The 68,984-nt window shown below is 38.1% G+C and overlaps 7 protein-coding genes and 1 pseudogene across 21 annotated transcripts in view; 4 read left to right on the plus strand and 4 right to left on the minus strand.

Moving 5' to 3' along the window:
- Positions 1-3,422: 3,422 nt before the first annotated feature.
- LOC116249412 (U2 spliceosomal RNA) lies at positions 3,423-3,585 on the minus strand (annotated as a pseudogene).
- Positions 3,586-4,271: 686 nt separating this feature from the next.
- LOC116248300 (peroxidase 64) lies at positions 4,272-6,361 on the plus strand. Its single transcript, XM_031621024.2, has 4 exons — positions 4,272-4,542; positions 4,695-4,883; positions 5,301-5,463; positions 5,751-6,361. Exons 1-4 carry the CDS (start codon positions 4,336-4,338, stop codon positions 6,143-6,145), a joined length of 954 nt encoding a protein of 317 aa, XP_031476884.1. The 5' UTR covers positions 4,272-4,335; the 3' UTR covers positions 6,146-6,361.
- Positions 6,362-8,906: 2,545 nt separating this feature from the next.
- LOC116247878 (probable ubiquitin-conjugating enzyme E2 23) lies at positions 8,907-17,874 on the plus strand. Of its 3 annotated transcripts, XM_031620287.2 has the most exons (10): positions 8,907-9,116; positions 10,075-12,258; positions 14,003-14,146; positions 14,224-14,431; positions 14,534-14,751; positions 15,439-15,508; positions 16,008-16,147; positions 16,251-16,562; positions 17,078-17,392; positions 17,484-17,874. In XM_031620287.2, the coding sequence occupies exons 2-9, from the start codon at positions 10,075-10,077 to the stop codon at positions 17,342-17,344; spliced, it is 3,543 nt and encodes a 1,180-aa protein (XP_031476147.1). In that variant the 5' UTR covers positions 8,907-9,116; the 3' UTR covers positions 17,345-17,392; positions 17,484-17,874. The 3 variants fall into 3 exon arrangements, with proteins under 3 accessions (XP_031476147.1, XP_031476146.1, XP_031476149.1); XM_031620286.2 differs by having other exon boundaries at positions 17,078-17,874; XM_031620289.2 differs by having other exon boundaries at positions 14,224-14,323; positions 17,078-17,874.
- Positions 17,875-20,556: 2,682 nt separating this feature from the next.
- Positions 20,557-25,573, plus strand: LOC116249288 (uncharacterized). Its single transcript, XM_031622507.2, has 5 exons — positions 20,557-20,925; positions 23,687-23,802; positions 24,910-24,967; positions 25,093-25,170; positions 25,263-25,573. The coding sequence occupies exons 1-5, from the start codon at positions 20,742-20,744 to the stop codon at positions 25,454-25,456; spliced, it is 630 nt and encodes a 209-aa protein (XP_031478367.1). The 5' UTR covers positions 20,557-20,741; the 3' UTR covers positions 25,457-25,573.
- A 1,247-nt stretch (positions 25,574-26,820) lies between these two features.
- LOC116247561 (transcription factor ABORTED MICROSPORES) lies at positions 26,821-40,091 on the minus strand. 10 transcript variants are annotated; one of them, XM_050076282.1, is made up of 10 exons: positions 39,732-40,070; positions 39,588-39,614; positions 39,314-39,465; positions 30,322-30,516; positions 30,143-30,221; positions 29,990-30,058; positions 28,162-28,932; positions 27,636-27,929; positions 27,310-27,486; positions 26,821-27,225 (listed from the first exon to the last, which is right to left on the minus strand). In XM_050076282.1, exons 3-10 carry the CDS (start codon positions 39,427-39,429, stop codon positions 27,133-27,135), a joined length of 1,794 nt encoding a protein of 597 aa, XP_049932239.1. In that variant the 5' UTR covers positions 39,430-39,465; positions 39,588-39,614; positions 39,732-40,070; the 3' UTR covers positions 26,821-27,132. The 10 variants fall into 10 exon arrangements, with proteins under 10 accessions (XP_049932239.1, XP_049932238.1, XP_049932241.1 ...); XM_050076281.1 differs by lacking the exon at positions 39,588-39,614; XM_050076284.1 differs by lacking the exons at positions 39,314-39,465; positions 39,588-39,614; positions 39,732-40,070 and adding exons at positions 31,470-31,621; positions 31,928-32,188.
- An 11,491-nt stretch (positions 40,092-51,582) lies between these two features.
- Positions 51,583-53,249, plus strand: LOC116248959 (probable aquaporin PIP2-8). Its single transcript, XM_031622017.2, has 4 exons — positions 51,583-51,998; positions 52,099-52,394; positions 52,461-52,601; positions 52,835-53,249. Exons 1-4 carry the CDS (start codon positions 51,704-51,706, stop codon positions 52,961-52,963), a joined length of 861 nt encoding a protein of 286 aa, XP_031477877.1. The 5' UTR covers positions 51,583-51,703; the 3' UTR covers positions 52,964-53,249.
- Positions 53,250-57,399: 4,150 nt separating this feature from the next.
- Positions 57,400-63,754, minus strand: LOC116248704 (la-related protein 1B-like). 2 transcript variants are annotated; one of them, XR_004171050.2, is made up of 7 exons: positions 63,045-63,754; positions 62,413-62,935; positions 62,177-62,333; positions 61,939-62,029; positions 58,727-58,798; positions 57,962-58,328; positions 57,400-57,768 (listed from the first exon to the last, which is right to left on the minus strand). XR_004171050.2 is itself a non-coding variant. In XM_031621642.2 (6 exons), exons 1-6 carry the CDS (start codon positions 63,450-63,452, stop codon positions 58,044-58,046), a joined length of 1,536 nt encoding a protein of 511 aa, XP_031477502.1. In that variant the 5' UTR covers positions 63,453-63,753; the 3' UTR covers positions 57,400-58,043. The 2 variants fall into 2 exon arrangements, 1 of the variants encoding a protein (XP_031477502.1); XM_031621642.2 differs by having other exon boundaries at positions 57,400-58,328; positions 63,045-63,753.
- Positions 63,755-66,171: 2,417 nt separating this feature from the next.
- Positions 66,172-68,984, minus strand: part of LOC116249329 (phosphoglycerate mutase-like protein AT74H) — a 3,083-nt gene continuing 270 nt past the window's right edge. The window contains exons 1-6 of one of the 3 annotated variants that reach the window (XR_004171121.2): positions 68,599-68,984; positions 67,919-68,038; positions 67,628-67,841; positions 67,379-67,459; positions 66,998-67,261; positions 66,659-66,903 (exon numbers count right to left, since the gene is read on the minus strand). The exon at positions 68,599-68,984 is cut by the window's right edge and continues 269 nt beyond it. Coding sequence is in view for 2 of the 3 variants with exons in the window: in XM_031622578.2 (XP_031478438.1) it covers positions 66,825-66,903; positions 67,379-67,459; positions 67,628-67,841; positions 67,919-68,038; positions 68,599-68,984 (880 nt within the window). In the remaining variant the exon portion in view is untranslated. Of the gene's footprint in view, positions 66,451-66,499; positions 66,904-66,997; positions 67,262-67,378; positions 67,460-67,627; positions 67,842-67,918; positions 68,039-68,598 lie in introns of those variants that run through there. The other 2 variants (XM_031622579.2, XM_031622578.2) reach the window with 2 other exon arrangements.

Consider the following 68,984-nt stretch of genomic DNA (forward strand, 5'->3'; position numbering starts at 1 on the left):
GATGAAAAAAGTATATCATATCTGAGTATGACTTAAAGTTTACAATCTAAATCGAATCCGAATTCGACTTTTAAATTTACATTTGAACTTAGCTTCTATTTTTTAAGTGCACAATTGAATCTGAACTACATTAAGATATGTTGACAACCGACTTTCAAGCTGAATGGTTGTTGGCCATAAGGTACTCATTTAAAATTGAATTTAAATCTGATAAGTTATTTATTGGAAACTTGAATCTAATCAGGCGTCACTTCTTCAATTTGATCTTGATCCATTTTCTTAATCGGATGTTAAATTTTTTCTCTTTGAAGCAGTTTGGTCTGACATCCGATCTAAATTTTAATCAATTGATATCCTTATATAAGCAGTTGAACCTGAACCAGCATGAGATACTCTGCATGTCCTGTTACAAGTCTTTTGCCGAACCAAATCATATATAGTTGTCCAAATGTCTCAAATTCTTAAATATGAGATTGTTCTTTGGCAACTTGACCTTATCATGGGGACGTTCATAAAATTCATAAACACCGGCACTATACACATCAACACATGACATTCACATAAATTTGCCTCAGGGATGTACCATAGTTGGTCAACCTGGTGGGCCGATACGAGTAGTTTGATTCACATGGTTGCTACTTTTATAAACTGTAAATCGTAATAGTATGACACTTTAGTTAACGGGTGTACTCTTCTTCAGGTGACTTCTGCTCACTCGAAAGAGTTCACAAACTTTACTGAAATCCAATGGCGAATTTTCATGGAATGCCACATGTCATACACTTTATTATTCTTGTTTTTTTTTTTAAATTAAAGCCTTTTGAATTTTATTGTTTATATATACACACATTTTCGTTTTCTCAAAAAATGTATAAAAAATGTATTTGATGAATTGCTGAATTCTATACAACTTTTGTACAACAAACCTTTATGTTTTCTGACTTTAAATTAATAAAAGATCGTGCCATCCACGTGAGTTGGAAAGGCCGTCTCCCAATTCCAATTGTGTCATTGATCTGAGCTTTGGGTTGGTCAACTTGGAGACATGCAATTTGTGATTGGTTGTGCACTAAGGAGCACTTTTCCTTTTTATATCTTTACACCAAATCTTTTGTACTTTGGCCAGCCACAAAAGCAAGCCGAGAAATAACTACAGTTAGAGTTAGGTATGAATGTCATTGGGATCGGATATATTTTTAATCATATCTGTTTTCGGATATTCACATATTCTGTTTCAAATTCAAATAAATATCTGAAATCTAATTTTACAATAGGAATTTGATCATAATCTGATTTTTGTATTTATATTCAAATCCAAATTTTGAACTAGATTTTACCATTTTTCAAAATTTAATAGCATTAGATACAAAATATTTGTCTAAAAATGAATTCGATCCAAATCTATATCCGAATTTGATCAGATATTAATGTATATTCAAATCCAATTAAATGTCATTTATTAAATTTGAATCCGATCCAATTTCTTAATCGAATATTAAATGATTTTCATATGCGATATTTTCGTATTGATTCGGTCAGATGTCCGATTCAAATCGGATATACTAACATCCCTACAGCCAAGTGTGTTGATTTATTCAAGGTGAACATCCCATAGTGGTCATTTTAATCAAGATCCAAATTCAAATAATATATATATATATATATATTATTTATATTTAATCTGATAACATTCTTTAAGAAAACGGTCACAAAATCCAAAAAAAAAAAGTTGACCACAGTTTATCAGTAAACAGTAAAGTTTTGAACTTAAATAGGATTCATTTGTTGACACCAACGTTCAGCATTGTCCTCCTTTTTAACCTTATTAACGTTGAAGGAAAGAGAAGTAAGCCAGAAGAGATATAAGTTGGTTTTCCTTGCAATAAATAGGAGAAGCTTATTAATTCTCACTGACCTTTTGGGATGTTCAGTAGTAAAAGCCAGAAGTGATCAAGCGAAATTAAACCGTAATTCTTTTTCCGTTAGATTGAATTTCTTACAGAATTTTGAGAAACCAGCGTGACTGAGATTTTCCTAAAATAAGATTTTTTTATAATTTCCTCAAAATAAGATCCTTCTCGTATTTTCTGTAGTTTTATCCTGCTTTTACATTTTTTCTCATTATCTTTACATTATTTTTGCTTTAAAGTTTAAAACTCTGGTCAAATGTTATCTTCATTTCCATAGTTACTAAAACATTTTTGTTTTCATTTCATCAAGTTATTGTTTACGTCTTCTTGGTAGTTTTTCATTTATTTTACTTTTTTCGAATTTTAACTTTTTTATAAAAGAAATTGTCGATTTTTCCCCAGAATTTAATACCCTTGAAAAATGTTCTGATTTCAAAATCCATTTATGATATTTGTGGCTGCCAACAAGCATCTCAGCCTAAGTGTAAACTTTTTTTTTCAGTCATAAAGCAAAATAAGTCTGTCGATTTTTGTTATGAAACCACACCTAATACCTTTATCTCTATAAGAACAAACAAAAGGGACTTCTTGCTTATCTTCTACCCGCCACTGGTTTTTACTATGGTTGTGTTTGTTTCATCGCGGATTTGAGATTCCTAGATTTAAAGTCGGAACCTCAAAATTTAAGATCCATACTACATCCTCAATATAAAGTTTTCTCAAAACATACCTTTTAATACAGCTTCGGATCTAAGACCCGAGGTTATAAAAAACAACCTATTAGCAGCAGTTTTACTTGAAAATTCTTTCTTCCTCTTCTTTTATGTATTTCTGAACAATGGGCAGACTTTTTTCTCTTAGAGTTTACTTCACATTATTGAATTGTGAAACAGTTTTGGCACCTAACTCCAAGGAAAACGATCCAACGAACAACTGTTATGCTTTAAAACTAATAAATATTACTGCCCATCTCTACTTTCAATTTCATTAACCAGTATTGACTTCCTTCTCGGTGCAGGAACAGAGATATCCAATTGTACCAGGGAACAGTCAAGTGCATTAATGGCTGATATTCACTCAGTTCACTTCTACTAGTAGTTTTACCACTGAACGGCCATGAACTCCATTTTGGCATCATGTGTATAATTAGGTTATGGCGGGCATTTTACCAGAAGTTTCCATCGTACCAATCTACCGTGTGTGAATATTACTGTTGACGGATATACTCGGGGGTGGGTGCAGGGTGCTGATTTCAACCAAGTTCACCAACTTCATTCTTCAATGATGGAGTGCCATTGATGTAATGTATAAACATTAATTGTCACAACTGTGGCTCTTTCAAAAAAATGTAAAAGAACAGAAAAAAAGAAATTTGTATGTTGAGGTGATGTTTATGCTATGCTTGTAACTTGTATGTTGGCGCCTTCCATTACTTTTGCATTAAAAAATTAATGAAAAAAAAAAATCAGATCGAAGACCCATCCCTGTCCCAACTCCAGTAACCAACTACTTGAAGGTTTCTTTCAATCACAAGATTTGAACATGAAACATCTCTTTGTCCTTGTTTCAAATCTGTCATGAACGTTGACATCAGGTAAATCTGAAAAACTAAGATCGTTAAACTGATAAGAACAGAAACTACACTTAATCTTAGCCAAAAAGCCGAGAAAAGTATTCAAAAAAAAAAAAAACTAGATCATTCGCTGCCGACAAAATCTACGAAGAAAACACATGAAATTTTAGTTCTGAAAATGTGGGTTGCTTAGATATTGCACAACTAAATTGCGGATGGTACTGTCTGATCCTCGACTGTTCTGAGAATTAGCTCGCACTTATCTTTATTGGCCTACCGACATTCACGAATTTTTTTATAGACCCGCTTTCTGGTGGCTACTAACAAATTAATGGGCCGCATTCTGCAAGGGAGTCGTTGATGCACCTTAAAGATAAAACGTACTCTTGATTAATACTTTGCACAGCGGTTTAGGTGAACTGCTCTGAAGCCATCTACAGCACCGGGAGGGCGCAATTCTTCAGAAAATTTAAATGAAACTCCAGTGTGCTGATCGAGCCAATGAGCAGACATGTATTCAAGAACTGCTTTCCTTCAATTCATTTCGTCACCAAAAAAAGCATCCCTTTCGCCTTATTGATCGATTGCAACGACTCCCATCTTGAAATCGACCGACCAGAAGCACTATTCAAACCTTCATCATCACGCGGGCTCTCTACTTGATTTTCCCTGGTGAAAAACGAGTTCACTTTTATTGAAAACCACTGCTTTATGATTGAGATTCTTTTCAACAAACGCTTCCTTTGTTCCTTGCCTTTTTTTATTCTATATAAAGGCTGGGAGCTCTGCTTTAGCTTCTCATCAGCACAGCAAGACTTTCAGGGGTGCTACAGAGATCAGAGGAAGAGAAAGATGGGTGATGTTATAGTTGCTTCACTTGTGATCGTGTCCCTCTTGGTTTCCTTGGTGGATGCTCATGCTCTGAGTGTAGATTACTACGCGAAGACGTGCCCAGATGTGGATGCCATTGTCGCAAAGGTGGTGAAGAAGGCCGCCATGGGAGACTCAACTGTCCCTTCCGCATTGCTTCGGATGCATTTTCACGATTGCTTTATCAGAGTCTCTCTCTCTCTATCTCTCTCTCTCTCTCTCTCTCTCTCTCTCTCTCTCTCTCTATATATATATATATATATATATATATATATATATATATATATATATATATATATCTTTTAAGTTGCTGGATTTACTTGGGTTGGTTGGTGTTGTAGGGTTGTGATGGATCGGTGCTGCTGAATTCGACTAAGACCAACAAAGCCGAGAAAGATGGAACTCCCAACATCTCTCTGCATGCGTTCTACGTGATCGACCACGCGAAGGAGGAGCTTGAGGCTGCCTGCCCCGGTGTGGTCTCATGTGCTGACATCATTGCTCTTGCTGCTAGAGATTCAGTGGCTCTTGTAAGCATAATCAAAGCTATTTGGATTTAATTTTTCATGCATTCATGCGATTCAAAGGCGAGATTTAAAATCTTTATTATGGATAAATGTGATTGATAAGGATCATTCGTGATTAGTAGTCTTAACTAGTTATGAGTAGGATGTAAATGGATCTGATATTCGACTTAATCGGATCTCATTTAATCTGGTTAGCATTTGGACTTGAGCTTGAACTTGATCCTTTTAAACTCAAATCTGGATCCGAGTTGCATGGGGCATGTCATCCACGTGTAATGAGGTCTAACTCAGCTCAAATCTGGCAAAATTTCACAAATATAGACAAGTTTCAAGAGCTTAATTTCATTTAAATACCTGTTTAATGACATTATTCAGCTATGTGTTTTGATTATCCTTTTTTCTCTGCTGAATCTTCCTTAGTCGGGAGGACCAAGTTGGGAGGTGCCCAAAGGAAGGAAAGATGGAAGAATTTCCATAGCCAACGAGACTAAACTCCTGCCACCTCCCACTTTCAATTTCTCTCAGCTGATTCAGAGCTTCTCTCAAAGGGGACTTTCCCTCCAGGATTTGGTAGCACTCTCAGGTGACTACATAAGTTTCTCTAATCTCTCTCTCCCTCTCTCTCTCTCTCTCTCTCTCTCTCTCTCTCTCTCTCTCTCTCTCTCTCTCTATATATATATATATATATATATATATATATATATATATATATAATATATATATATATATATATATATATATATATATATATATATATATATATATATATATATATATATATATATATATATATATACACACCTGCACTTTGCACCCATGTGATATAACATAGATCCAACCAGCTGACCTCCATGGTTGTGGTTCATGCAGGTGGGCACACCCTTGGCTTCGCGCACTGTTCATCGTTCCAGAACAGAATCCACAAATTCAACTCGAGCTTCGACGTGGATCCGGCAATGGAGCCGCAGTTTGCCGCGAGTCTGAGGCAGACATGCCCCATACACAACAAGGCAAGAAATGCAGGCTCAATCATGGACCCAACTGCCACAGTGTTTGACAACATGTACTACAAGCATCTGGTGCAGGGGAGAGGCCTCTTCACCTCTGACCAGGCCTTGCTCAGTAACCTGGAAAGCAAGAACCTGGTGCACAAGTTTGCTGAGTCCCAGGAGGCGTTTGAGAAGGCCTTTGTGAAGTCGATTCTCAAGATGGGCAGCCTTGTTGGGGAGGGTGAGGTGAGACTCGACTGTAGAGTTGTGAGGTAATAGAGGAGAAAGGCAGTCAGATTCTTTGGTCTTGTCTCTTTGAAGTTATTGGTTTTGGGTTCAGATGCGTGTGGTTTCATGGTTTTTAGTGTTTGTGAGAGAAGATGAAGAATGCTAAGTGATTCCTTTTCTTTTCTTTTGTGGTCATAAGGCAGATGCCTATGCCTGTATGCTTCTTCAAGTGTTATTGAACAAGAAATCTGTTTGTTTTTTCTTCTTCTTGTTGTAGGATCAGGAGATACTAAAAATGTGTCATGCCTATATATATATATATATATATATATATATTGCATTGAATCTTCGAAAACATATAAAGAAGGCCAGCCATATAGTTAGATGAACTTGTTTTTAACCTTCTTTAGAGTTGGAATAGAAGTTGTTAAGAGGCATGTTAGGATCATTAGACTAATTACCCGAGTCCAATATGAATTGTTTTTGACATTATTATATATATATATATATATATATATATATATATATATATATATATATATATATATATATATATATATATATATATATATATATATATATATATATATATATATATATATATATATATATAACTAGTCATCATCTATTTGTTAGAGTCCTAAATTCATAAAAAAAAACCCATAAATGTTCCGTAGCATTTATATTCGTTGCAGTATATTCGGACGATACTTGTCCAAATGCCTAAAATTGATGGCACATTTCAGCACGCTAAAAAGCCTTTGCTTGAGGGAATAACTAAGTCTTTCTTATAGAAAAGTCTTTTTTCTTTTAACCACCGTAGTCCATATCCGTGCCTCTGTGCGCATCAGCGCCTCGTATCGGCAAGTGCCCGATACGGTACGAGCTGGGCTTGTTTCAGCCCATTCAACAAGGATCAAACGTGTTCACCACTTTATCACTTTTGAATTATTTTTCACATTTTAATATCATAAGTTTTATCATCATAACAAACGCACAATATTAGACATATGAGCATTGTAATATATAAAATATATGAAGTACACGGGAGATTAATACAATACTTTAAGTAGTACTGGGAATTGGGTGTTGAACTTGAATTTTGCATGGGAAAATGATCACTTTTTTGCAACTGGTTTCCAAAATATCAATACCATAAGTTTATCATAATATCAAAATAGGTACATAGTATTAGAAGTATAGGCACTATATCATATAAAATATATAAAGCATATTGTGCACATAATTGCAAGTATTGTATATGAGATCTGACCATCGACCAGAAATTAGGTTTTGTAAAGAGAAATGAAACTGAACTTCTAATATTATTCGGACTCTGTATATGGTTCAAGTTACTGAATCTGAAACTCGGGGGGCCTGACAAGGATCCGACTTATTATATAATAAAGTTCAGTCTTCTCTTATGAGAGCCAAATTGCTCTGAGGGATATAACAAAGCTGGTCGAACTGGTGGATGGGTCAAAATCTAGTCATCAGTATAATTCTTGTAAGTATTCTTTTTCTTTACTACAAAAAGTAGAAGATGCTACTTTCGAATTGAAGGTAGTAATCGTAAGTTTACTTAAAGACCTTACGTCTTTAAGTAGCCCTTGACCTCGTAAGTAGAGGGAAGGGAGGAGGGGCTTCAGTTTCTTCGGAGAGGCCTTGACCCCGGTAAACCGAGTCTAAGTCAACTCATTTGAGTCGGCTCATTTAAGCTCGAGTCACTTGATTTTATATATATATATATAATTTAAATGAACATAAAACCAAGAAAAAGTGCAACTTATTGTACATCCCTGGAATATATATCCCAAATCTACTAAAATGGAGGAAAAAAAGTCTATTTTCAACATAATTCCCATTTTTGCATTCGTTATGGCTTCAATAAGATGCAACTTCTTTTTTTCAGAAAAGAAAATCATAAGTTTCTAGATTTTCTGTCATTCATTATAAGTTCACTTATAAGTTTCTAAAAACATCAAACCATTGACATGCAATCATTCTTTCATTGTTTTAAAAAAATTCGTATATGTTTTGCAGTATTCGTATATGAAATATAGAATTTGTATAATACTGAGAAAATAACATTATAAGATTTGCAACATTTGCGATTCGCTTAAAGCAGTTCAGACATAAGTGGCTCAGTTTTGGATATTCCTTTGTTTTTTTTTTTTTTTTCAAAAGCAAGCTTCTTCAACATGGTTTGGTAAAGGATGTCAAGAAACGTCTTCTATTGTGTTTGATTGAGAGGATAAAGTGTCTGTTTTCAGATGTTCTTGTGGACCTCCCAAAGATAATCTCTACTACCTCCAGAGCACATTACAACAAGTCAGGCCTATTTTGTGATTGCTTGAGACAGAAAGTCTCATATATATATATATATATATATATATATATATATATAGAGAGAGAGAGAGAGAGAGAGAGAGAGAGAAATGAATCGTCTGATTTCGTAGGAGTCGGATATCAAAAATATCCGGTTCGTGGAAGGGCGTCTCTGAAGGGGGGATTAGGTGATTGATCTAATGTGCCTGGACGCTTTGGTAATTTGTTAACGGGTCACGAAAGAGGGAAGGAAACAGAGATCCGATTCAGTAAGAGCCCGATATACACAATATCCGGTTCGTGAAGGCACTACCGAATCGGATATGCCGTGGCCGAGTGCGCGCAAAGGCGGTCCGGAAGGGGTGATACATCCGTAATTTGGGGGAAATTTCTGGATGATTTGGTAAATTGGTGAAGGGGACATGGTCGTCATTTTCTTCATATATAAAGGCTGACATCTTTGAACACCTCCTCGCCGTTGTCTCTCCGCAAAGAAATTTTTTTTCGATTTTTCTCGATTTCTCTTTCAAATAAAAGGCATCGAAAGGGAAAACGGAGGCCGAGAGCCAGTACGAAAAGTTTTCCGATCTTCGACAGCTCCTCAGCTGCTAGGGAAGCTCCCCTCCTTGTCTATTCCTCGTGGTTTTCGGATTTTCTCCGCTCTCCCGGATCCTAAAACTCTCTTCTTCAGGTGGTTCTGCCTTCCCCCCGTTCATCGTTCTGCCCGTGGTTAAGAATTTCCTGGTTGTGGATTCGTTGTGACCTTGTATTAAGCTTTTACCAATCCATCGATCACCTCTTGTCGATGGCTCTTTTAAGAATTTGTTATCTGCCATTTCTCTTCGTGTTGTGTTATTGTGTTTTCATAATTTCTTCGTGCGATTTTCGAATAATTTGAAATACCATGTGGAAGAAATTTCTCTGCGAATGTTATATTTCAAAAGAAAAAATACAATCAATTGTTGGAGGAATTTTATTTTTTTTGCCTTGTTAGGTGAAGGGATTTTTTTTGTGTGTGATTCGTATTTGTTGGTTTTAGTTTCTTGCTTGCACTTTGACATTGCTTGGAGGCAGGGAATGGTTACCCCTCATGCACAGTTAAGGACTTATTGCAATTCAAGGAACCAACTTTGATTTTTTTATGTTCAGCTTCGATATGAAATGGATTCTTTTTTGGTGCTTTTACTTGCAACGTCTGCCATCTCCTCCGAATCTTTTCTCTTTTGTTGATTCTGCCTTTTTGGGTATGGTGTTCTTTTTATTGATAAATTATCATATGTTTTCCGCCGCATTCTATTCATTCACGAAATCAAAGAGTGGTGAGTCCATCCGCTCCAAGAATCATGATTTTATCTAACTCCAGTTCCAAGGACCTTACTATCGTCTTATTAGTTGTCTTCGCCGAATGGTATGGTTTCTTGACTGTTCGGAAATGTTTTCTTTTCGAGTTTAACAAATTTAATCTGTTTCCGTCTTTTCGTAGCCAATATATGAAAATTCTATGCTTGAAACTGAGTTGCACGTATTTGAATGTGATTGATGCCACTTTGAGAATAGGGTGGGAGTGATCGGATTTATCAGAACAGTTGGTCTGGACCTTGTCTGTGCTTTTTGTATTTGCTGATTTTGTTTGCCATTCAAAATTTCAGATGGGCAGTGAGCATCATACAACTGATGCCAGCCTTTCGGTGGATGGTGGTGGTAGTGTTGATCAATCAGAATGCACATCGAATGCACATTCCCCTGCAACTGAAGGGAACGGGGATCAGGAACTGATAAGAAACCAGGAGGTCCCTGAACGCTTGAATAAAGGTGTTTATGTTTACAGGCAAGATGTTGTAAGGTCTGGTAAGAAAGAGGGACTGATTGGCATGGTTATGGAAGTTGGTGGAGACCTGGACTCAGATAGCAGCATTAGCGACAGTGAGGATGATTCTGATAGCAATGATTTGTTGTTAAATGGTCAAGTTAAAGTCATATGGGCTGATCATACCGAGACAAAAGATAATGCTGATGAGATTGTGGTTGCAGACAGGGCGTTTATGCATGGTGATGTTGTGGCATCTGCTTCTGATCCAACTGGACAGACAGGAACCGTGGTGGATGTGGACATCAAGGTTGATTTGCTGGCTGCAAATGGGGAAATAATAAAAGACATTTCCTCGAGGGAATTACTGCGGGTTAGGGATTTCACCATTGGTGATTATGTGCTTAATGGACCTTGGCTAGGCCGTGTTGATGAAGTTTTAGATAATGTGACTGTGATGTTCGATGATGGGTCTGCTTGTAAAGTGATTAAGGCTGACCCTGTGCGGCTTGCACCTGTTTCAACAAGCCTGCTTGAAGATGCACATTTTCCATACTATCCTGGCCAAAGGGTTAAATCATCATCTTCGTCAGTGTTCAAAAATTCTAGGTGGATTTCAGGCTCATGGAAAGCTAGCCGTTGCGAAGGAACGGTGGTTAAGGTGCAGGCAGCATCAGTGTTTGTTTATTGGATTGCTTCAGCCAGCACTGGCTATGGTTCTGACTCCATCGCCATTCCTAGCGATGAGCAAGATCCTAAGAATTTGAAACTGCTATCTTGTTTGTCATATGCAAACTGGCAACTAGGTGACTGGTGTCTTTTCCCTTCGCATAAGCATTCTGCTACTAGTGTTTCATTAAATGGGAAACATGGTGGCTCTTTCTGCAGTTCTGATTCTCAGATTAAGGGCATTGATGATTTGTTAACTACTCATGTGGAAGATATGGGCAACGGATCCAGCACAGAAGGCTCTGCAGTAGACTCCTGTGATCCTGGGCTTGCTTATACAAAGCCAAATCCATGTGATATGGTGGATAAGAAGTTTTCAGAGCTTGAAATAAATGATCAAAATGGTGAATGTAGTAGTAGTTCTATCCGACTTGAACCTGAAGATAGTGATCTAACAGGTCACTTGGGTTTACATGCAGCAACAACAGGAAAGCTAGATGAAAATGGGAACTTTGACCTTCGTCAAAGCAATAGTGATTCAGTGGAAATTGGGCAAAAACAAAAGCTGGATGAGCGTAATGACAGTATAGGAGATAATGCATCAGATTTTGGTTCTTGCAGCAGTTCACTTTCAGTAAAAAAAGAACCTGCTCATGATAATCGCCTTTCTCATAGAAAAAAGCTTCGTAAAATTGTTGTAAAACGGGATAAGAGGGCAAAAAGAAAAGAAGAAGCATTTGAAAAAGCTCTTCTTATTGCAAACACTGTCACTAAGGTTGATGTGATTTGGCAGGATGGAGTGAGGCAGAATGGTATATTTTCAAAGGACTTGATCCCAATTGATGACACTGGTGATCATGAATTCTACCCTGAGCAGTATGTGGTGGAGAAAACTTCAAATGAAGATGAAGACATTCCTGCAGTGAAGCGTGTAGGAGTTGTTAAAAGCGTTGATGCAAAGGAGCGAACTGCTCTAGTAAGATGGTTAAAGCCTGCATCACGACCAGAAGATCTTAGAGAGTTTGATACAGAAGAACTTGTAAGTGTATATGAACTTGATCAACATCCTGATTATGACTATTGCTATGGAGATACTGTAATCCGTCTCTCTCCAATCTTTGGTGCTGCTGAAGTAGTCAGTTCTGGCGATCTTAATGGTGAGAGGCACCATCAAGCTGGCTCAGAAGAGTTGTGTGGTAAAACAGAGACCATAGACCAATCTGATCAGCAGCAGTCAGGACAAGTTTCTGAACATGAAAATATTAGCCATTTTGATAGTGTATCATGGGTTGGCAATGTAACTGGTCTTAAAGATGGTGATATACAGGTTACGTGGGCAGATGGTATGGTGTCAATGGTATGTGTCTTTGACTTTCTCTTCTTACGTTCATATGTTTAAAATGTGTCCATGATATCCAGAATTGGGTTAATAGTTGGGTAGTGTCATTATGACTTGTTTGCGTTGAATCTTCAAGTTCCACTGGAGCCATGTGATAAGGGCATTTTGAAATAGGAGCTGTTTCTAGTAGGAGCTCAATCTCAAACTCTAACTCCTAGATGATGGGAACCGTGGAAGCTCATCTGGAAAAACATTTAGGAACCCCATAGCCACATTGGCTTGGTATAGTGTGATTTGATGCTCTTGGTTTGATGGCATACTTTTCAAAAATAAATTACGCCCCTGGGATAAGTACGTTTGCACCTTCAGAGTGAATTAGCTTCCCACCCCTAGATGGTTCTCTGCACGTAGCTCTATCTGCACTCAACTGAACCTGTTCTCTCTCTATTAAAAATAATGTATAGAAATGGAGATTGCATATTTGTACCATGTAGCGAGCTAGTACACTTTGATCATTTGATGTCATAAAACACTGCGTATACATTAATGGAAATGAAATATGTTTATTAACTTGTCTACTGTTTTCAGAAACAGTAATTTAGAATAAAATCTTAAATGGAAAAACTCTAATCAATTGTTTGCTCAGGAAGATTCAAGGAAAATGCCTATTTAGGGCATTGGCGCAAGTTAGGTTCAGTAAAGAGGCCAGAACTGGACTAGTATTAAGGTTAGTGACTTGATATAAATTTTGCTAAAAGACATCCTAAACATTTGGACATAGGCTACATTAGCAATCCTTTCATGTGTAATGGGCACTGATCAACCCATTTCCTTTAATATGGCCCGTGATCGATTTGATTTTCTTCTAAACTTGCTGCATGAATGTTGAACAGCTTGAAGCTCTTTTGCTTTCTTGATTTGGTTTAGCACTTACAGAAATAATTGAAGGATCTTACCTTATTTGATAAAAAGTCTAAATTAGGTAATTGTAATCTCCTGAAAAAAATGAATTTTCAAATCCATTTATCCTTTTATCCATGAGACAATGGTGTTATACCTTCATGGGTCATGCAGATCCTTCTAGGTGAACAGTAGCAAACGTGGGGTTACTTGGAGATCGGTTATTGGAACTTGGTTAGCATGAAGTTTAGTACTGTACTTCAGACTGTTTCCATAATCCAGTAGTCGTATCTTAACAGCCATATTTAGTTTGAGATGGGCATATTAACAGTACTAAGCAAATGCTAATGCCTTCCTCCTTTCTGTCTACATTGATGCTGAAATTAACAAATTTCTTTTTGATACATGCTTGTTTTTCAACCTAGTGTGGGAATGTATTAGGTCGGACATTCTTCATGCTTAGTTGTGTCTCCTTTTGCAATCAAAATTTTCGATGGCTTTTGCAGCACTAAAGAACTACCTGGTCAAAAGTTGCATTCCTTTTATATCTACCCAAGCCAATGCATGGTTCATAACAAATAACCGTGTGTTTGAGACAGTAACACTGAAAAACTTTACAATTCATGAAGATGGAGATTGCTAAAAAACTGAATGAGGAAATCATGTTGGAATCCATTTTTTGGCATGAAAATAGTAAATAACTCACATAAAACAGGATCCAAATGTTTATCATCACAATATTATGGCCACAAACCACTAGAATTTGGTATAGTTGACAACTAAGTTGCTTGGAGCGAAGAGTGTATGTGAATTTAATAACTATTTGTTGCACTAATAGCTTATCTACTATACCTTTTTGAAGGTGGGCCCTCAAGCTGTGTTTGTTGTTGGTCGTGATGATGACGATGATTCCAGCCAAGCTAACATTGAAGATGGTGATGATGATGCTGCCAGTTGGGAGACAGTTGATTCTGATGATATGAACGCACTTGAGAACGTTGATGAGGTATTTTGTGCTAAAGCTGAACATTAACATCAGTTTCGTGCCAGAGCCAATTGAATATTCTGAACTGTCTGGTTTAGGAAAATAAGGAAGATGGGTTGCAGCAGGCCATCGAACATGATCCAGAGGCTGCTGGAGTTGTCGTTTCCCCTGGCGAGGACATGCATGGACAAACTGGAGGTCTTTCTATTACTCTTGCAGCACTTGGATTTGTTACTAGAATTGCCTCTGGATTATTCTTTAGAGGAAGAAAGCAGACAGACTCATTGGAACCAAACAATTCTGATGGTGTGTCTGCATTTTGGATTGTGTAAATCATTGCAATATTCAGTCAGATGATCATGAGGCTGGTTCTTTATGATCTAACCTTGTGTACATTTCTTGCATCAGGTATTCAATCTGCTGAGAATACTTCAGAGAATTTTAGTGTAGAATCAGCTGATGGTGCTGCTGGACTTGATTTGGATCGGAATGATTCCTCAGATGCCCCGACGTTTCAACAGAACGGATATGACAGCTTAAATTGTGCCAGTGATACTAATGTCTTTAAACATTTCGATAGTGCTACAACTCCAGAAGACCATTATTTCCTCAATGAAAACGGGCAGGTATGCTTTTTCTGGTTTAATCTGCAGTAGTAATACTACTTGAACAGTTGAACGACTATGTGCTGTGTTTGAAGTAACTTAACTTTTTCCCCTTGAAAATTCCCGATAGGGATTTTGATTGGCATCTGCTGAATAGATGTCATTTCCCTTGATATTTGTGAATGCTATGCATGTGCTTCTTGAGAATACTCAGGATATTCGTTTAAGTCATATTGCAAGAGTTTGTTTCCCTGCCTTGCTAATTGTGATAGTTGAGTTTTTCAGAGATTATAGGGACAGGTTCCATAATTTTTTCCTTCACATTCATTGAAAGAAAAAGTTGCTTGGATTCTGCTTACACAAACCAGGCAGAATTTGTCCATGTCTAGATTGGCATTTCCATTGTAGTTAATTCTAATCATCACAACTTCTAGATTCTCTATCACCAGCCCTGAATGTTAGGGCGCATGATTGAAGGTTTGAACCCCATAAATGTCCCCGACGTTTGTGGGGTAGAGGCCATGTGGTTGTATGCACTTGGGCGACAACAATGTCCCTTGATCCAGTTTGTGATTTCTGCGTATAAAAATGAAAAGAACTTCTCTAGTCTCTACTGTTTCTTTTTTATGTGTCGTTCCTTGTTACAATCGTGATGGCATATCTGATTAATGAGAATTTTTTATTCAAAATAAAAAAATTGTCATTCAGACTGCCTGTGAGAGGAAGTGGGCGAAGAAGGTTCAGCAAGAATGGTGCATCCTTGAGAAAAATTTGCCAGGTAAGCCTTATTTCCTGCAAGTGGGTGCATTTTGATTGGATGCTACTCATGCCATGCTAGTTTAAAATCCGCATAGAATATTAGTTCATATCAGGCAAGTCATGAGTCTATATTTAACTAGTTCGAATATTATATCATATCAAGCAAGTCATGAGTCTGTATTTAAAATGTCTCGTAATATTGGAAAAGTTGGGAATGGAAAATGAAATACAAACCATGAATCTATGACTAAGCAAATGTAGGACATAAATAATTGAACATCTGATCTTGCTTTAAAGCTATGAATCTGCGAATAAAGTGTTAGACTCAAATTGGATACCTAATACGGCAGATGCATTTGCACCCAATAATGTTGTCTGTATGGAATTACGCAATGCCCATACCATATACCATATTCTATCCTAAGGGCATAACTCGTGACTGACCTACAATAAATAACTGTTTGATTTGTTAAATTGCTTTCACAGCATATTGAAGAAATTGATGTGTTGTTTTACAGAGACAATTTACGTGAGAGTTTATGAAGAGCGTATGGACCTCCTGAGATCAGTTATAGTTGGTGCATATGGGACTCCTTACCAAGATGGCCTTTTTTTCTTTGATTTTTACCTTCCGCAAGAGTATCCACTTGTTCCACCCGTAAGCCTCTCCAGCTGTGTTTTCTGATTGAGTTTGTTTCAGTTTATTATCATGCATTCTTTAACATATTATGTCTTCTGATCTATCTTCTAAAAACATGCAGTTGGCATATTATCATTCTGGTGGTTTGCGGATAAATCCAAATTTATATGAGAATGGAAGAGTGTGTCTCAGCCTTCTAAACACATGGACTGGTAAAGGAAATGAAGTTTGGGACCCCTCATCCTCGAGCATTCTTCAAGTACTTGTCTCGCTTCAGGGCCTGGTTCTCAATTCCAAACCATACTTCAATGAGGCCGGTTATGATAGACAGGTTGGGACAGCTGAAGGAGAGAAAAATTCATTGTCATACAATGAAAATTCATTCCTGCTGAGCTGCAAGTCCATGCTGTATGTTTTGCGGAGACCACCAAAGGTATGTCTTTGGTCTGCTACGATGCCAATTTCTTCAAACTTGTATTTCCCCACCACCACCAACCCCCTTCCCCCACCCACTTCTCTTTTTTCTCCACATGCACACTCTTGATCAGCATTTCACCAGTTCGTTGCGACATTTTTCTGATCACCCAGGACTGGCCTTCCTCTCTATATTACAGTAAGATAGTTATCACAAAGAATTGTGAAATGTGCAACTTTACTTCAGGCGACTTGCCTGAAAAAACTGGAGGACATCTCCTAAAGCCTTTCATGTTCAATTTTATGGTAATTGCTGAGGAAGGGAGGGGGGGAGGGGGAGGGGGATATACAGCAATTTTATGGTCATTGTATGCACAACTGCAAACACTGATGAGTTGATTCTCATCCAGCTATGTGTTACTTTCTAAAGTGCCTCTTCATCCTATTAGATCAAATAATTTGACTGAGAATTTCTTTACTGACTTCTCTGCTGCGTCATTTTCACTGATTGAACTTTTCTTCTTATGGTTGAAGAACTTTGAAGCACTAGTGAGGGACCATTTTCAAAAGCGTGGTTTGTACATTCTCAAGGCATGCGATGCATATCTCAAGGGTGCTGTTGTCGGCTCTCTAACTAAAGATGCCACTGTGACCGAGAGAAGCAATGAGCAAGGGAGCTCCGTTGGGTTCAAATTGATGCTGTCAAAGCTTCTGCCTAGACTGTTCACTGCCTTGAAGGAAGTTGGAGCTGACTGTCAGCAATTTGAGCACCTTGCTTCGAAGTCAAACATAGAAAGATGATTATAGACCAATGGTTCTGTTCACTTCAGCGAGTTGGAATTGATTCAGGTGATAGGCGTCGATCTTTTCAAACTCCATGAATGCTTAATGCAGGCCCTGTGCTGCTTCATGAAGTATAAATTTCAGTTGCAATTTTCAGGAACTGCAGATGATTGGAAGGTCGAGGGTGGGGTTGGGGTGAGTTTGTATTTGTCATCCATTCTTTATTCAAGTGGCCTAAAATTGAAGCTTCTTTTGTCTTGTCTTGAGTTTACCATGGTCATATTCTGCCAGCTTAGTTTGTGATGCCATTCTTACAGTGACGTCTAATCACTGCAAAATTTGTATTTTACTTGTGACGAAGTATTCCATTGTTGTTTTTAGACTAAATCAAGGTATAAATGTTGCTCATCCAAGAAAGTTAATGTAAGTTCTTTTCGTCGTCCGGTGCCAATCCCCTCTTGATGGTATTCAATCTCATTGTGCCTGCCTGATGACATTCAACATTTCAATAAAAAGATTATGTTTCCTATTTTAGGGACATTCCTGCATTGCTTCTCCGACTGTTCTTTTCTTTGTTTGCATGGGTACTATAACTGATTTACCCCTCTCTCTCTCTCTCTCTCTATCTGTCCTTTTCTCTCGGTGGGATGTTGTTATTCGTCATCAACCCCTCGGGGGTGCTGGATTCTCAACCTTTATTGTAGCAATTTGGATTTGCAGTTGTTTTGATTGTTGGCATTTTGCTACTTTGGACTTTTTTTTTGCTCGCCTTCATTTGCTTCAAGTATAATATCCCCACCCCCCATGCTTGGTCTAACTTTCTCTCCCACCCATCTCCGTAAAGTCTTTAGACATGCATTAGATACTTTCCTTTTCTTCCTTTTATCTCGCTGGTTCCCTCCCTCGGCTGCCCCTTTTTTGCCTCCTTTGGTCCTTTTGTTGCCTTGCTTTCTTGTCGAATTCTTTGGCTTGCTGGCCCCTATTGGTATGTCATTCTTCTTGTAGGTCATATCAATACCTTTGATCACCTCGAGCACATTGGCTTTCATCTAGCTAATGGTTGTGTCTTCTGTTGTAGTGTTGCATAGTCACTCGTTTACTTGTTTAGTTCTTGCCTTTTCTTTCAGGATATCCTTTCACCTGTTTGGGCCTTTTTTGCTTGATCTCCTTTCTGACCTTTCCTCTGCTCGCCTGCTTCTTCTTTTTATCCCTTTGCACTCTTCTTTCCGGCTTTGGCGGTATACTTGGCAGACGAGGCTTATTAGTTGTTGTTGGTGGGTCTAGGAAAGGAGCACCAATAGTGTTCAGAGGTACGACTGTATCAATTGACCAAGTTATCTCCGTGGTGAAGGCTGATGTGGTGAAGGCTGATGCGTATCTGGCTTTCCGCCTAGGTCAGCATTTGCGTTCGGATACAGAATAGCTTTTCACTCTCTTTATTTTTCTTTCTTCTTTTCTTCTCTTCGCCTTCATTGTTTGTCATCTTCTTTGTACACTTTGTTTTCTATCTTTATTTTTTGCCGACTTTTTGTGATCTTAGTGACTTCTTGTCACTCAATTTTGTTAATGCATTTCCATTTTTTCGGGGCTCTCTCTCTCTCTCTTTGCCAAAGAAAAATAGCAAAACCTGGATGCTTTGTTCAAAATATACACGTTCCTTGTGGAGAACCTCTAGAGATTCACACCATTGCGTCGGTTCAGTTGATGAATGATCACCATTATGACCAAGCTTGTTGATGGGTTCACCACTTATTCTTGTTGTCGCATAGGAGCATTGATTCAGTGGAGATGTTCTATCCATTTTAGAATATTGGAATATCGATATATCGAATCTATTTCAGAAAATGTAGCAAGACAAACATTGACTTGGGCTGGAGGAAAGAACACGCTAGAGGGACTTGTGACAAGCCGACGACGTTGTGACTGTCCTGGTGGGGGTTTAACTCAGTGACCAATATAAAAATGACTCTCTGATTGTGGATATATGAATTTTGGAATGTGAGCATTATCACATACGAGTAGTTTTATGTACTGATTTAGGTGAGTACGAGTAGAATAGTTTTTGAAAAATTAATATATATATATATATATATATATATATATATATATATATATATATATACATATAGACCACTTGGGTAAAGGATAAAAATCAGATCCATTAATTATAAATTATTTTTTATGCAATCTAACCTTATAGATATGATCATTAAGGGTGATTTGAATAGAAACAGCTAGTCATTTACTTACTTTGACATTATGTTTTAATCATAAAAAATGAACATCTTGTAACATCAAAATTTTGATAGTAGAAAAGATCAACCTTTTACAAAAATTAATTTGAACTAAAACTTGATTTATATGAAATTAGTGTTTATAGACACCTTAGAAACAGGTGAGTCGGGGTTCGAGAACCGGTGCTGATGAAGTAATTGCCAATGTCACCCCTTGGCCCAGTAACATATACAATAGCACGATGACAAGTTGGATACATTATCGAATTTGTGTATCTTCAAGTTGAGAACTCATACTTTCCAAGTTGCTTTAATCGAATTAATTTGGATGCATAGACCATTCTATCACAACCTTTTTGCTTTGAACTAAACTTTAGTTTAAACCGCATGTTCTTTAAATGCTTATTTTGTTTTAGCAGTTTGCCTTTTGCCAATACCGTTGGGTTTAAATATTTCATACATGGTTTACACATTATACACGTTATATTATACTTAAAAATTGACCTTTGAAAGATTTTATGATATTAAATTTCACAAAAAACAGTTTAAGAGAGTCCCCATTTAGAACATGAGCCGCTTGCGTTGGACTGTTAAATTTGAACTTGGGCTCCTGCATTTTGATGAACAGGTTGTTTCCCAACCCTTGGAGGTGTCGACTAAGATCTGATTACTTAACCTGAAACTGAATCCCCGTTGTTGGATCTGTTCAAAGAAAAACAGATCCAAATTTTATTGGAGTCAAACTTCCATATATAACTTGGTAGTTGGATCTGAAATTAAGTTGACGATCCAGCAAAATCTGACTCAATTATTTGTAGACTTGCGGTCTAACCTTTGTCGGCTTTGGGTTTGTTTCGAAGTTTCAAACATTCCTCTCTCCGTTCTAATACAAGTCCATCTTTTCTACAAAATGATTCAAGTAAATCGAATCTGCTAAATGGTCGATCCAAACCGTTTACTTCCTGGTAGCCGTAAGATCACATGGCACAGAGACCCTGTTTCCATATCCGACGGTCTTGATCTCAATCGGACTCTCTAGAGAGAGAGAGAGAGAGCTCCTCCTGCAACGCAATTCCCATCAGGTCCATCCTTCCTCTGTTGCCAAGTAGTACTGTATCTACAGTCAAGTGGTAGCCCGACTTCTTCTCTTTCTTGGGAAGACTTATCTTTTTCTCTCGTCAATGGCGTTAGCCTACTCGTCTCTGCACTTTCGGCTCGCTCCCCCGACAGTGGCAGAACTGCCCATATCTTGTAGGCTTGCTGTTTCTACCTCCCAACCTCTCGCTGCCGTTTCCCAGCACTCTCCCTTCCATCTACGTTCCCGCCGGTATAGGCCTCTCCAACGTTCTGCTGTACCATCCTTAGGTCAGACATTGCTCTCTTTTTTTTTTCTCCACATTTTTTCGATTGCCAATACATATTTGTTCTTTTTGTGTTGTCGCCCCGACGATTTGTAAAGGAAAGATACTATTTGGGGGCGTAGAGATAATATTTGTTGGTCTTTCCCCTCTCTTGTTCCTTTTCATGGCATTTTATTCGTCGTAATGCAGATTGTGTTTTCTGGGTCTCTTTCTTTTCCTTCCTTTTTTTCTCTTTGCTTATCGAAATGGTAGTCGTTGGTTTTCATTTCTCATTTCCTCTATGCTTCACTTCTGCTACTGTCTGAAGAACAGATTTTAGACTCATGGTATATTCATTTTCCTCTGTTATTGTTGTGGATTTCCTCATGTTGATTGGTCACTTCTGTTCGTCACAAATCGGCGATTGTTTCTATTATTTGAAGATGGTACGGAGCTCTAGCGCGTGTTCTCGCGGTCACCTTACTAGATTACGAAAATGTCATCAATCATTTATGATTCTTCGTTCTCTTTGAGCGGCAGCTATACAATGGAGCCCATGGAGGTGGCGTTGCCCAGTGAATCACTGGTATGCGTCTCTGTGGTAGTCACTACTGTATTTCTTACTCGGAGGGCTGCCCAGTGGCGTGTTACTAAATGAGCACATTTTATGCGTGTAATTAATTGTAGTCTTGTATATATTTTTCATCCTTTTATGCCCCATTTAATGGAATTTTTTTTCTTGCATTACAAAATTCGTCGGAAGTTTTATGTAGTTTTCCTTTTTCCTGTTTGCAAAACCTAACTGGTTTGCATTGATTTTTTTTCCCTTTTATTTGGCTGTTCCCTTGCTCCTTGAAATATGAATACCGTCTCTGTACCATTGAAGCCCATCATGACTTGGTTAATTTGCATTACTGGTTGAGTCTGTGACATATTTATCATAACTTAGGGGCGAAGACATTCCTTCAGGAACTTGCAAAATAAAAATGTAGTCTTTGCTAAAAAGCTGATAATTAGTGTTTTTTGTGTGTACTTGGTGGTCCACAGAAGAAAAATTGTCTGGTTTTTATCGGCCTTTGGTAGATGAATTGACACTCAAGCCAGTCAAATGAGATATATTTTTTCTTTATTCCTTCTAGTTCATGTTCTTCTGGATCATTATATTCTCTCAAGCATTTTAACTTGCCTATAGTGATGTTTTCTTGCTTTCAGACTTTGAGTTTGTGGTGTGATAATTACTGCATTTGCTATTTAAGTTGAGGCATTCCATAGGAAGACAAGAAGAAAAAGGTATCGACCAAATTTAGCAATTTGGAAAGTGAAGGCAAGAAGCAGTGTGGAATACAAGCAGGAAGCAGGATGCCTTAGATCTCTTAGGAAGCTACAAACTAGGAATGAAATGGAGACAAAATGGAAATCAGATCAGAAATAAATGAAAAAGCGTGTGGAAAGCAAACGGGAGTCCAGCTGGAACACGATTGGGAAGTGATTGGGAAGCCAAAACAAGGAAGGAGGAGAAACAGGAAAATAAACTGAAAGAAAAGCATAAAGAAGTGAGGAGGAAAGCAAGCTTCTCATATGAGAGAAGTGAGATACCCCTATCGCATAAAGAAGAGAAGAAGCATGCACAGTGACATTTCCTACGTTTCTTTAAAGTGCTGAAGCTTCCAAAATGTTGTTCCTGGGAAGCATTTTCCCACCCCTATTGTGCTTCCAATAGCCTTCACTTTTACTATTGGATGCATGTACCTACTTTCTAGAACTACTTTTGTGTTAATGGTTGATTGATCCATTTAGTTATGTACGTTGATTGAGGGATTATGTTCAGTTTCTCTTGTTCTCATGATTGTGCAAGTGGTTATGAGAGTTATTGCTACAATGGGAGAGAAGCAGAGGGATTGTTTCAGAACTGAGGAACATGCAGTTTGTGGTTTGGTAAAGAATTTGCCTAAGCAACAACATGTCAATTGTCAAATCATATGAAACTCTTGATAGTTGTTGGAGGCAAGAAGAAAACCTTCAGGAAGGAGGTTGATATCCACTAATCATATCATCTTACTAAAAGACCTCGATGTCACTTAATAATGCTGGTTTGAATGCATTGAAATAGTACAAAATGCATTGACCAATAGCATAAGTGTTAAAAGAATACCAAAGTTGAAACAGTATGATCTTGTATAGCAGTCTTATAACTTTGTGGCATATATTGCAAGTTAGCTACTTTTGCTAAGGTGGAAAAGTCTGATACCTATAAAATGTTATCTAGAAGTTAACCTGATTGATCAGGGTACTCAACATGATTGATCAGGGTACTCATACACAGAATTAAGGATTAGGATTTGCATGTTCGGTTTTTGGAATCTCAGGCTTCCCGCTTCTTAGTTCTCACTTCAATGTGAACTTGGACTCCAACTTGCTCTCATTACTTCTAGTGATTATTATTTCAGGTTTGTTTTTGTTTTGGCCACTAATGAAATTTGGTATATCTTGGTATTCCCTGCCTTCACTGCCTCTTATTCTGCAGTCTTTACCCTTGTTTTTAGTTCTTCCCTTGTGTTCAGTTAAGATAAGCTATTGTATTTCGTTCTTGTAATCCTGTCACCCTAAAGGTTGGCGTTTGACTAACTGTCTACCAGCTTTCTAAAATGTATCTGTTTTTATATAGAAAACGTTATCCCTTTTTAAATTTCTTGATTGTGAAACATGCTGAGTAGTTTTCCATCTAAAAAGGTGCTTACTAGACCCGTTGAATTTGCCACTAAAATACTTGTTGCATTTGAGAGCAGTCAGGGCAGAGAAGCAATCTGGAGATAATGTTAGTACAGATTCTTTTACTCAGTTCAAGCATGTGCTTCTTCCCATCACCGATCGAAATCCATACCTGTCTGAAGCAACAAGACAGGTAATAGCCATTTCAAACACCCAAAACTTTGTTATAATCCACTGTATATTTCATGATTTAATAATTATAAATTTCATGATTTAATAGTTACAATGCAATAAAAGATGGTGGAGTATCATACCAATCTTGTTCTTTAATTTGGGATGTGTAATCACTGTAAGATCTACATCTAATACTGCAAAGAGAAGGAGCCTAGACTATGTATTTTTTTTTTTATTACAAAGTATGTCTGTTTGTAAAGTATAACAAAATGTAGGTTTGTGACAGGCTGTATCAGGACCACTCATATGTTGTATCACAAGGTTCACATCATTGGGTTGGGTTTGGTTTGGGCTAGCTGCTTGGTTGGATGTTTGAAGTCCCAACCCAGAAACATATTTAGAGAATCCTAGCTTGAATACTGGGTAGCCAGGTCAGGTTATTGTCTGGTTGGGTCATGCTTCAGCACTTTGCTGAGATATTACATGTATAATTTCATTTAAAGTGCTTGCAGAAAACAAACATTTTTGTTATGATTTTTTATTCCCGTTGACACTGGAGAAGGGTGTTTGAGTCCCATACCTGATTCATATTTGTGAGCTGAAGCATCTTACATGCATATGCAGAACTGCTTACAAGGTAATTTTTCTTCCAGGTTGGGAATCCAAGCTGATTATTTAATCTAGTGCTTAGATTGAAAGTGCAACGTTGTGTTTGAAAGACTTTGCCCTGTAGCTGAAATTGGTTTTATTCAGGTCTACACATTTTTTAAAGAATTTGATGTATGCATCCGGCTTGGATAGGCACCTGGTCTCAGATCTGACCCATCGCCAATCCTACTAGAAGACCCTGTAAGAAAGATATAAAAGTGTATTCACAAAATTATATTCTGGCGTTGATTTGCCCATGCCAGAGCTTGCATGCTATTGTTAATTTGCTGGTATCTACACGTCAGCGGCTTTGCTTTTTTTATGTGGCCTCAAGCTGCTTTTAAGGAGTCTCTGCTCTAAAAACTGCACTGAGTGCATGATGTTGACCATCTTTGCTATTTTTTCATTCTAAAGCCTGGTGTTTCTTTTCTTGAAATTTGTCGATGCTGTAATTTAATACCTGTAGTTGCACTTTCAGGCTGCAGCAACTACTACAGCTTTAGCCAAGAAGTTTGGGGCAGATATTACTGTTGTTGGTATGTTTATCCTTTTATAAACTTCCTAGAATCTCTGCTAGTCCTTTACTTTTGGAGTGGGTGGTTGTTTTCGAAAATTCCGACTGCTGAGTCTCAAGGAATATAAAACTTGGTCTCTCTTGCAGTTATTGATGAAAAGGAGAAGGAGACAATACCAGAGTATGAAACTCAACTGTCTAGCATTCGGTGGCATCTTTCTGAAGGTATTACTATGGTTTGCTTTAGTAGCAGATTATTGTTTCAGAAAGCCTCATGTCTTAATTGAGATAATGGTAGACATCATTTCTTGAATTAGGTGGGTTTCAAGAGTTTGGGTTGCTGGAGCGGCTTGGAGAAGGCAAGAAGACAACTGCAATTATTGGCGAGGTTGCTGATGACTTAAATCTTGATTTAGTAGTTCTCAGCATGGAATCTATCCACTCGAAACATGTGGATGGGAATCTATTGGCTGAATTTATTCCTTGTCCTGTCTTGCTTTTGCCACTGTAGTTGGTATTCTTGATGCCATTATAATTTATAGCATGATGAGAAACACCCTTTGGAAACATAAGAGATGACGAGCTTTTTTGTGGAGTTATTGAGGAAGTTGTCTTTGAGTTGTGTAAACTTTTCAGCTCTTGTATATATTTTTTATCCATTGCAAACTAGGCTCGTCTTAAGCTAGTTAGACAAGTCGGCTTAAAACTCCGACTTTTTCTGGGGTTCGATACTTGTGGGGTGTGCCTCCCTTAAGGCTGACGCGGTTTATTAGGAAGAATTTCTTAGTGGGCAAGGATGGCTTTCTGTGTTGTGTGGAATCTTTAGAACAAGAGGGGTAGTGCACTCCTCTAGGAGTTTGTTTTGGAAGTGGGATATAGTACCTTTTTCAAAAGAAAGCATCTCTTATGATAATCTAAAAATCCAATTCTAGGGGTTCCGTCGTTCAAGAGTTGCGATTTAGTGTTCATTTTCCAGGAATTTTAGTAGGAAATAAATCTCAATACCTCAAACAGGTTTTTTTTCGTATGTCTATGTCTTAGAAATTCTTGATTACATATTTTTGCGTAACTTTTTTTTTTTTTCAAAAAATGTTTCAAGGATTAGTGCAGCACATTTGTTCATATCTGAACGAATCAAAAGCTACCTGTCAGTTGTCTGCAAATTCTCAGCCAATAAAATGAACGGAACAGAGTTCTTTAAAGCCACAAACAGTTTGTGAGCCTAACCACTCATCGAACAACCCTTTGTCATGTTTGATCTGTGGAAATTCTATGGTTAAAATGTTTCAGTCGAAAAGGGTCTGCTCAAGGCAGGCTTGTACAAGATTTTTCAAATAATCAAGGATGCTACAAATTCAACTACGATTTCAATGCTATGTTCTTATAAATGATTGCATTATGCTTTTGTCTATCTGAATGTGCACGAAGATAAATCTGTAGTCTTCTGTTAAGTTTTTCTGTTTCAATGGTTGTATTCACTTCTAAGTTTCTTCCTCCAATATTTGACCATATCATTACTCGTGGCTTTTTAGGCTCCGTTGTTTCTTCCAGGAGGCTCCGTGTAAACAGTCGTATTTTCCTCCCGTTCAAACCCTTCTTCTCCTCTTTGATAGGAAACTCCTCTTAAACCTAGGCTTCTCCTTTGTTTAATCAATTTAATTTCTTGTATTTTGCTTCTGTGCCAGCACTTCAGAAGGCTTTATGTTATGGCATAACCTATCACTTGAATTACTTGAAAACTGTCCTTTTAATTGAACAAACAAGGTATGTTATATCCATCAAATTATTTCGACAATCTTTGATGGATTTGGGCCTGGTCATACTAAAACTTGGGCTCACTATATATGGAGAGAGAAAGAAAGAGAGAGAGAGAGAGAGAGAGAGAGATTATGGCATCATATTACTATATTGTCAAACAGCTACAAGCTAAATCACGTCTACATGATCTATTGGGTAACAAAACCAATATTATCTGTGGCGCCACACTGCGCATGGATTGTAGGAAAGCAAGTTTGACATGGCTGAAACAGGTTCACGTTTTCATTATTCATGGGCAAGGCTATGAACTATAAAGCATTTGTTAACGATGGTACTTCTGCTTAAAACCGTCATTTTTGCTGCGTGCCGCCACCAGCAGGAATTTCAGCTGCACATTCACTGCTGGTATGTTCTGAACACGCCATGGCTTTATACCAACTCTGGCCATCCATTTAGATTACGAGTAAGCTCCAACAAGGAGTCTCTCACCTGATCTGCCTGAATTGCTTCATTGTCCCTCATCTGCAATAAAAGAAGTTGACTCCGTAAAAAAAAAAAGGCTGTGAAATGGAGGAAGTCCATGAATTGTCTGCTCTAATGATTCACCTCCACTTTGAATAGATTCAAGACGAGGCCTCTGAATGTTATTATGTTCACTGTGATGACCTCGAGCCCGAGGGAGTCCATTGCCTGCATCAACCTTGAAAACCCACCTGCTCTGTTCTCACAGAATATCTTGAGACTGAACTCATGTTCACCAACTTGTGTTACCTCCACCTGCACCTATGTAACGTTGCAGAAAACAGAAATACCGCTTGAGTTTGTAAAAAAAGAAATATTCCTGCCTGTTGCCATAACACTCAAAAAGGAATGGCACCATGTGCAATCTGAACAGTTAACAAAGACAAACACAAAAATGAAAAGGCCAATACTTCCATCTGCTGCCCTTTGTCATCTGTACTGCCACAGTCGGTGTTCTGTTTCGGGTGCTCTGTTGTTTTGGTACTGTAAGATAGCCTGGTTGCCTGATCTGCCATTCTCAGACCGTTTGAAGATTCCTCATATTCCCCTGGTCGGAAAACTCCATTTTGGTTCTCTGGTGGAGCAGAAGAATCCTTTTGTCCTCCATCTGGAATGTCCTCCAGCTCATCTTGGAGGTCTTTCACCTGCTTCTGCAATTCCTTGACATACTCTATGGCGTCCCCGAGTATTGAAGCCCTATCCATCTGAATGTGTTGAATCAAGACCATTGCATTCAATGTATAGAAGGGGCAGGGAAGAAAAAAGACAATGCGTGATCAATCATAATCTTCAATGCTGTATCAGTTTTCTGAAACATACATATTTGCTAAATACCATGCCCATCCCAGTTATTACCACTGCAAGTTCTCTAAGAGCCCAACTTGTGAAAAAGACAAGAAAAAGCCGAGTCATCAAAGGAGCAGAAATATTACTTGCCTTTGTGATTTTTGGCACAATTGAACGCAAGGTATAGAGTCTATCATTGAGCTTCTTCCTTCTCTTCCTCTCGGCTACCAAGTTCTTGGACTGATGCCTTCTGCCTCCCCTCTCCATTGCCTTCTGGTCTTCATCATCCTCATTTTGGTCACTGCAGTCTGAGATAGAGTCCGTCCTTCTCATCTCCTGCTTTATGATTTCTTTGTCCTGAAACGCGCTATCAACCGCATCAGCTGATTGCTTTTCGATCGTTTCTTCAAATATGACATCGTCCTTGGGCCTTGCTTGGCTGCTTTCAGGGATGCCAAAAACTTGAAACTGCTGCCCAAAAAAACTGAGAGGTGCTGAAGTGGACATCCTCACTTGGTCAGGCGTTGCATCCCAAGGCAAGTTCTCTGGCAGCCATTGCTGAAAGCTGGGGTAGACTTGCTGGGCCTTGAAGGCTAATGGGTTGTCCAGGAACTGCTGCTTCATCTGGTGGTGCTGCTGCTGCGCATCAGTTGATTCATCATAGTTGGCTGCTTCCCCTGCCAACACTTGAGCCAACTGATCTGCAGAGCCGTGATCGATGGGGTGAGCTTGGGCTATGGATACATCTCGAGTGCAGAAGTGGAAGCTCTGGGGAGAGGTGCTGCTGTTCCCCAAAATGGAGATGGCGGCCTGGTGGTGATCTTCATGCAGCTGTAGTGAAGAAGAGGAGGCGCAGTTTGATGCCCAGCAATCATTGAATTGTGCCATGACAAACTGAACCACGTGAGGGTCCTCAGGAACCTTTCAACAAGAATCACAAGAGAATCATTTTCCCAGCCACACTGTCGTCTCATTACCAAAAAGAAAGGAAAGAGACATGCAACCTGTCTCTCTCTCCCTCTCTCTCTCTCTCTCTCTCAATTTAAATTACTTAATGATTTTGGATAAAAGATGTTGTTGGGTTGAGTTATTTGTGGCTCACATGATCCATATCAAAAGCTATTAATTACTTAACACCTAGCATTAAGCAATAATTTGCTTCATTATATCATTTGACCAATTCAATTGTAACTCTTTTGGTCAAATTTTAAATAGTCAAGGAAGAGTGGAATCAATAAAAAATAATGTTCTTTCTCCAGCACCCAAGGGTGGGTTAAGATGGTTTTCAATTCTATTGCATGGATGTGATCTATACGGTTAAAACCTAAAATTTCATATATAATTCGATACTTTATCTTAGATGGGTAAGCAAAATTCTATAAAACTGACAAAATTTCAGGTACTTTTAGACAATTGAATTTCATCTGAAGATCTTATTTGAACACAAAAAAACGTGCTTAAAATAGATTTTTCTAAGGTTTTGATTCTTTGACTATGTAGATCACATCCTTATAGTCAAGTTTTTCTAAAAAAGGACACGAAGATTTGATTTCTAGAAAGTAATTGAACGATTTTCGTTCGATGGGATTGCAGGTGATCCTTTATCTACTCACATGCTATCAATTCCCATTATATGTCGGTCACAAGGGTGGCCCATGGTTTCTCTTATACGGGCATTGATACATATGACTTTAACAGCAACCTAATCATACTTAGTATGTATAAATGAAAAGATAAAACTACATTTGATATTGAAACTAGAAACACCTGTTTTCTATAGCCAAAACCTAGAAAACTCACATGTTCCACCTTTAAGTAACGAATAAAAATTCAAACCTCATTCTTTCTACTCAAGTTGTCTCTTTATACATGTTCCAACATTCATAATCGCCTGATTTCAGTCTACTTTCATCTCTTGCAAGAACATTTCATACAAGAGAGAGAGAGAGAGAGAGAGAGAGAGAGATTAGTCATTTACATGATTTGATATAAATAGCTCGACCAGACCAGCAGGTACTGGAACCAAAACCCTAGTTGTTGCTAGCACCTGCAACGTGATCAAACTAGCAGACTGAGTATAAAAAATGGTGCATCTGATAATTAAAAGATGAAATGTGGAAGAAGTCAATACCTCAGAAGTGACTGCAATATCTTCAATTGGGGTGATGATCCATTTGGGTTGGTTAGACAAGAAAGCTTGCCCATGAGGACTGCAAAATTATAACCATCTCACACTAGAAACAATTAGTTTTTCTTATTTATCAGTAAAAATTTTGGTAGCAACTACAATGACGGTATATGAAAAGGTACCCATAATCCAAGGGAATGGAGATGGTTAGCTCGGAGAGGAGGTCGCATGTCTTCGTTCTCATGTGCTGAAGCGACATGTCTCTGCAAGGAGCCGCGTTGCTGTTCTGATCCGTGAATGGAGAAACAGGAAACAACTGCTCACTGTTCTCTTCTTGTTCTGCTCCGCGGCAGCAACAGCCCGTCCATTCTAAGCAGCTGCACCATCAGCAATCAAAATTCAAATTTCAAACAGCACTGACGCATATGCAGGCACACCGATTCCTAAAAATATAACTAAAGAACAGGAGAAGTATTTTCACTCTGTGCGGAGCGATGGATTTATCACATGGCTTTCAAGTTATCACTTCAAAATTTTTTTCTTCGTCACCATGAATAGAGAGAGAGAGAGAGAGAGAGAGAGAGATCAATCTTGTGTTACAATCCTTCAAACCCCTTTACAACAATTAAAAGATAAATAACACATGCATGGTGAGACGGGTTTGCATTTATGATATTCATGACGAATAGAGTGGAGAAAGGATGACAGACTCTCTCTCTCTCTCTCTCCCCCCCCCCCCCTCGATATTTCAAGAAAACTCGAACACTGTGCAATTTGTGGTAAAGAGGAAGAATTCCCATATCATCTGTCTTGGGGTTGCGAGGAAGTTCAGAAACTGTACCACACATCATGGCATCATCCTTCTCCAGTGGTATCATCTCATTCATTTTCTCATCATCTCTCTTGGTCCGGTTCTTATTCAGACATCAAAGCAAGGGTGTTTTATGTGGCGAACTTGGCTCTGTTGCTTTTGGTGGCAGATTTGGATTATGATGAACAATGTTTTCTTTAGAAGGGAGGTTTATGATTTTCAAGCCTTGCTCTTTAATCTCAGAACTGTGGTCACTGGTCATTGGCATTGTGCAAGTATTTTGGAGTCTATAACTTCTGGCTAAGTTCACACATCAATTCTCTTATAAGTTGTTTAATTTTGTTCGCAAGTCCATTTCTCTTTAGACACGTCCCGTTAAATTCTTTTCATCTCTCTCTCTCTCTCTCTCTCTCTCTCTCTCTCTCTAGATATATATATATATATATATATATATATATATATATATATATATATATATATATATATATATATATATATATATATATATATATACCAGACCTTTGATCGTCGAGCAATCTCCAGTAGACGCAATACTCCCATCTTTTGTTTCCGACGAGGGGCCGCAGCCCCTCTATTGCACTCTCTGGGCAGTTAAAGCTCTTCATAATCGGCAGAAGCCGCCGACTTCACCACCCAACAAGCTGATCGGCCTGCACAAACAAAACCAAACAGAAAACACAGACAAAACTTAAGCGTAATGCTTCATACTCTTCCACTTCCATCCATGGGATCACTTGTCATTGAACATTAACAGAGAGAGAGAGAGAGAGGAGATAACCAGAGGTTTGAAGCAACGTCTTTCTCTATGATTGGTATCAGAAAGATTTGCCAACTTACATGAAAAATCAGAAAAAAGAAAAGATGGGATATGGTTTCTGATGGAATTAAGCAAGAAAGAAAAGAAGAAGAAAAGGATATCAGGGGGGAACATCTGCCAAGGGGAATGAATTTGCTACCTGAGTAGAAAGCAGACGGAGGCAGAGGCTGCGTTCTTTTATTTCTCTCTGCTGGCGATGGCTTCGGTTCAAGCACGCACACAAGCTGCTCCGTCACTATCACAGAGAGCTGTGAGCAGGAGGCAACCTGCCGCACACTGCGGAAGCATGCGCCTCCCTTCTTTTGAAGCAGATCCTTCTCTCTTTTTAGAGGATGCTCAACAACCAACCCAAATAGAGGAGGCAGCGGTCATCGCCTAACTGCACCGTATACAGATATATCCATTGCTGCCATTTTGGACGCTGAAGTCGTTCCTGTAGTCCTTCTTCCTTCTGCGTTTGCTTTTCTAGGAAATCTTTCCGCAACTCTCCTGAAGTTTTTAGTGATAGCGCAAAGGACGTCTGTGATTTTGATGTTCATAAAGATGCACCTTCGTTTTGTAATAGTTGAAAAAAGAAAACGACATACATACCAGAAAAAATGTTTTATGAAAATTAGTTAGTTCTTAAATTTGTTTACTGAATCAACTTTTCATTGCGCGTTTGGATAATAGAACCAAAACACTTTTTTTTTTTATGAATAACTCTGGGATTGAGTTAATTTTTTGACCAAAAAAGAGTTCTGCAGTGTTTCGAAAGAAAAAACATTTTTTACCTTTAAAAATGAGCTCTTATTTATATCGCAAGGAGTTTTTTTTTTTTACTTTGTAAGTCTTTTTGTTAAATATTTAATGGATAATTCTCAAGTTTTTTTTCTAAATTATATGGTAAAAATCGACTTTGGTAAAACTCAAAATGGTTAGCATAATTCAAGTGACCACACATCTAATAACTTAACTAAATTGTAGAAGAGGCCGTTCGACAAATTTTAAGGGCACCATGATGCATTTTTCAAACTTTTAAGTGGCGTAAAGATATTTTTACAAAATTTTTATTCCATTAGTAGTTGAATTTAGAGAATGCTGCAAAGTTAGAGAGATGAAAGAAACAAACACCAAGATCCAATAGAGAAGATGGACATAGAAACTTTTTTTTTTTTTTGAAAAAACGTGTATTTTATTATCGCCAAAAGTTAGGTCTAATTTTGAAATATTCATTTTATTGAGTTCTAGTTAGATATAGAAGAGACCATATAATGTGAAAAATGTGAACGTTTTGAAGTTTTGGGGATGACATCACTTACTTGAATGAACAAGTAATGCCCTGAAATTGAAGAACTATCATTTTATGGAAGTGGTTCCTAAAAAGTTGAGTAGATTTGGTCATTTTTTGGATGAAAGGGCAAGCTTCTAATTGCTCAACCATAGTGACAGAAGAAAAAAAAAAAGTGAAATATGAAAGAAATTCAAGCAAAATATTATATGACGACTTTGCCTTAACTAAATGGCGTTCGGTTACGAGTTGGTAAGACATGCTTATGGTGTGGAAGGAGATATGATTTTCTTTTCATTTATATAAAATATATATTATATTAGTACCATGTATATGTATCCATGATTTATATAGAATTGAAAGATGTATCATGATTATGTGAAGGGAATGAAACAAGGAATGCTAATAGGTAGCCATACTTTTTTTTGTTTGTTGGATTTGGATTTTATATTATCAGATCTAGATTTGGACTTGGAGTTGGATCCGAATTTTTTTAATCTGAATTTTGATCCACATACATAGTATTTGACCAATAATGTGTTGAAAGTAGTTATAGTTTAGAACCCATATTGACCAGAGATAGGGACGTCAATAGGCCGATCCGTTTTCATTGCAATATAAGGAGTAGGATTTGGATACCAGAGATCTGATCCAATCTCAGACCTGTTTAGAGTCTGGACAAATCTGACGAAGAAAATAAGATTTCAGAATACAAATTAGATCAAGGTTTTTGGAACGTACAATTTGCACCTGGGTCCATATCCAAGTCCAGTAATTCCATAAAAACCTTCATTTCCCATGTAAATCTGGATCATAAACCTCTAGTTAGGACCTGAAATCTGTTTCAAACAATCAGGTTCAAGTCCAAATCTAATTGGGGTAGTACTTGAGGAATCCTGGGTCTTATCTGGATCTGAACCCATTAACAGTGAGATTGAGTTCTACCTGCCGCTTGGTGCACACAGCACATGTATGCCAAAAGAAAAAGGGAGAGATTTTGTAAATACTTAAAAAGAGATGTTTTTTTTATTTTTTTCATTATTTTATTTTATTTTTTGTCCTTACAAAAAGTTTTTTTTTTCTATTTAACCAGAGCATTTTAATCATTAACCATAACAGCCCCTCAATGCCTTCCCGCAATTGAGATTTTAAAAAATGAGACAAATTCATGGAACATTGTAACAAGTGTTTCATAAATCAAGTTGAGACAAATTCATGGGACAATAGCAATATGTTACTGTCACCAAACGGTCTCTAAAGGGTTGGATTGTTTCATTCATCAAACAGGGCAACAATGAGAAAGACTTGGGTCGATCTCTTCACTTCATCTAAGAGGCTCAGATTCTTTTGTGATCTCATCCAATTGGTGAAACTCAGCAAGCTTGAGAAATATCATGAACTTCCGTTTGCAATTTTTTCTAGCGATGGAGAGCAAGGAAGTGCAAATCCTCAAGCTTGGGAGCTTAAGAGGAAAGCAGTAGAACCCAAGTTCACTTACCGTTTTGTTCAGATTTGTTTATTCCTTTTAGTTCATTTGCTTTATTTGCATTAAGAAAATGGATTCATGCAATAACTGCATATATGAAAATCAACACGTTAACGAACATCACTTGTTCTGTCCGAAGGCATGATGTTGACCATTTTCACTATTTTTGATTTCTTTTCTCGATATTTGTTGATGATGCAACTTAATACCTGTAGATGCACTTTCAGGATGCAACAACTGCAACAGCTTTAGCCATGAAGTTTGCGGCAGATAATAGTAATACTGCAACTTCCTAGCACCTCTGCAAATCTAAGTCCTTTAGTTTTAGAGTGGGTGGTGCTTGGGGAAAAATGCTGACTGCTGAATCTCAAGGAATCTAGAACTTGGTGTTCCTTGCAGTTGTTGATTTCAAGGAAAAGGATACGATACCAGAGTAAACTAAATCTCAACATCTCCAACGGGTTTTATTCGTATGTCTGATCTGAAAACTATTGTTCATCTTTTTGCATAACCTGCTTTTGTTAAAAATCTGATTTCAATTCCGTCCGCAAGAAGTACACAAATTTCAAACGCTTTTGTTCACGTCTGAACAAAGCAAACGGTGCCTGTCAGTGCCTGCAAATTCTCAGTCATTCAAAAGAATAGACCAATATAAATCTATAAAGCCATAAACGGTTTGTGACTTGTGAGCCTAACCAATCATCGAACTCCTCTTTATCATGTTGTTTGATCTGTGGAAAATTATTCAGTGAAAATGTTTCAGTAGAGAGGCATCTGCTCAAGGCAGACTTGTTCAAGCTATAAGTTAATAGCATCATATTACTATATTGTTAAACAGCAACATGCTAAATCACGGGTAACAACGCCAATACAAACGGTTGCAAGACACTACGCATGGATTAAGGAAAGTTTAACACTTGATTGAAAGATATTCTCGTCTCCATTATTCAAGGGCAAGGCTATGAAGCATTTCTTTATGTTTTACTTCTGCTTGAAACTGTCTTTCTTCCAATCGCCACCAAACATAGGGCAAGAATGGCAACTGCACTTTCCCTGCCTGTATGTTCTAAGCACACCATGTCTTCACACCAACTCTGGCGACCCAATAGGATAACGAGTAAGCTCCAAGAAGGACTTCCTCAACTGATCGGCCTCAATTGCTTCAGTGTCTCTCATCTGCAATAAAACAAGTTGTATGCATAAAAAACGAGCATGGTTTTGAGGAAATGGAGGAAGACCATGGATTCTCTGTTCTAATGAATCACCTCAACTTTGAACAGATACAAGACGAGGCTTCTGAACGCTATTATGTTCACTTTGATGACCTCAAGCCCGAGGGAGTCCATTGCCTGCATCAACCTTGAAAATCCACATGCTCTGTTCTCACATAAAATCTTGAGACGGAACTGATGTTCACCAACTTGGGTTACCTCCACCTGCACTTATGTAATGTTGCAGAAAACGGAAATTCTACTCGAGTAAGTAAAAGGAAACATTCCTGCCTGTTGCGATGACAGTCAAAAAGGAAAGGCACCACGTGATCAACCTGAACAAGTAACACAGACAAAGACAAAGATAGAAAGGCCAATACTTCCACCTGCTGCCCGTTGTCATCTCTACTGCCACAGTCGGCATTCTCTTTGGGGTGCCTTGTTGTTTTGGTACTGTAGAATAGCCTGGTTGCCTGATCTTCCATCCTCAGACCGTTTGAAGATTCCTCATATTCCCCTGGTCGGGAAACTCCATTTTGGTGCTCCGGTGGAGCAGAAGAATCCTTCTGTCCTCCACCTGGAATGTCCTCCAGCTTACCTTGGAGGTCTTTCACCTGCTTCTGCAACTCCTTGACGTACTCTATTGCATCCGCCAGTATCGAAGCCCCATCCATCTGAATGTGTTGAATCAAAGATCACCATGGCATTCAATGCAGAGAAGCATACAGGAATTAAAAAAGACAAGCACGATCAATCATAGTGTTTAGGGCTGTATTAGATTTCTGAAATATGCCTATTTGCTAAATACCATGCCCATTCCAGCAATCATCAGTTTCATGTTCTCTAAGAGGCCAACTTGTAAAAAAGACAAGACAGAAAAAGGCGAGTGATAAAAAAAACAGCTCATTTACTTGCCCTTGTGATTTTTGGCACAATTGAACGCAGAGTATAGAGTCTATCAGTGAGCTTCTCCCTTCTCTTCCTCTCAGCTTCCAAGTTCTTGGACTGATGCCTTCTTTCTCCTCTCTCCATCGTCTTCCGGTCTGCACCATCCTGATTTTGTTTGCTGCAGTCTGAGATAGAGTCCGTCCTTCCCATCTTCTCCTTTATGATTTTTTTGTTGGCATCGTTCTTGGGCCTTGTCTGGTTGCTTTCAGAGATGCCAAAAACTTGAAACTTCTTCCCAAGAAAACTGAAAGATGCTGAAGTGAGCAGCCTCACTTGATCAGCCGTTGCATCGCAAGGCAAGTTCTTTGGCAGCCATTCCTTGAAGCTGGTGGCTAGTGGGTTGTCCCTCCAAGGCAAATTCTCTGGCAACCATTGATCAAAGCTGGTGGCTGATGCGCTGTCCAGGAACTGCTGCTTCATCTGCTGCTGCTGCTGTTGTTGATTAGTTGGTTCATCATAATTGGCTGCTCCTTCTGCCAACAATTGAGACAAGTAACCTGCAGACCCGCGATCGATAGGGTGAGCTTGCGCTATGGATGCATCTTGAGCGCAGAAATGAAAGCTTTGTGGAGAGGTGCTGTTGCTTCCCAGTATGGAGACGGCGGCCTGGTGGTGATCTTCATGCAGCTGCGAGGAAGAGGAGGAGGCGCAGTTTGATGCCCAGCAATCCTTGAATTGTGCCATGACAAACTGAACGACGTGAGGGTCCTCAGGAACCTTTCATCAAGAATCACAAGCGAATCATTTACCAAGCCACACTGTCGACTCAGTTACCAAAAAGAAAGGAAAGAGAAAACCAACCTCTCTCTCTCTCTCTCTCTCTCTCTCTCTAAAAGCACAGTGAGTAGTCCCAGATGGGTTCGGGTGCATATGTAAGTGAATAAATATTTTGAAAACTATATACAGAAATCAATTCTTTAAGCTTTTTTTTTTCAATTCTACTGCATGGATGTGATCTATGTGGTTAAAAACCGAAAATTTCGTACTTCGCTACTTTGTCTTAGATGGGTAAACAAGTTTATATAAAACTTAAGAATTTTTGATAACTTTAGACGGTTGAATTTCATCACTAGAAAATCTTATTTGAACATAAAAGTATGTGATTAAGATTGTTCATAAGGTTTTGATTCTTTGAACCATCTACATCACATCCTTAAAGTCATGTTTTTCTAAGAAAGGACCCAAATATTTGATTTCTAGAAAGCAATTGAACAACTTTTGTTCGATGAGATTGCAGCTGATCCTTTCTCTCACATGTTACCAATTCTAATTGTACGTCACAAGGATCCCAATATTTGCTCTTATCCTTGCATACATATGACTTTAATGGCAATCTAATCAAATTTAGTATGCTTGAAAAGATAATTATAAGATAAAACTACATTTGATATTAAAACTAGGAACATACACTTTTTACAACCCAATTAAACTTATAAAAATGTGTACCCCGGCCCTATGATCCCACCTCTTAAGTAACGAGCTAAAAATTTAATCCCATTATCCTCATCCTTTCTACTCAAATTGTCTCTTTATAAATGTTCCAACATTCATAATCGCACCTTTTTTTTTGTGTCACTATTATCGTTTCCCGAAAGAACAGTTCATAGGAGAAAGAAAGAGACTAGTCATTTACATGATTTGACATGTATAGCTCGACCAGGCCAGATGGTACTGGAATCAAAACCTTAGTTGTTGCTAGCATCTGCGTGATCAAAAGATTCAAAACTAGCAAACTAAATATGAAAAGTGGTGCATGCATTATATATATATATATATATATATATATATATATAAGATGAAAAATGGAAGAAACCAACACCTTAGAATTAACAGGAAAAACTTCAATGGGGGAGATTATCCATTTGGGTTGATCAGACAAGAAAGTTAGCAGTTCAGAGAGGAGGTCGCCTGTCTTCGTTTTCGTGTGCTGAAGCGACATGTCTCTGAAAGGAGCCGCGTTGCTGTCCTGATCCATCGATGGAGAAACCGGAAATAGCTGCCCACTGTTCTCCTCTTGTTCTGCTCCGAAGCAGCAGCATTCCGTCCATTCTAAGCAGCTGCACCATCAGCAATCAAAATTTAGACTCAAAAGCATCTTTCAGGATGGCGCATATATAGACACGTATGACTGCCAAAACACAAGAATGAAGAAAGATGAGAACTATTTTGACTGTGCGTGGAGCAATGGAGTTATGACATGACTTTCAAGATATCACTTCAAAGTATCTTCTTCGTCGCCATGAGTCGTTTAGCTTGACTTTGCAAGGACTTCTCTTGCCTACTGGCAAACTTGTGAAGCATCCATGTAATTAAAACATTTCTCAAGAACACAAACTTCCAGCAGGGAGTTGGAAAATTGAAACCCAAGTGAGGAGAGAGAGGGAGAGAGGAGAATGGTAGTTTCAAGTTTCAACATTGCCAGAAAATGTGTCCAACAGGAAGTTGGAAACCAAAACAGAGTACAGATTCCCTCCACAACAGAAACACAGAATCGAGAGAGAGAGAGATCTTATGTTGCAGTCCTACAACCCCAATGTAACATGAAAATAGAGTTGGAGAAAGAAAGATTGATTCTCCTTCTCTCCCTGTATATATACGTATACGCCAGACCTTTGATCATCGAGCAATCTCCAGAAGACGCAATACTCCCATCTTTTGTTTCCGACGAGGGGCCGCAGCCTCTCTATTGCACTCTCTGGGCAGTTCAAGCTCTTCATAATCGGCATCAACCGCTGACTCCACCACCCAACAAGCTGATCAGCCTAAACAAACAAAACCAAACAGAGAACACAGACCAAACTTAAGCGCAATGCTTCATAACTCTTCCACTTCTACCCAAGGAACAGCAAGAGAGAGAGAGAGAGAGAGAGAGAGAGAGATTAACCAGAGGTCTCTGAAGCAACGTCTTTCTCTATGATTGGTACCAGAAAGTTTTACCAAGACACAAACAAATGTCAGAAAAAAGAAGAGGGGATATGATTTCAGACTGAAAGAAAAAAGGAAAAGGTGGGGGGAATGATTTTCTTACCCAAGTATCATGCAGACAGGCAGGGGCTGCTTCTTTTTTTCTCTATGCTGGTGATCGCTTCAGTTCAAGCACGCACACAAGCTGCTCTGTCACTATCACAGAGAGCTGTGAGCAGGAGGCAACCTGCCGCACACTGCGGAAGCATGCTCCTCCCCACTTTTGAAGCAAACCCTTCTCCCTTTTTAGATGATGCTCAACAACCAACCCAAATAGAGGAGGCAGCGGCCATCGTCTAATTGCTCCACAGACAGATACCCATTGATCATCATGCCATCATATTGGGCGCTGAAGTCGCTCTGTAATCCTTCTTTCTTCCTTCTGCGTGTGTTTTTTTCTGGAAAATTTTCTGAACCGCTCCTGAAGCTTTTAGTGGTAACGCAAAGGACGTTTGTGATTTTGATGTTTATTAAAGACGCACTTTCATTTTGTTATAGTTGATGAAAAAAGTGCAAGAGTTCTTACTTGAATGGTAGGGAGATTTTTTTTTTTTTTAACAAGTTTTTTGATCAATACATAATGAAAAAAAATGGTTTGCTTAATTGTAAAGAACTTTTCACGAAATTTTTATTGGGTAATCTTGAACTTTGTGAAATTTCAGGGGATCATTAGAGAGAGAGAGAGATTAATGAACAAGAGCTGTTGAATTTCTAGAAAGCACCAAGGTTGGAGAGATGTAAAAAAAGAAACAAACATGAACTTTGCAAGAATGTATTGTCACTTGTGTCTCATGAACTCATCTTAGTGTTTAATTAAGCAAGTTAACCACTCAAAATTCAAAAACCTAAGTACATTTTTCTACTCAAGTGTTCTTTTTCTATCATCAATGAAACGTTAGGTGCATTTCGAAATTTTATTTTCTTGAATTTTAGTTCATTTTTATCATCGAAATTTATAAGGACGCACTTAATGTGGGCAGTGTGTACATTTTGAAGTTTTGGAGATGAAAATCACTTGCTTCTAATGTTCAACTATAGTGAAAGAAGGAAAAAAATGTAGTGAAAAAATGAAAGATATTCAAGCAAGGTAATTTATGATGACTTAGGAGTTGGTAAGACATGCTTATGGTGTGAAAGAAGATATAAATTTGTTTTCATACATATAAATTTATTAACATATATTCATGAATCATATTGAACAGTAAGATATACTACGATTATGTGAAGGGAATCAAACAAGGTTTCATAGTTGGTAGCCATACATGTGTATTCTTATTGAATTTGGATTTTCTATTATCAGATCTGGGATTGGAGTTGGAGTTGGACCTGAATTTTGAAAACTGAATTTGGATCCCACAAGCATTAGTATCTGACTATTATGTGTTGAAAGTGGCCATAGCTAAAAATCCGTGATGACCACCCAACGGGTAAGTTACAGTATGCATAGATAGATCCATGTCCATAGATCGGATCCAGATTGGTTATCCAATAAAGCACATTAAGTTAGTGATATGGGAAAAGTTTTCAAATCTGAATAGAAAACTAAAACGGATCTGAATAGACAATGAAGCTGCCCTGTATTAGATGTCAGCCCTAAACTCAAATCTGTCTAGACAAGAAAGATTTCAATACAAATCAGATCAAGCTGAGTAAAATAAGATTTGAATACAAATTAGATCCAGGTCTTCTATATAGGGCTACACAATGAGCTGAGCCAACTCGAGCTCGACTCGAACTCGCTCGAAAAAACTTGGCTCGTGCTCAACTCGTTTATAAACGAGCCGAGTTTCGAGTTCCAGCTTACAAAGATACTCGAAACGATAAATGAATTGAGTTCGAGTTTCAAGAACTCGACTCATTTATACTCGACTCGACTCGTAAACTGGTACTCCATATAAATATTGTCAAAACCGGTTTCACAAGTTACACGAGTTAATGCATAAAGAAGTTGAATTCGAGCTCGATTTTGTGTAGTCGAGTCGAGCTCGAGCTCGAGCTTGCTATAAGGAGCTCGATTCGAGTTCGAGCCAAGCTCAAGCTCGAGCTCGAGTCGAGTTTGAGTAGAGTTCGAACTCGAGTTTTTTTAGCCAAATTGAGTTCGAGCTGGCCAAGCTTGGGCTCAACTTGGCTCGTGTGCAGCCCTACTTCTATACAACTTGCAGGTAAGACCATGAATATACAACCGTGATTTCACATGTACTTACAGGATCATAAGCCACCAGGACATGATATCAGTTTTAAACAATCAGATTCAAATCCATATCCAACTGGTAGGACTTGAGGAAGCCCGGGTCTGATCTGGATCTGATCCACAAGGTTGGTCTTTAGTTGGATTTTCATGAACATCAACTCTCTATCACTATCCCTATTAGTTTGAATCCTAAACATCAAAAGGGCATTTCTATATAAACAAATAAAAGTTAAGAGAAGCATAGTTGGTTGGGTATATATATATATATATATATATATATCCGTGTGCGTGTGCGCGCGCGCATAGGTTACTGATGGGAAAAATAACTCAACTACAAAAATGATGAGAAGTTGGAAAAATAACTCAACGGCAGCAATGAGAAGAAGTTAAAAACAGCAAAAAAAAAAAAAGGTTTTAAAAATGTGTTTAGTCGGATTTGGTAAAGAGGTTTAGACACTAATATCAATTAGATCCGAATTGGCGTTGAAATTTCATAACCAAATTCAAATTTAAATCCAACACCCGGCCGAGATCCAAAAGAGAGTCTCGATTACATATAAGTGATGGATCCTATGCTAGTAAGATCAAATTCATCGTGGAAAATAAAAGTATAAATCCAAGTTGAAATCTGAATCCAATTACGAGCCTAAAATCTAATAAATCAGAAAACTTGATTCCAATTAAATCCAGAAACTTTGTGCATCCCACCAACAAAATATAAGATCATAACATGTCCCGGCATCGGAGCAAGCTCGGTTTGATCCAAAACTCTCTCTGCTGGTTAAGGAGCATTGGCAATAAATTTTTTAAAATTTTTAAAGAAAGTGAATATGTAAACGAAAAAAATTATTGCGAAGAAATACAAACTTAAATACTTTTGTGGGTTTGTGTGGGCAATTGCACACACCTACTTCTAGCTTGAGCATGGCCCAGTTAATATAAAAATATATATATGTTTTTTAAATATAAAATCAAATTTTTTATATAAAATATATTTTTAATAATAAAATATATATTATTAATAAAAATAAAAATGATATTAAAAACTTATCGAACCAAATCAGGCCCCATCGAGCTAAGCTCGGGCTGGTTTTTTCAAACCGAAACTGTGGGCCCGATCAAACCGGGTATTAAGCGACGGATACCTGACTCGATTGGACCGAGCACTAGGTGACGGTACTGAGCCCGATGTCCACCTTTATTTACTTACCTTCGCACCTGAACGCCTCTATTTTGATGGTTGGTTGGAGCCAAGTTTTTGTTAATAAAATAAAAACAATATTAAAAACTTATTTGGCCAAATCGGGCCCTGTCGAGTTGGCTCGAGCTGGTTTTTTTGGGCCCGAACCGTGGTCCCGATAAAGTCGGATACCCGATACCTGTCGTATATCTGGCCCGATGCCGACCTCTACGTGCTCAATGCTTCTATTTTGACTGTTGGTTGGAGCCAAGTTTTTTTTTTTCTTTTATCAAATCAATGAAAATAAGCCCTTTTTACTGCCACTACATTTTAAAGGTAAGTAAAGAGCCTCAGCTTTTTAACTCTTTTATAGCCTTGTGCTCATTTTAAAGTTAAAAACTGTTCATTCCCTACCAAAAAGCAAAGTTCAAAATCGAGAGAAAAAAACACTTTAAAAACGAAATAAAGGAACGATATTTTCGATTGTGGCCTTATTTCCCTGCACTTGTGGCACCGTTTTCCATCACTACATGGCAGGCTTTATCGAAACTCGGAAAGCAGCAAATCGGGAAGGACATGTACCGGTTCCAGATGCGAATCGCTTTATAAAACGATACGGAGGATGTTGATAAAACTCGTTAACAGGTTAACACAGTTTAGAATGTACTTGAGTAGCTCTGCTCTACCATTCATATTTTGAAAAAATAAATAATCTTCAACGGTTCAATACTCGAGCTTAATCAAGTAGAGTTCAGCTAGCTCGACTCGACTCGACTAAACAAATGAGTCAAAACATCAACTCAAGCTTGACTCGCTTACTCGAACTCGAGTATTTAGCCAACCCCTTTTATATGAAGACTTTCAAGATTCATACATGACTAACTTACTGGACAGTAAAGTGGTCCAGTTTCTTTAAAGACTCGTGTTCAAATCTTGGAAGGGTCACTGTCACATTTCAGTGCGCCGGTTGATCTTACCAGAACATATTTAGCAAATCCCGACCAACTTGAGATATACAAACGCCCAACAACTTGTCCCCAATGATTTGTAAATTAATTTCGGTCCTTGGATCCAGATCTCATATGATTTGGATTCGGTTTCTGGACATTCTCAGAATTGGCCTTTTCTAGATTTCTTTCTTGGCTGGCACTTTCGTATGTGGTCCTTCTTTGTCATCAGAATCTTTTTCCAACTCAGGCCACAGAAAAAAATAAAAGAAAAAATAAAAAAGATTATGAAGGATATTGCCTACAAGGGTCCAACATGTAGGACATCGATCCATTGCTGGCATGAGAAGGGAGCAAAGGGCAAAAGGTTAAAAAGCCGCAGGTCCTTTTGATAGAAACGAATATTAGTTTTTTTTACTGTTTTTTACACAATAAAATTAGGAGTTTTATTATTAGTCTGTTTCTTTTTAAATAACAAGTAACTAAAAAAAAAATTTAAAGAAGATGAGCATATAGAAATTTTAAAAAGAAAGAAGGAGTGTTGAATAGAGGAATCCAAGCTGTTCAATTTTCAAGTTGGGGCTAATCATTTGGGCATAATTACAAAAGCAGCCTAACTTTTTGAAATTTTACTTGCATAGCAGAAGCTTGAAGTAGGGGAATTATGTAAAACTAAAGAGGCTCACAACTCACTGTATGAAAAAAAAGGCTCGAAGGCTCTCCCTATCTGCCATTCTACATGTTTGAATCGGTCCCGTGCTTCATTAAGACTTAAGTAGGGTATGGTACATCTGTCAACTTAAAGTGCCGTGATCCCACCGTTTAAAGTCTAAGAAAATAACGTTCACAAAAATCGAACCGATGACATGCTTTGTATGTTACCATATGCCCAACCAGCTATGTTATGCAGGGGTGGAGCCAACGTAGGGCTCAAACTTTTTTTTAAAAAAAAAAAGTTTGGATGTAAATTTTAGAAAATTTCACTTTTTGTATATAAAAGTTTTTAAAAAATGATATTTCAGCCCTAATCAAATTTTAGAAACTTTAATTTGGTCTTTCTAGTAAAAAAATTATGACTCCACCTATGATGCTATGCCCGTTGGATCATATTTGTGTGCTTTCTACAAAAATAAAGTGGATAATATTAGTAAGATAAGAGAATGGCATCACATGACTCTATTATCATCTGGCGACCATATCTTTACAATTGATTTAATGAAATATGAGGATATCAGATCTGATGATTTAAGGTCATACCTCCTCCTCTTTGTGCTCGGATATAAGATTTTAACTGTATGTTGGGGATTTCAAATCCTGAATTTTACGCAAGTGGTGAAATATGGTAAAATTTTATATGAGTTTCTCACGTGAGATCTGATCCGAGACTATCAAACACACGTAAAGCTTCAACAAAGAAATGAGACAATCCATGAAAAACTAACGTTTTTCTGGAAAAGGGCATCATGAGACCTCTAGTGTTTGAATTGGAAAAATGCCAAGCACTTAGTTTCAGTCGTCATAGTCACAAAAAGTGTGTTATTAAACGTTTTTTTCCACAAAAAAAACATGAAAAAAGAGAGAAAATGAAATGCTGTTTAAAACTTTAAAAATCGAAACAAAAAAAAAAAAAAAGATTTTTTAACACGGTTTTTTTAATTTTTTTACTTTTTTTAAATTTTTAAAATTTTTCATTTTGTTTTATTTTTTATTTGTTGCAAATCTATTTATCTTTTATCGTTTGTGTTATTATTTTATTTTATTTTATTTTTCACCAATTTTTAGTAATTTTTTTTAAATACTTTTTTTTTTCAAAGTCACCGTATTATATCTCTGAAAAAGTCCTCACCGTTTAAAACTCCGTAACAATTTTCCTCACCATCTAAATAAGAGTTGAGGTATGGATAAAATGTCTGTAAATTTGGTCCTCCTATTTAAGAATGAAAAGATTGAGACCCATATTTGAAATTATAATGAAAAGTTGATCCTTACCTAGAAAAGACAATGAGGTAAACAGTGAGGTTTTTTTTATAAGATTTTACGATTAAAAAAAAAAGGAATGTTCTAGGCCTTCGCTTTAAAATTTTGAAAAAAAATATCTCTAGATTTTTTTCAGATTTTACACTAAAAAAAATGAAAAGGAATGTTCTAGAGAAACCCCTTCACTTCGAAATTTTGAAAAAAATATCTCCAGATTTCTTTTGGTTTTTTTTTTCATTTTTCTTTCTTGGCCCTCTTTCTCTTTCACTTTTTTTAGTGGCCACGGTGGCCCCAAAGTTCACAGTAATTCCTCAGCCAACATTTCCGTCCCTTTTCCCTTTTGTCTCCTACTTTTATTTAATGTATGGCCACATAAGTAAGTAAGGAACGAGAGGAAGTAAAAAGATAAAAATAATGTACAACAAGTAATATTTTATAATATTATTGATTTCGTTATATTTCACTTAGATTTACTTTTAGCCTTAGGTGACGTTGCTGATTCCGCGAATCGGTTAAGATATTCATAGAAAACAATAAAAAATATTTAAAATAATTGAAATAACATAATTATTAAAACACCTTTAAATTAAAAATCTATAAATTTGTACTCTTAAATCAGCCACAAAAATTGTTGCTAACATTGCTTTCACACTTTCTTTAAACGGCAGCTGATTAAAGGACTGGTTTAAGTTGACCTTACTTTGAATAACTTTTTCATGGGAAAGCCATATACTAATTTTTTAATATTTAATATTCAAAACTTTCATTTTTAATAAATATTTATATTTACTACTTTTTTTATTTACTTAGGGAAACCACTTACATAGGGAGAGATTTTATTGGTTGCCAAGAGCATAAAACCCTCGAGACTATCTCCATTTTCTCCATTTTAGAAGGTTTATATTTTTGCTAGAACCAAATATCTGGGGGTAGAGGTAAAAATTTGACTGAATAGTTTCAAAATTTTAAGAAGAAATATGATTTTTCAAACTTTTTATGTGGGCTAAATTAAAATTTTTAAAATTTAAAAGCAAAATTTTATTTATTTACTTATAAATACCACACATATTTGAATCAGTGACCGGCCTCCTACCAGTAACTCGCCCAACCAATTACACCACACTCTTTGGGTCTTGCATTTTTTAATAATTTTTTGAAGATTTCTAACATTTTGTTCCATAATAAAAAAATCTGCCAAATTAGATTTTAAACCATACATATTCTTGGAAGGAATGGAAGATTTATTAAACCACACATATTCTTGGAAAGGACGACGGATGAATTAAACCGTCAGGAAAAAGTCCTCCTCCTCACGGTGGTCTCTGGTGGCTGAGAGCTCACAAGACAAATCTGCTGTCCTTTCATTCTCCTTTCCTCCAAATGAAACGTGATCACAAGAGAGAAGCAAACAAATTTTTTTTTTATTTTTCTTTTAAATGTTGAAATTTAAATGCAAATGTCCAATCTAGTCGGAAGCGCTTAGTTGTGATTGATGAATACGCGGCAAACATTTTGGACCCTGAGGATGGGAGAGGCTGCAGCCGCCACTCAGGCGGTGAGATTAGTCTCCCGCTCACCCGAATATATGGCAAACATTTGTCGAGCGTACTTGAATCAACCAATTCAAATCGAATATCATTCCTTTTTATTCGATAAGAGACGGGTGCCACGTCGACATGTGGAACTTTTTTCTTCCTTATTTTTTGCTTCAATTTTTTTATATTGATTTATTTTTATATAAAAATTTTTAATTTCTAATTTGATTTAAATTTGAGACAGATTTATGAAATACTTACAAAGTGTCTTTTTATTAAAAAAAGTAATGCACCTTTACTTTTTCATTTTGATTAAAAATTTTGATTTGAAAAACTAATTTGAAAATGTTGAACACTTGGGAATGAATTCATCAGAAGTTGCTTAGAAGCGATTTTTTTTGGATTTTGAAAACTAAAAGAAAGTGAAAGAAGCAAAATACTGGGAATTCAAGCATTATCAAGACATTCTGGTCATTATCCTCCAAGTACAAGGGCACGGTCGTCTATTGGGAAATGTGAGGCCGGTAACGGATACGAGATGCACAGGCAACGGCGGCACATCACATGTGTGGTGAAACGGCGGATATCGTTTTCCGTTGTCCTTTTGCGACGGGGAGGGGGACCGCCTCTATTTTTCACCACGAATGGAATACATGACCGTTAAGATTTTTCCCTTCCGCACCCTCATTTCTCTTTCAAGCCATCTGTCGGTCTTTGGCCATTTCTCACACCAGACGATTCTTGAGTATTGGCGCCGTATCGGTTTGTTCACCGATACATCATGTTCATGTATACCAACTCGTATCAACCCGGTACACTTTGATACGATGCGGTATTAAGTATTAACAACACAGATGTGGATATATATATATATGTGTGTGTATGATTTTTTGTTTTTTTTTGTTTACAATCAAACATTGCTGATATGATGTTAAGAATAGATTGATGCAAAATATATATTAATTTGATCTTTTTTGGACTTTAATAGCATTTTTTGATAAACAAAAATAAATGGCTTTTATTGCATCAACATTTCAATGATTAAAAAAATCCATACATTTTATAAAAACAACTTGAACTTCAAAGCATGTTTTATATCAACATAGTCTTTTATAAATATATAAAAATGTTTATATTTTTATATAAAATAATTTTTTAACAACAATTAAGGTCTACTTTTTGTTCCTGACCTAATGGTCTCGTGTGTGTGCGCGTGTGTATATATATATATATATATATATATAAAGCAATATAAGGAGTTACTTTCGGAATTCTATTGTCAAAACTTTTTGAAATATATACAGCAAAAAAAATCACAAAGCAATTAGACATCACAATTAATGTTGTAGGTGAGTCCTAAAAGACATAAAATATGGATGATTTGTGGTCCTCTTAATAGTAACATATTTTTAAATTTTAATGACCTTTCCATGGCCGGCTTGTAATTAATCATAAAGAATCATATGGCTAGAAATTGTTTAACAATTAATTAATACTATTGATAGGGTAATATCACTAAAATTAAAATCAACGAGCAGCTTTAAGTTTTTTTCTTTCTTTCTTTTTTCGAATTTCCATTTTTTTCCGCATTGAGTGCTTACAGGATGTCAATTGAATGCCTCAAACATTTCGAATAACTTGTGCTTGAAAAAACTTTGTGTTTTTCCTAAAACAAATTCAAGCATTTTTGTGGTGTCGGGTTTTCAAAATGGCTATATATATATATATCGAGAGTCTAATTTAAGTTGACGAAATATCAATCACTATTTTGTTCTTCTTTTTTTAACCGTTCATCGTGTTAGATCGTACAATGCAGATTAAATGACTTGGTGACTCTAAAAAACCGAAGTTGATATTCAAACAAGTTCCTATGTAAAAAGGAATTAAAACAAGATCGGAGTCTATCAAACACACCTTAAAATTTAATTGGGAAACAGTGATAACAAATATGTAAATTCATGGCTATAACAAATTTTGGCAAGTTAGAGGGATACCTGTCCCTTGGCTTATATATGGTTATGCTATTATTTCGGATACATATAGAAGACATAATTAATGAAATATTTTACACAATCTTTTCGACCTATAAAATCTTACATGCACATAAGAATATACGACTTTTATGTTAACTCATAAGTATCCAATTAAGAAGATTGCACCAATGAATCTAGTTTTATGAAAAAAAAAAAAAACATTTTAAATACCCAAAAGTCTCAATCTTATTCATTACGGCATTGCGAATTCACTAAGATACTTTGCCTTGCAAGATTTGATCTAATTTTATATGATATAAATACAAGGGTTAAAAGTCTGATGTTTGAATCTCCTTGTCACCTTTATGTTCTTGTGTGTTATTTTTCGAATTCTAAATGATGCTACTACAACACCTAAATTGAAGGATGTACTATAGGTCGATGTAAGCTTAAAAATAATATGCAAAAAAATAAAGGTTTTATGTCTAATTTTGTTTTCTTGAAGTAAATATTTTAAAAACATAAATGCTAAGCCTTTCAACTGCCCAATTTATAAAATAAAAAATATCATGTTTAATATGAACTATAAGCAAATTTAGACAATGTAAATGGTCGTAGATAACGAATAAATGCAGATAAAAGCTAAGAGAGAGAGAGAACCGATAAAATGGAAATTCATAGCAAAATTTAAAGAGAAGAAGTACCCTAAATACAAGAACAAAGAGCAAAAACAAAAATAAGAGAGAGAGAAAGAGAGAGAGGAATTTACATAATTAGAAATAAAAATGAAAAAAAAAACTAAGAATGAGGTCGAAATTATTATCACTATTATTTATTTATTTATTTATTTGTGCAGGGTAAATGTCACGTCAGATGGCTTTCTCGTAGGCACGGCTGATTCGCTTGCGGACGAATCAGACAAAGAAGGCCATCTTGTAAACATCACCGCGTATCGGTGATACGGCAGTTTTGATTCTCAAACTGAGACGCATTGGAATATCGGTCGCGATGCATTGGCGCGTATCGATCGACACCAATGGCATAAAAAACGGGATTACCTTTTAGTTCTGTGGATTTAACAACTAAAGTTGTTTTTAACGAACCGAACCGAGACGGTACTGGGCAACACTTACAAGGACGATACGCCCTCAAAATATTCTGCTGCTCGAGAAAAAAAAAGGAAAAAAAAAGCAGAAAATTTTAAAAATAAAAACAAAAGAGAAAATGGGCATGCAGCTATTTATTTATTTTTTTAATCCATTATTAAAAGAGATTGGATTTACCGGAAGACAAAAATTAAGGGAGAGAATGAACGACGCTTGCGGTACCGTACAGCATTCTAACTTCAGCGTAATACAATATCATTTACCGTTAGGTTTGCACGCTGACCCTTGTCCTAATCAAACACATCAACTATTTCAAACATATATATCTAGAGAGAGAAACAAAGCTACATATTAAAGCAAATTAGGCCAATTAAAAAAATTATTTGTTCCTGTAATTGCTTTTTTCATTTTTGTAACAATTTATTTTTTATTTCTTTATACTAATTAGTATTTTACCAAAAATTTTAAAAAATCACATATATATATATATAAAAGAGAAAAAAAGCAAAATATAGCCGTTGGATGGTTTGTTGTAGTTGGTGCCAAGGTATCACTCACGTGGATGCCTTGTAAACGGGGCCTTTCATTCTCTTTTTCTTTTTTCCAGTCTAGTGAGAGAAAGAAATCGAGATATTTTCACGTTTTTAGAGGAAGAGAGAGACCAGCTCCTGTCTTTTTTTCTATTTTTCTGGACCTTATTTCATTGCCACTCCTTCTCTTACAAGTCATTTCTGATTTCCCTGTTTTATATTTTGAAATTCTGGAATTTTACTTTTTCTTTTTAAACATATTAAGCAAAAAATAGCACTTTCACCTTTATTTCTCGAACTAAACCACTCATTTATAGCAATACTTATTTACATTTTAAATATTTTGCTTTCTCTCTCCTCCTTCACCCACGCTTCCATTTTCTCTTTCTCTCTCTAAAAAGGATTTAAAAAATCGAAATATCTGAAAAAAAAAGATAAATGAAAAAAGACGACCAGCTGCGCTGATAAAATCCCTCGCTGCACAGACGCAGAAGAAGCACGCGGACACACACACTCTCTCTCTACTCTCTCCTCCTCCAACGTTCTCCTCCTCTTCCTCGTCTTCCCCACCAGGCCGTCGTCTTTCGGAGACCGACGATGACGAAGGACGTGGTTGCAGAGCCGGAGCCGCACCACCATGGGAAGGACTACGTCGACCCTCCCCCGGCTCCGCTCATCGACCCCGGCGAGCTCAAGCTCTGGTCCTTCTACCGTGCGGTCATCGCGGAGTTCGTCGCCACCATGCTCTTCCTCTACGTCACCATTGCCACCGTCATCGGCAACAACGCGACCACCGCGGCCAAACCTTGCGGAGGCGTCGGCACCCTCGGCGTGGCTTGGTCCTTCGGCGGCATGATCTTCGTTCTCGTTTACTGCACCGCGGGCATCTCAGGTTCGCTCGCTCGTTCGTCGAGCCCGTTGGCTCGGGAATGGCGTTCACGGATGATTGCTTTCTGATCTGATGATGGTTTTCTGCTTTGTGGTGTTGGCAGGAGGGCACATAAACCCCGCGGTAACGTTCGGGCTGTTCCTGGCGAGGAAGGTGTCGCTGGTGAGGGCGGTGGCGTACATGGTGGCTCAGTGCCTCGGGGCCATCTGCGGTGTCGCCCTTGTGAAGGGATTGACTGGTTCCTTGTACAAGCTCAACGGCGGCGGGGCGAACATAGTTAGCGCCGGCTTCACCAAGGGCACCGGCTTCGCAGCGGAGTTACTTGGTACCTTCTTCCTCGTCTACACCGTCTTCTCCGCTACTGACCCCAAAAGAAACGCCCGTGACTCCCACGTGCCTGTACGTAGCTCTCACCCTTCCTGTCTCTCTCTTTCTAGCTATCAAGTCTGATTTTCTGCTGTGCAGGTCCTGGCGCCATTGCCAATCGGCTTTGCAGTGTTTATGGTTCATATCGCCACCATCCCCATCACCGGAACGGGCATCAACCCGGCCAGGAGCCTCGGCGCTGCTGTTATCTACGACAACGAAAAGATTTGGAACGAGCATGTAAGTTTCAGAGCTTTTTCTGGACTTTTTTCTGCTTTCTTATACAAAAATGTGAATTACAAGAACGTATTTTGCACTGTTTTTTGTTGGAACCATTTGCTGTTTCTTGGTTGTTGATGTTTCAGAGATTTTGAGGACTTGGTTTCTTGCTTTTTAGTACAAGAATATGCAGTATTATGGACTGAATGAACATATTTGATCATGTTTTTGAATCATTTGCTGTTTTTTGGCAGTGGATATTCTGGGTTGGCCCATTCGCCGGAGCGGCTGCAGCAGCTGCGTACCATCAATACGTGCTGAGAGCGGCAGCGGCCAAGGCCTTGGGCTCCTTCCGCAGCGGCGGCGGCGGCCGCCACATTTAAAAGCCTCTTTATTATACAGCAGGAGGGCTTCACACTGAGCCATTTGCTATTGATTTTTTTTTCACATATACACCGCTCCTGCTTCTCCTTCTTTATTGGGTTGTTGTTAATTATTGTCCTTGTATGATTTTAGCGTGGTTCCCTGTCTTACTGGAGTGTTCATGAAGACAGTTTGCGAATAGTTTTGTTTCTAATCATTCTCTGTACTCTTGTGTGCTGTCATCTTTCTGTATCATGTATTCTTTGGGACTATAATGCGTTTGGCAGCAGTAGACTCCTTTTCTTATGTTTCTTTTTAGCTTTCAACGAGCCTTCAAAGTTCAAAGAATCAAACATTTCGAGGGCCTTCTTTCCTCCGTTAGTCTGTCTGCAACCAACCACTCTCTCTCTCTCTCTCTCTCTTTTTCTCTCTCTCTCATGTGAGAGCTTGTCTTGTACCAATGGACCTGACTGTGTCCTAAAGCAGAGAGACCGAGAGTCTTCTTCCCTTGCCTCAGGTTTCACGTGATTCCCAGAACTGGCAATCCCCCCACCCCTTGCCTTATTGCAGCACTAAAGCAGGACTTTGCTTTTTAAGGCCTCTAGCCTCGATGGTCGAGCTCTAGCTCTCTACATGGGATTGATGACTCCTTTAGAGTGAAACAGTGAAAATAACTTTTTTTCTCTTTTTCTTTTGCAAATTGGCTTTTTATTTCCGGCTTCCACAGAAACTGTCAAAAGAGTAAAGAAGATGGCAGATCCATGTCTTTTTCTTTCCTGCAAAAAAATTTCCGTAAAAGTGAATGAAACAGAAACTGTCTGTTTTTAACACACTACAGAACAAGCAACAAGCCAAAAGCATATGTGCGGTTGGAAGTGTCACTAATCTCTTTGATGGACCATTAAGTGCGCCACTGTTCGATGAAATTTTCTTATGTAAGAAACCAACAGATCTTTAGAAAGATGGTATAACAGAGTGTTGTAAAAATATTGAACATTGGATTATAATTATATTATGAGTGTCTATGAGCGGAAGTGTGAGAAGAATAAATGCTAAAAAGAGAAGATGGCGAAAAATGTGATTTGGACAAAGCTTTTTGACTGATAGTTTGTAACTGCTTTGAAGTTTGAACAACTACAGAAGAGAAAAATATTTGTTTTCCTGTTTTTTTCTTTACAATTAGGACGAAGTCATGCTGCTTCAGAGAGCTTAATGCAACCAGGAGGCAAACAGTTGCAAGCACGAAAATGGGTCTCACTGCTAGGTCTCTGTGGAAAGCTTAAGCAACAAAATGGCAGGATCAAGACCTGATTCATTCACAATTCCCCTCTTACCATCTTCTGAAACATAGTGTCCACCGGTAAATTTTGATAAAGCGCATGTTCTGCCATGAAGATTTTTACCTTATCCTTTCTTAAAGTTACGGCTATGGAGTAGGGACAATCTGCAAACATGTGATCCCGTCTGCATATGATCGTTTCTTGCAGTGACACTTTCTACAAGTAAAAGAAAGAAAAAGGGAAAAAGTGTGTAAAATAACTGTAAAATCTTGCATTCACCCTGAAAAACTAGCTTTTTATCTTCTTTGGTTGAATAGTAGGTAAGCAACCCATTAACAACCCACCATTCGAAAAAGACCTTAAGGTCCATTCATTTCCCCTAGTTGGCAGGTCTTCTTTTGTAACCTTTCAATACCATTAAATATTTTCACATAGATAAACAAAAATGTTATATGCATTAAGTCAAAATGCCTATTAGAAACGCCATTTTACCCCAAAGCAGACAATGATTGAGATTTTAGAAGACAAGGTCGCAATGGTCTTTCTTTAGTTCTATAATCATAATCAGACCGATTATCATTAATTTAATACTAGTTCAGAAGACTCAAAAGAAGACGGGAAAATTCAGGAAGGTTAGGACCTATTTTTAAGTAGTATGAAATAAAAAAAACTAGGAGTTGTTTTCCAGCATGATCTTAAAACGGGATTCTGTACCTTGGTATCACGGCTTTAGCCTGCGCATGGGCTTCGAGAGGAAGGGCTGGCACTATAAGCATCTTTCTCAATATGTATAGAGAGAGAGAGAGAGAGAGAGAGAGAGAGAGAGAGAGAGAGAGAGAGAGAGAGAGAGAGAGAGAGAGAGAGAGAGAGAGAGAGAGAGAGAGAGAGAGAGACGATAAAATGGGAATATATAACAAAATCTGGGGACAAGAGGTCCCCTAAGTACAAAAACAATCCGCAAAAAATAAACCGCAAAAACAGAAGCAGGAAGAAGAAATGTACAATACAATGCACAGAAAAATAAGAGAGAGAGGAAAAACGGAGTGGCACAGTCACCCAGCCGCAGACGGACAGTAGCGCTTCAACCGAATGGCAAACTAGACATTCCCTTGCACAAGACGAGCCACAGAATCTGGCGAAGAGAAGGTTTGCGCTCCTTCCAAATATAGAGACAGAGAGAGAGACAGAGAGAAAGAGATGAGACAGAGAGATTGGTGTTAGAGTATTGATATCATGATTTCGTTTCAGATCATATAAGTTTGAGCAGTTGATGTTTGGCATCGAGCAATTTTTTTTGCACTTTAAAATGATGTGCTTCAGAAGTTCACTTAATCTCTCACAGGGGTGGAGAAAGAAATTTTTTTCTATGAGACACTAAGCATATAGTTAACAAATTTTCAATTAACACAGGTCTTGTGGAGCTGTTTTATTTAGCTCGACCTAGATCTGTACCTACGTCCTTGTCTTTCACCAAGTTTTTGAAACCATTTGCTTCACTTCCACAAGCATAAAACACTTTTTTCGGGTTTTACCAACATTAGGCTGAAATCCCAATGCCATGTGGGGTTTAAACAAGTTTGGCACCAAACAGTTTGAAAGAACCGAAATTCAAAATCTCAAAACCATAACTTAACAATTTACATTGCTGCAGAAAATTTCTGATGAAGGCAAGTTTTCTGCAATGGGTTCGGTCTCAATATTTTAAGGTTTGTTTGACAGTTTAAACACTCTATGAATGTTTGTTGAATCCCCCTAAATATTGAAGCAGATTCATGAAACACTAACAAATGTTAGTGTTTTATTTGTCAAATGACCTTTAGGACTGTGGTGGAACTCTTATGAGTATGTTAGTTTGCCTCAGTTTAACCTCATAGAAGGTGTTTCATAAGGAGTACACTATGTAATTAAAACACTATGGTTCATGATGATGCTTAGTTGACGAATGTCCTGCCCTTTACCCATATCCCAACATAATGCTAGACTCTGGAGGAAGCGGAAAGAGGGAGGAGGGACTTTGACCGCTTCGAGATATACCCTAAAAAGAGCTACATGCTTGTTTCAAGATATATATGGTAATTATAGATGTTAACGTTGGACATATTGATACCATAGTTTTTGAAATCAAAATATAACAATTTTAGAAGCGAATGTACCAAGAAGACAATGTTCTTAGCAAACGCTCAATATTGGTTAGCACAAAGAATGATATCCAGTCTGCCTATATCATAGAGAAATTCCAAAACACTATGCTTCAGCGTTTTGCGCCGCCAACAAGCGGTATAGACTATTCTTAAAAGGTGTTTTTCATATTCTCGAATTCCAACTGATCTAAAATCTCTTTTTTGTGAGACCCACATCATAAACAAACACCATATTTTATTACCATATGGAAAAGAAGATTTGAGATCCTCACTGTATGGCCAAAACCTAAGATTTGAAACAAGGAAGTGGGAACTTTTCGTAGATAAAAGATTTATATGATCTTAAATGACAGCAAATTTCAGATCCGAGGCCATCAAACCCCACCTAAGGGTATGGTTTCTCCTTATAATCATAATAAAAAAAGAAAAGAAAAACAAGTGTATAGAAAAAATCACCAATGCCAGCATTTGTAGAGGAAAATAGATCGAACTAGGCGCTCATTAAATAGGACTCAAAGTGCAGAAAGTGGGGGTACATGTGGAGTTTCCTAACCAATAGCTCTTTCGTCTCACCCTGCCCGTGCAGCCGGAGAAGGAGAGCATCAAGGCATAGATCAACCGCTACAGTGCACCTTCTTGTTTCTCCTTTGAAATGGTTTTGATAATACATTTGAAAGATGGCACAGTTCCTCACTGAACAATCAGCTGCATTTACCAACTCCTGGGCGCTGCAAACACTCGTGGAAATAAATTTTTGTTTCGTGTCGGTCGTGATTGTGAGAAAAAGATATTCCTAGCGTCAATTGGCACGAACTTTTATGCGAGACTGCTGCAGGGATCTAACAAAGTTCTATAATTTCATGGCGCAAACTTTCAAGTAAACTTCTCCTATGTATCATCATCAGCGACCAATAGGGGACAGAACATAAAAACACACATAAAAGAAAACGAGGTTCCAGACTGAACAATCTATGAAGAGGTGACATTTAGACGAGACATCTCTATGTATAGAAAATGAAGAATAATTGCTCCAAGTAAATTGAAAGGTCAAGGCCAGAAAATTGGTTTCAATTATTAGTTCATCAAAGTTCAACAATAAAAAAATCAGTCCTACGGTTAAAGTGATTGTATGTAGGTTCTATATGTATATGCCTGAGCTCTTTTTCCCTGCACAAGAATGAAAGGTATTAGGAGTTGAGGGATGTAGTGATCAAATGATAGACATCCCTGCCTCCCAAAGGAATCTCTGTTTATTCTACTCTTCCAGGAAACTTCCAAACTCTTGTTGGAAAACGCCTCTAACAATCACCAAAAATCTTTTCTGATAAAGTGAAACCAAAAAGAAAGAAAAGAAAGAAGCAGCATGAGTTTTGTTGGAAGCCACTGGCGCACAAAAACTCCAACCTGCAAACACCAACAGAATTAAACTATACATCCTAAACGCAGTCATTATGTACCTAAATCAGCTGTGATTCTCCTTGCCAACTTCTCTTTTTTTACCTTTTCTTATGCCCTTTCTCTTTTCATGTGGGATTTACCAACCTAGTTTTATAATAGTCAAGTAAGCTAATGCAAAGCCAAGATTTTCACCACCCACCGTCTACTGTTGCCTCTGCAAGCAGTACGAGTTGCTCTTCTCTTCGATGTTGCATACCCTCACTTTAACACATTAACAATGCCTACACACTTGAACTACAATGAGCAATGTCCTGCCCCATCATCTCTCTGTTAAGTGGTTGGCTGCTCAACTCTGTGGATGATGATCTACTCAGTGCCTCATTACGAGCTTCTATGAGAGGATATCTTGCCTCACTTTGCTGTACTGGACCCTCCAGTCCAACTCCTCTCATTCGTGAGACCAAATCATCAGGACCTGAAACAGCAGTTGGCCCTTCTTTGGAAGTTGAAGTCACGTCGGGCAAAAGCCAAGTCCCCCAATCATTGCGTCTTCTTATTTTGTCGCCCTACAATGCAGATCAATTACAACTAAAAAACCTCTGGTATTGTAGCTTTGAAGTTTAATTTTTCTCAATAATCTCATTTATATATCAAATAAGGCAAAAAGCTCAAAATATTAAAGATATTGTAATAAATATAGAGAAATTCCAAGAAAAAAAAAATTAAGAAATTTATGGAAAAAAGTAGTAAAACGAAAAATCTGTTCAGTAAGCAAATAAACAAGAGTTCAGAATAATATTGCGATAAAAGATGACATTATTAGGATACAGTCACAAGATATTTCCTGCATTTTCAATATGCCGTGGATGCTATTTTAAAATTGTTTTCCTTACCCTCACCCACCATAGTGATACTTTCAGAACAATGCCCAGACATGTAACCATGTGGACCATGGGAAGCATACCTGTACTTCTACAACAGATGATCCTCTCAGAGAATCCAGTATGAATGGAATGCTGTTTGTCAACTGCTTAACCTGCAAAAGACGTGCCGATGGGATCTTTTCTTTCTCTAGACAAATGGATATTTAATATTGCTGGAAAATGCTATTTCATGGAATTTCGAGCAAAGAAAACATGCAGGAGGCTCAGGTAGACTGGAGTCATCTTTCAGATGGATCACCATGCATGACACATTAACGCCCAAATTACAAAACTGTTCATTACTAACAAAACCAAGCCATCCTAATTCCCAAGCAACATTATCCCAGCCAAAAATGCTCATGTAGATCCATCCAATATGGAAATGCAAAAAAATACAAGGCCCAATAATCAACTTGATGATATGTAATTAACATGCAAAAGCATGCTTCTTTGACATAGTCAAATGACATGCTTATTGAAAAGAACCACTAAAATATATGAAATCATGCCCACTCATATATAAGTCACATGGGTACTTCAATAAGGTCCATGTACCTTAGTCGTCATACCCATACCCAAAATGGGTACTTGGGCATACTTGGGTACCTATAGATCCAAACTGCTTAATTTTACTTTGATTTAATTTTTTTCACCTTACTTTTTATTCTATTCTTTGGATGTGAAAATTTGATTGATGTTCATATTTGACTAGGGGGCTGCTCTATTATCCATACGTTTAAAGTTTTTCATTGGTTTTTTAAACACGCTGCTGCAAGAGCCGTTGATATATACTTTCTATGTTATTTATTTGTTTATGTTGATGTATATTCTTTATTTTTATACATATTTTTCAAGTATTTCTTATTGTTTTTTTATATATATATATATATATATAGCCACAATTCCGCACCCAAGTTTTTTTAAAATGGTCAGTAATTGTACCCACACCGACACCCGTACCTGTACCTATGTGACATAAATATATATATATATATTCCCCCCCAATACACACACACACACACACACACACACACACACACACACATATATATATATATATATATATATATATGACAGAAAAGAGAGAGAGAGAGAACATTGGCACAAATATCGTGGCGGTATTGCCTCCTTTTTTTTTGAAAAGTTCCTTATCTATATGTACTCCCCTTAAAATGTTAGTATCTATTTTGAATGTTGACACCTATCTTCTGTCTTCATCAACACTTTTCGAACAAAATTAATACCAAATTTACTCTTTCATAAAAACTTTTTCATATTTTTGTTTAAATTTTATGCATCTCTAATTTTTTTCTGAGAAACAAACAATGCTAAAAGCCTAAAACGTAGATCCAAGAACAACCTTGTTGATAATTACCCGCGAAGAATTTTTGTTACAATGATGTAAAAAACTGATGACAGGAAGGAAATTAGATGCCCTAGTTTTCTACAGATAATTATTTGAAAACCTAATGTACTCAATCACTAGCGTTCACCAGACTAGACTTTAGCTATGCAGTACATAAGATGAGGCAGTTCATAACCTCACCTTGATCTGTTCATCTTAGACCAATCTTCAAAATCATCTAACATATGAGATATATTTAGCATTGGCACATTATTTTCTCTGACAGCCTCCGCAAAGCTTAGAACACAATGTTATATTATTCTGCAGCATTTCCAAAACTTGTTGCTTTGGCACTTCTTAAAAGTGTTAATTTAACAAGATTGTTAGAGAGATTTTGAAGATACCATAATTCCCTCATGTTCTCTCAATTTTGGAAACATTTTTTGTATTTGAATCACAAGATCTTCAAAAAAATATATACGTTCCTCTGACTGGAACCAAAAACTATGTGGCGTTTGTTAATGACTATTCAAGAAAAAAAAGGTTGAGCGTATCTGAGAACTTCATGAATTTCAAACTTTTGTTCAAAGCACTGTTTAAGGTAATATACTTTATCAAGAACACAAACAGAGGACACTACAATACCCTGCTTTTCAACTACCTCAAGGACCGCAAGATTGACAACAAAGGGAAGTTGGCAGTAAGGGGGTGACCACTATGCCATATCGTGAAATTTAAGGCACTGCAATACATTATTAAGATCCTTCTTCAAAGATTCATGTGAACAGGGAAAGCTCAGATGCAGTAAAATCTTGCTCTTACCAAATAAAAGTCGTTGTATCAGCATAATTAATGCATTTTTATTTTCATATGCATAAGATAAACGAAAAAATACTAATTAAAAATTAAAATAAATGTTACAAAAAATTGGTTCAAAACTGCCAATTCAAATTGCATAGGCACCTTTTGGATTCAACATAAGTGCCAAATCACGGAGGAGGGCAAGGTCAGCCAATCCTCAGCCAAATCAGCTGAATCATGCATAAAGGAGGTGATTCTAGCCGATCAGCCACTTTTCCCTTAGTTTTTCAGGGAGGGTCATGTCCTTCAACATGATGATGCTGGAGAATGCTGGGAGCATGCCCGAAGGACGTAATGCTGATGGTCTGCTACTGTTACTGATATGTGACATTCAGACAAACACATTGAGGATGGAAGAGCAGAAGCAACTGAAGAAAGTGGTTGATTTACACAAGAAATAGATACAAACTGGTAGTTGCAGCTACGATCATTGTCCAACATATGGCTGCAGTGAGTGTGCATAAAGCATGATGAGCTGTGAATTTTTTTTGCCTAATTATCTGCATATCCAGGCTCCCAGGAATGGACACCTGATCATGTTTTCTTATGTATATTTTTCGGTCTTTAAGTTCACAAAGGATCACGTCACACTTAGTTCTGGATGATTATAGAACCACCTAGCAGAGATTACTCCAAACCATTATTTACATTAAAGAACACAGAAAAGACAGGTTCCCTCACTCCTCACACCTAATTAAAAATAGGTGAGCATCTGCAATACTACAAAGCCTTGGGGAAAGAAGGGAAGAAAAAAGAACCTAACAGAGCTCTTATAATCTATCATCAGACACGATGGCACATTTCAACATTAAGATAAAAAGGTTAGGAGCAATCCAATACCTGTGAATGCACAACCAACACAAATTAAATAATTCATCAACAGTTGCAGTAGGACCTTTAGAAAGGGGAAGCTAAACCAAGTAAACCTCCAAAAGGCAAAAACTCAGCACTTGAACGAAGAACTGCTAATATTAAGCATTGCATCTAATATTAAGCATTGCATCCACATAATCAAATGTTAAAAAATAAAAACTAAAAATCACTCACTCGATTGAAGTCTGCAACCACGGAGACAGAAACCCATCCTTGTCTATCCATGTTCTCCCTCAAGAACAGATCTTTACACAAATTTTCACCGCTGCACCAGGCCAAAATAACCAGAATTACAATCACATTCTGACACCAGACAGCCCATCTGACCTGTCACTCCTTACCACTACAGCAACATTAGAAACTAGACGATATCAACAATCGGAAAGACCCAAGGAAACTTAACCATTGTTACCTGAAATAATAATCTATCTGCCTAACTAACATAGTGCGCAACTGATGATCTACTGATGGATAAAAAAAAGCATTAGGTGGAACATGTGGTACGAACGACACGGCCTGAAAAGGCTCAGCAGGTGCTCCAGGAACATAGTATAATTGAGTACCCATATCTACAAGCAGAAAGAAAGCGACAATCAGAGTGCAGAAACGGCATGCCACATTGCCAAATCAAAGTAGAATGCTACTCACCAGGATAGACCATCTGGGTAGGATAACCTCGATGCATGTTCATAAAGTGGGAGACAGCAGGCGATCGGATGAAATTCCTTGGACCACCTCTCTGCTGCTGATGGATATTCCGACCACCATAACCTTGATTCGAGGTCAACTCATAGTGCGTTCGATCTTGGTCACGGGCATTGCCCCTGTTCCCATGGTTGCTATGGTGGGGGGCGTTACCTCGTGGGTACGGGCCATTGCCTTTCCTAAATGGATTTCGGGCATGAACATTGCCACTGTGACCAGGAGAACCCCACCCTTTCGATCCAGAATCCCAATTGCTCTTGCGCGATGGATCTCTCTGTGCCTGTTCTTGTCTTCTGGAGGCATCATGCAGCGATTCCGCACCAGAAATCGCATTGACGCCGTTCGTGTTATTACTGCGTCTGTGGGGATGCGCCGGCCGGTTCACGGATTCATGGTTACGGTTAGGATTTTCCTCCGCTTTTGAGTTCTCAACTGATCTCTGAGGAGTTTGTGGCATTACTGGATCCTAACGGAAAGCAAAAGCAACAAACCAAAAAGAAAAAGGCAAACGCCATGACGAAGTTCATCCCTGAAGCTACAGAGGGAACTGAAAGCGGAGAGAACGGAGAACCCACCTGCGAAGCCACTGATCCGTCCCCAAGCGGCTTCGCGGAATCCACAGATTTGGAAGAAGCCTTAACCGATTCCGACAGCGCCGGCCAGGACGCAGCCCCTATGACGGCAACGGCATCCACCACCGGCGTGCCTGGCGCGTTGCACGGTTTGTTCCACGCGTGCTTCTTCAAGGACGGGGAGCCCTCCTCGTTGGGCTCATTGGGCAGCTTGTGGGGCGAACCCGCCGACGGACTCAAGGAACCAGAATCAGGAGGGGAGTGCTTGCCGGGAGGAGACCCAGGATCGTCCCGGACAGTCTGAGACCAGGAACTCTGCGCGGGAACTGGGAGGTGAAATTGGGTGTTGTCTGCCGAGAATCCCGACGGCGTTGCCGGGAAAGTCGATGAAGAGTCGGTGGCAGCAGCCATGTGAGAAGGTGCACCCGGGACGTGGGTCAGTCCGCACCTTCAGCAAACGAACAAAGGAGGGTTCGCGCCCCAATGTGAAAACCAGAGAGAGGGCAGAAATGATTCTTCTCAACAGGAAACCAGAGAGAGAGAGAGAGAGAGAGGTAGAAGACTGTGAAGATACTTGGATTTTGGAGGGGGAAGAGAGAGAGGGAGAGTATGTATTCGTGGGGTTGATGGCGGATCAAACAGGAATTCTTTATTCTACGACGAGGACCCTTGAGAGGAGGAGACTCTTCCTTCGGAAGCAAAAAGGTTCCTATGACGAAAAGAAGAGTATTCCGTATTCGTCGCAGATCATGAGTTCCGGCCCAAATTGTTCCAAACACGAACGTTTGAGATAGGGACGTAAATGGTGGGGACTACGAGACGAATTCAGCTTTTTACCGACTTTTCTTGGTATTTTGTGTAATTGGATTGGAGCTCGGACTTTGGATTCAAACCTTATTTTTTTGGAAATCAAATTCAGATCCCACTGACATAAGAACTTACAACTAACCAGATATCAAATTGAGAGATTCAGTTATGAAAACTTCAAATCTAGCATAGAGTAGTTGGTTGAATAGATGGCATGAGCTAAAGTGTGTCTCATGTTTGATTTTCATAAGTGCTAGTAAGAGATTTTTCTCTCCTCCCTCCCACTCTCTTTCTTTCTAAATGTTTTCTTAATTCAAAAAATTATTATGCCCTTTTGGGTTTTGGTCTTTGTGTTTATTTGTTTGAGATTTGAGTTGATGTATGACATTTTGGGGTTTGACAATTATTGTTCTACTACTGTTAGGTACACGTCTTTTGCAATTAGGTTGTTGCAGTCATCGTTGATGGATGGCTTCCGAGTTTAGTGGCAGGGAGGGATTTTCATCCTTTCGATTGATGTCATGATACTCATGACAATATGGTTGCCCTCATGGCCTTCCTTTTTTTCAGCACTGCAGAAACATAAGCTATGTGGTATGACATATTAACCATAATGTGTTCTTTAAACCCACTTATTCATAGCAAACCATGTTTTTATTCAAGGTAATATAGTGCAATTATGTTAAGCGTGTGATCATTAAGCTTAAGAATGTCATTCATAATGTTTTATGACACGTATTTTAGGAACATGTATTATTATTAGAACATCATATTTTTCTTTTTTTATCATAAGTCTTTCAAAAGTGTCACTCAAAGCTAGTGGAATAAATGTGTAATACAAAAAAAGTAAAAAAGATTGCCGCCAACTTGGGCAGATCTTGATGCACTGAAAGCAAGTCTTAAACTCTCATCAACAAGAATTGGGTAGAGGTTTCGGCCTTCAACTAGCTAGGTAGTGGGACGTCCTCACTCCGTAAAAAGATTTAAGATTTAGAAAGGTTTAACCACTGTTCTCACTATGTTTAAGGCCTGATCTTCCACTTCGAACTTGCGCAGAAAATGATAAAAGAAGAGTCCAAAAGGGTCTAAAAGGCCATAGATTCCTTGGACTATTCTACGGCAAGCTTCCTAGCAAGTTCAAAGTATCAGTCACAGAAACACACACGGAGAAAAAGGGTCTCACTGTCAAATGAATAAGCGACAGCAGATCATCCTTTCCAAAAGCAGGGGACTGACTTTCTTATGATTACTGTTCTACAGTCCGCATATTATTAATTAAGCCACAGAGTTTCAAGTGAACTCCTCGCTTAAGGAAAAGACGAGTTTCAGAAAATGTGTAGCCACGAAGTTATGATAATATTGGCTTCCTCTGTACTGCAAATCGAAGGTTTGATACACAGTTGTTCTTCCATTTGAGCTGCTTAGTCGTTATGTTGCTCGAGTCCAACCACAAAATCCTGGAGCGGAAGAGATAACAAAGGCAGGAAATCCCGACCAAAACTTGCAGTTGGGAGCTTCTCTAGCTTTCAACCCTCGTTACCAGAGAATGCCTGCAAATTAAATGTAAATGATGAACGCGGGTGAAGGCGTCAAGCAAGTTATGGTAAACATATGTTAGTCTAGAACATGAGAGCTGTTACAAAGGGCGGTTAGAATTTCATCATAAACATCAGAGTAACATCGCAAAAGCATCAAAGACAATTTTGAGTTTTCTTTTTCTTCGACTCCTACTTTTGATTTGTATATGTTTGTGTGTCTGTGTGCATCTGTTTTTGTTTATATATGTAGCTATGTATGTGTTTATGTCTGTATGTGCCGGTTTCATGGAAAGTTCAAAAGTAGGAGTCGAAGAAAAAGAAAACTCGATTGTCTTTTGATGCTTTTGCGATGTTACTCTGATGTTTAAGATGAAATTCTAACCGTCCTTTTTAACAGCTCTCATGTTCTAGACTAACATTTCTTACCATAACTTGCTAGACGCCTTCGCCCGGGATTCATCACTTTGCCTTTTTATGCGGCTTTGCATACTTTTGAATTAACCATTTACCTGTGATGTTTTAATTCATTTAGTAGAAAAGACAGCAAAATTGAAATTTTTCATGCAAGCCCAGTGCCAAATCGATGGCAAAAAATGAAATACTTTGCGAAATTTTTCTAAAGTAGATCATGATTTATAACAAATAAGCAATCGTAGATACACATGCATTCGGGTCAAGTCCAAACACGTAGAAGTACGTTTTCTCAGGGAATTTTAAAGATCTTTCAGTGGTTTGCACAAATACTAACTTCTATAGCAATTCTTTACATTTGCAGCATAGAAGTACAGTGATCTAACAGTCTATTTCTTATATTTATTGCCCCAAGTCATGTTTTCTCTCATCTTTCTCGAACACTGATATTTGATTGAGGGGAACCGCTCTTACATGCTCTCGAGGAAAGACAACTTGAGAAGTAGCCGGATTGAAAACTGTTTCTATAGTTGATGCCTAATCTATGTACCGCAGTACAGGAATATTTATATGAGACCCAATCTTTTCAAACTGCAGACTTTTTTCTCCATCTATGAATGGACTTATCACAAGCATGTTGACCAATTCGTGTCCTGAAACGGATTTCTGAGGTTAAAGATTCTTCAAGAGACAAGTTTACCATAAATGAAACTATCAATTTGCACATACCTGGTGCTATCATGGCCAACAAGCAAACATGTTGCAACTACAGACTAAATTATGTGGTACATCATATTCTGCATAATTATAACTCCAGAATTTTCATAATTTAGGATGCTAGTGGCGAGAAACTCGTAGAAGTACCTCACAAAAAATGGAGATTCTGTCATCAAATTGAAGCGATCTGTAGTATGTACAGTAAAAACTAGTGGTACCACAAGCACCAAATATCCCCAGACAGGAAGCATTACTTCTATTATGCAATGTACTGGCCTCATATATGAATATTCTTAAGCAGCATTGGCTGCTAATCAAAATGTGAAAAAAATGACGGACCAGAGCTGGACCACTCATGATTAAATTCACCTGGCTTTGCCTTCATTTGCCTGATTATACATTGACAAAAGAAAGAAAGGTATTAGCATTTTGCCAGAATAGAACTATTTATTCTGATACTCAAATGGGGCTCTGGTTTGAAACCTTGCATTGGAAGATGGAAACACGATTTTGATGTGTCTGCAAAGCAGGATTTCTTAAAATTTTTGGAGCTGCAGACTTCATAAGTCGTTTGGGAGCTTTTTCTAATTCAGATAGCTTTGGTCATATAGAGACAGAAAGCTTGATAGACGTTCCTACTCTCTTTTTGGAAGGCAAGGTAGCATTAAGTTGCATGCCAATGGATGATGTTGGCAAATCGTTTTGAGGGTGGACTTGCATTATCAACTCCATCTGCAATGCAAGGTTCTGCAAACACTAGTGCTTTAAAACATGGGAAGGCATCGACAAAACCACAGTAACACCCTATTTCTAAACAGTGTCCAACATGCAATGGTGAAAGCAACCAAAGTGTCGATCCATTACCATCTCTGGTCATGAAGCATTTCTTCTGTCAAGCCAAACTCCCGCATCTCCTCAACTGTGTGATGAACTAGCAGACTATATCTGTAATAGAACCACAAGAGAAACTGCAGCATCAGGACTATGCATCAAATGAATCTCCAGTAATGCGTAAACTGCTTGGTAGATAAATGAAGCAATCTGGTTCCCTGAGTCAGGTCCATGGTTATCACTGAACACCAATACCAAAAAAGAGTAATGCATATACGTTACCTTCCACCAGTCCCTGTTTGCATGACAATCATCCCTCCATTCCCGAAATTGTGGAGGCCCTCAAATTGCTGCACCGTCCACTTATACCATCTCATCAAGAAGACCCGCAATGCCAGGCCATGAGAAACTATTATTAAGTTCATGTTGTGAGTCCATTCATCTGGCGGTTGGAATCGGCCAATGTCTATGTCTGCCCTGAGAGTTTCTCTGAAACCTAGAGTACTTCCAAATATCTAAATTAAGTACGCAGAGAGCCTGCTCAGACAAAAAGGGAGTGCAAAGGAGGAGTACCTGTTATCCGATCATAGACATCAGCAGCAGATTCTCCATCTGGAAAGCGGTAAAAGAATCGGCCATACTTAAGGCGTTCAGCTTTCTCTATTATCATTTTCTCCCTGTCCTGAAAGTTCCCTAGTCCCATTGCAGAGATTTGTCAATTGCAAAAGCCAGAGATAAGATCAATTCATGGAGCAAGAATCTGAAAAGTTTGACCAGTTCCTGTAATACTGACTAGAAAGCCCAGTTTCCTGAATGCTGACTAGGCTTGACACCAAGACCGTCATGGTATCCTGAGACTTAGTACGTCTTACTGCTAACATTTTCACTTCAACATGAAACTATTATCATTATTATTTTCTTGTCTGACAAACACAAATTCACATGTACTAGGCTAAAGATTCTAGAGTTCAACATTGACTTGACGCCAACTACAACAACTTGGATCAAAACAGTCCCTGCTCCTGTATAACGAATACCAACTCAATCTGTCCAGGATGTAGAATAGCAACTCACTTCATAGTTTATTTAGATACCAAGAGAACTACCAACTGAGGTACAATGCAGTATACTGCCAATCATTCTCAGTATCACAATAGGAACTCATTCTTCAAGCTAGTTTATGATAAGTGGAAGGTAAGTTAATATAAGTACAGAACAACGAAACGTAAAGCTAAGGGAATGGAGGTGCGAACCGAAGTCTTGCTCCCGCAAGCGAGGCTCTTCCCTCACGCCAGTGATCCGCTCGCGCTCGAAGGCTCTGCCCAAACCCCTCAGCGTCTGAAGCGTCCTGGTGTATGGCGACACGTAGAAGTAAACCTTCCAATCGTCGCAGCCATCATTCACAATCATCTCCCGTATCCGCCTGCCCGTCTTCTCGGCGCCTCGCCACCCTTTCTCCGTCAATTCAATCTTGGGGTCGGGTATCCGAGTATAGACGCTCTCGTCCACGTTTCCCTGGCTCTCGCCGTGCCTCACAAGTATTATCCGGCGAGGCCGCGGGCAGCGCCCCAGTGTAGCAGTGGCCTTCTCTGGGAAGTCGTGCAGTGATTCGCCTGGGATGGAGCCATTCTCGCTGCTT

Source organism: Nymphaea colorata, chromosome 2 (genome assembly GCF_008831285.2).
Source record: "Nymphaea colorata isolate Beijing-Zhang1983 chromosome 2, ASM883128v2, whole genome shotgun sequence".
NCBI lineage: Eukaryota > Viridiplantae > Streptophyta > Magnoliopsida > Nymphaeales > Nymphaeaceae > Nymphaea > Nymphaea colorata.

What these genes read in the sequence shown, in the direction of transcription:
- LOC116248300 (XM_031621024.2), top strand. Translation starts at nt 4,336, where the DNA reads ATGGGTGATGTTATAGTTGCTTCACTTGTGATCGTGTCCCTCTTGGTT. An exon ending in TTCACGATTGCTTTATCAGA is followed by an intron (nt 4,543 to 4,694) that starts GTCTCTCTCTCT and finishes TTGGTGTTGTAG; the next exon opens with GGTTGTGATGGATCGGTGCT. An exon ending in GGATTTGGTAGCACTCTCAG is followed by an intron (nt 5,464 to 5,750) that starts GTGACTACATAA and finishes TGGTTCATGCAG; the next exon opens with GTGGGCACACCCTTGGCTTC.
- LOC116247878 (XM_031620286.2), top strand. Translation starts at nt 10,075, where the DNA reads ATGGGCAGTGAGCATCATACAACTGATGCCAGCCTTTCGGTGGATGGT. An exon ending in GGAACCAAACAATTCTGATG is followed by an intron (nt 14,432 to 14,533) that starts GTGTGTCTGCAT and finishes TTCTTGCATCAG; the next exon opens with GTATTCAATCTGCTGAGAAT. An exon ending in AGTATCCACTTGTTCCACCC is followed by an intron (nt 16,148 to 16,250) that starts GTAAGCCTCTCC and finishes AAAAACATGCAG; the next exon opens with TTGGCATATTATCATTCTGG.
- LOC116249288 (XM_031622507.2), top strand. Translation starts at nt 20,742, where the DNA reads ATGGCGTTAGCCTACTCGTCTCTGCACTTTCGGCTCGCTCCCCCGACA. An exon ending in TTCTGCTGTACCATCCTTAG is followed by an intron (nt 20,926 to 23,686) that starts GTCAGACATTGC and finishes ATTTGAGAGCAG; the next exon opens with TCAGGGCAGAGAAGCAATCT. An exon ending in TGTCTGAAGCAACAAGACAG is followed by an intron (nt 23,803 to 24,909) that starts GTAATAGCCATT and finishes TTGCACTTTCAG; the next exon opens with GCTGCAGCAACTACTACAGC.
- LOC116247561 (XM_050076281.1), bottom strand. Translation starts at nt 39,429, where the DNA reads ATGCCGATTATGAAGAGCTTGAACTGCCCAGAGAGTGCAATAGAGAGG. An exon ending in TCCATTCCCTTGGATTATGG is followed by an intron (nt 30,222 to 30,321) that starts GTACCTTTTCAT and finishes ATAATTTTGCAG; the next exon opens with TCCTCATGGGCAAGCTTTCT. An exon ending in TGAATCTATTCAAAGTGGAG is followed by an intron (nt 27,226 to 27,309) that starts GTGAATCATTAG and finishes CTTTTATTGCAG; the next exon opens with ATGAGGGACAATGAAGCAAT.
- LOC116248959 (XM_031622017.2), top strand. Translation starts at nt 51,704, where the DNA reads ATGACGAAGGACGTGGTTGCAGAGCCGGAGCCGCACCACCATGGGAAG. An exon ending in CTGCACCGCGGGCATCTCAG is followed by an intron (nt 51,999 to 52,098) that starts GTTCGCTCGCTC and finishes TGGTGTTGGCAG; the next exon opens with GAGGGCACATAAACCCCGCG. An exon ending in CCCGTGACTCCCACGTGCCT is followed by an intron (nt 52,395 to 52,460) that starts GTACGTAGCTCT and finishes TCTGCTGTGCAG; the next exon opens with GTCCTGGCGCCATTGCCAAT.
- LOC116248704 (XM_031621642.2), bottom strand. Translation starts at nt 63,452, where the DNA reads ATGGCTGCTGCCACCGACTCTTCATCGACTTTCCCGGCAACGCCGTCG. An exon ending in ACGGATCAGTGGCTTCGCAG is followed by an intron (nt 62,936 to 63,044) that starts GTGGGTTCTCCG and finishes GCTTTCCGTTAG; the next exon opens with GATCCAGTAATGCCACAAAC. An exon ending in CAGATAGATTATTATTTCAG is followed by an intron (nt 62,030 to 62,176) that starts GTAACAATGGTT and finishes GGCCTGGTGCAG; the next exon opens with CGGTGAAAATTTGTGTAAAG.